The sequence below is a fragment of the Gossypium hirsutum genome, chromosome D12, assembly GCF_007990345.1.
Source record: "Gossypium hirsutum isolate 1008001.06 chromosome D12, Gossypium_hirsutum_v2.1, whole genome shotgun sequence".
NCBI classification, from domain to species: Eukaryota; Viridiplantae; Streptophyta; class Magnoliopsida; order Malvales; family Malvaceae; genus Gossypium; species Gossypium hirsutum.
In genome coordinates this window covers 52549172-52621260 of record NC_053448.1, presented here as the reverse complement: position 1 = coordinate 52621260, position 72089 = coordinate 52549172, and the positions used below count along the sequence as shown (strand labels likewise).

The following is a 72089-nucleotide window of genomic DNA, read 5'->3' as shown; positions in this document are numbered from 1 at the left end:
ATACTACTAATGGACTCCTCCTACCTCTGTTTTTTCCTTTCTTTTCTTTAACATTAAAATAGGTAAATTTCAATTCCAATCTTTTTTTATTTTTTTAATTATAAAAATGTTTAAATTTTCATTTGATCCCTATATTTTGTTTAAATTTGAAATTTAATCTATATACTTTAATTTTGATATAATTTAGTATCTCCACTTTTATAATATGTCTAAAAACTTTATTCTAATTATAATTATGATGTGGATTTTAAGAATTGTTAGCAAAGTTAAAATTCTTTACTAAATTCAGGCACATTACAATGTTATTTTTTTTTGTTATATAGATACCAAGTGAATTTTTTTATTTCAAAATGTCACACCAGTAAATTTAACGAAAGAATTTTAAAAATGTTAACAAATAAGCTTAAAATTTTAAATTAAAAAAATAAAGGAATTAAATTCTTCAAAATAAAAATATAAAAATTAAATTCCAAATATATAAAAATACTTTAATTATATTGTAACATTTAAATTTTTACTCTATAATTTAATAAAAAACAAATAATTAAACCAATATAAACTTACTATTAATATCAAAGATTTAATCTTCGTTTTCCGTTTGTTGAAAAGTTAAAATCTCGGCAGCTTGGCCCATGAAAATCTAATATAGATATGGTAGGATCTAGACAACTGTTTAGAGATTGAAACACCTTTTTTCTCTTAGTCTAAAGTAGCAAAAAATATCCATCCGCGTCAACCCTCGGCTCAACCAATAAATCATCAATATGCATTTAATTAAATATAAGAATATTATTACAACTCTATTCTATTTCATTGAACCAAATAATTGAATTGCTGATTACATCTCTATTCCATTACAGCCCTATTCCATTCACTCCAACCAAATATGATATTAATTTCTAAACACTACCATAAGTTTAAGCTAAACCTTTTGAATACAACAAGTAATCCAACTCTTAAAGATAAAGTATAATTTACACTGTAGACCAGTTGCTGAAAATGACCACTACGCTAGTTTGTAAAATGCATCCTTTCTCAATTTGAAGTATGGTCAATCTTCTACAAGTATTCTAACTCTTAAAAACATTTAAATTATACATTAAAAGTGTAATTTACAATATTGACAAGTGTTGAGTTGCTAGTTAAGTTGTAACATGAATTGCAACTATTGAAAACAATTTAAAATTTAAAAAGTAAGATAAAGAACACGATCAGTTGATTACGTAGTTCGTATCCAATCTTATGTTTGCGAAGTATTACTTTGTGAATAATCCTCTATAATTTCAACAATACAAGATGATTTAATCTCACTCTCACTCTTGCTCTTTGTAGTCTCACTGTCATACAATTATAATGATTGAGCTCTCCCACAAAAACTTTTCCAGATCATGTGTGATGAGGGTTGAAACAATTTCAGGTTTTATAATGGATTGGGAGCTTAATAAAGCGATTTTGAAGTTTGAAGTGGAGGGCCTTGATGCAGCGAACCGAGATGAAATCCCTTTAGTTGGTAATATGGTTGGGCAATCTGAAGTTGTGGTATGCGTGATGATAGGTTAGACCCAAGAGAAAAGGTTAGATAGTAGCGATGAAGATTGGTTCAAGTAACTTAGGGATTTTGCTAGAAAAGAAGAAGAAAATAGGAAAAAAGAAATCTATTTCAGTAGGTGACATTAAAGTAATAGAAAATATTGAGGGGATGCTACCACTGTGTGTTGGAAGAGAGACATGGTTAAGGAGTAGAAGAAATGTGGGCTCTTAGGGAGTAAGAAGAAGAGGTAGTTGTGGAATTGGCAAATATTGAATTTATTAGGAGGGCTACATATAATTGAAGTGGATTTTCTGTGATTAGCTGTTTTGTAAAAAAACTTTAGCTGCTTTTATGATGTAGGTTTGCTACAATATTTTGGTGCTTTATGAAGTTCTTTGTACCGAGGTGCTTTTTGGTTTCATTTAGACGTGGGTCAAGTGTGTTATTTTGGTGTGATTAAGATGTGCTTATTACAGTGTTTTTTTTACCCTTTGGTTAGTTCCACTCTTTTGGGCTGTAATAAAATTTTATTATGAACGATACTTTATATATTTATATATATATATATCATATTCTTCTTTATATGAAGCAAACATAGATATGATATTTCAAAACATCTAACAAAAAGTAATCATGATTAAATAAGTATAATTAAATATTAAATAATCGTAAAAGTATCAAATACATTTAAATTAATAATGAAAAATCAAAACGTCGTTAAATAGATAGAAACACTGTCATCTTATCCTTCCATATTTTGTTGACAGGATTTAATGCTTGATTAAATTAGGTTGGACCAGTCAATCAGATCAATGGGATTGAAAATTTGTTGAGGTGTTCATTTAGATTGAGAATCGCTACGGACTGATTGAATTAGACTAAAAACCAATCGAACCGGATGATTGAACCAAATTTTTTAAATTTTATAATTTTTTTAGTGATTTATTTAATCGAATTAGTCTGACCAATTAGAGCAATAAACTGATCAATTCAACCACCTATTCGATTCTAAAACGCTTAATACATTGTTAGGGAACTTGAATTTGAAATTTAGGATGTGTGTTTCAATTATTATATAAATGGTAAGTATGATAGTTAAGATTCAAACAATATTGTTTTATCAAATCTAAAAATATTTTAAAAATTTTAAATTCATTACTAAACAAACTTCTACCAAATTCATAATTTTTTTACTATTTTTGAAATGCTAAATCCCAAACCCCTCACATTCGAATTAACCCAACTTTACTTAAATATGCGACTAGGGAGGAAGAAAGCAATAAAGACAAAGGTTAAAAAGGAAAACAAAAGACAAAAGAAAACTAGGACCGACTGATCACATGTCAGGGCTTGTATTTTCTAGATCCCTCCCCTCCAGGAACTACTGTTTCTTTGTCTTGATTTACCGACTTCATAATTTCGCCCTAAATTTCCGGTTGCTGACCGTACTGTTTCACTTAAATACCCATCATCTGATGTGAGAATGGAGAAGAGGAATACATTTAATCATTCTTATACTCATCTTATATTGCGTTAAATGGATGTAGATTAATAATTTGTATATTCCTATTGTTTCATCATTTGTGTTATATTTTTTCAACATATATAAAATGTTGATACAGTGTTTTTAGTTTTGTTCTCTCTAGAAAGTGGTTGTCTTAAATCGGGACCATGAGTCGGTCCCAAAAGTTGCAGTAAAGACTAAGACAGTTTGGTTAACTATTCTAACGGTTTAACTGTAAGACTAATCTGCTGTTAGAAACTAGAATTTGTGATTTAAAATATACATATTTTCTAAGATTATTCACAAAATCAATTTTTATTAATATTTTTTTAATCTTAATTATTTTATATTTTTTTGTGTTAATTAATCAAATCAAAATTAACTAACTAATTTATATATTAATTTCTTTAATTAGGAACTAATTTTTAATGTTTAGATCGTAGGACTTAGATTTGGGTCGTTATTTTTACAAAGATTTTCACATGATTTTTATACACTATCAAATAATCACAACCTGACACTTTATTAAAGTGAATATCAACTTTTAAAACTTTCATTTTAGCCCTAAATAAAATTATTTATATTCAGTTTTAGCTACTTTAAATGTTGTATTTACCTATTAAATATGAAATTATTTATTGGATAATTATTTTATAGTCTGGATGTAGAATTTTTAAACTCCACAAACAATATTGAAAAGGTGACATGTATCTTTTTTTTTATATATTTAATTTTTTTCATCTTTTTACTATACCTTTCACACCATTTGCTTTTTAAAAAATGTTTATTCTTGTTTATTATATCCAAACAATAAATAATATTTTTTAAAAAGCAATATTTTTATTAACATTTAAAAGTAATTATCTATAACTCGTTCGCAACCCTTGAACCCACGTCCTCCTACACTAACAACGATGCCGATGCCAATCGAGTTAAGACTCATTCAGCATTTCATCCAATAAGTAGTAGAGTTCTTAATTGAACTCTAAATAGTAAGTTTATTTAAGTTGAAATTATGAAAAATTAAGCATGTGGTGTCATTAATTTCAAACTATGGTTTTATTTAACCACGAGTTGAACGAGAGATTTTAGCAATATTGTTGGTTGGTACCATTTGATACCTACTAATCTATGTTAATTACTTCGTTAAAAATAGGTGCTTCGATCTGTTTCAGCTACTACAAGTCTATATTAGTAAATCCCAATTGTTAATATTTTTTTATCTTCATCAAAATTATATTTACAGATAAAAATAATTATACATATGAAATTGAAGTATATTATATATATGTGAAAAATGTTTTAAAAATATGGAAAAAAACATATCAATAACAATACGAAAAAATAAGGTGGATGAATATAATAGAGATAAGGTTAAATTATAGGGTCAATGTTCAAAGTCTGAGTGCATGCGCCATGCATGCCATGGCAGTGCCATGTTTTTCAATGGTCAAGCATTAAGGTTGGGGAAATTATTGGACCACACCAACTACCTTTTTTTCTATCTTTGGATATAATATCTTTTTACCGATTTGGTTGGACTTTTATTTAACACTTTACTACACACATAAATATTTGTACCACTAGCAGGGTTGGGAAAATTTTTTATTTATACCCTTTAAATTTTTAAAATTTTAAATAGTAAAAATAAAATTGTACTTTAACCCCCTAAAAATAATAAAAATTTGATTTAATCTTTTAAAAATGATAAAGATATAGATTATTCAAATGGTGAAATTATATTTTTACTATTATAAAATTACAATTTAATTTCGACTTTTTAAAAAAAAGTTTTTAGCTTTGCCCCAGACTATACCAACTACTCACATCGAAAACAACTTACCTAATTCCAATCTTTGAACTCTAAGCCTCAGGCAAAGTAAATTTTAATTCAGGCCAATTAAGATTCTAGTAATAAGTTTAGTATATATTATTTTAATTTAATTATAAAAATATAATATATTTCAAATATAATTTAATGGTAAATGTGCTGTTTAGACCGATCACCAAGGAGAAAGTCAGAAAATCTGTTTAGGGGTCGAAATTAAATTGTAATTTTTATGATAGTAAAAATGCGATTTCATCATTTTAATAACATCTATCTTTATAATTTTTAAAGAATTAAATCAAATTTTTATCATTTTTAAAGTGAATTAAAGTATAATTTTATCTTTACTAATTTAAAATTTTAAAATGCGCCAACTAAAAATTTTCAGCCCCTAACTACCCCTGCGCATCACCTAGCTCGACTGAATTCAGATGATTTATGAACACTTCTACTATAAAGATGTTTGATGTGGAGATGATTTTATTTTTGAAACTTTTCTAAATCAGGTAATATCCTATTGAAAGCTAAAATCCAAAAACTTTATATATCTAATCCCCCAAAATATCGCATTTATATAAAACAAAAGATTTGTTTTCAAAATAATGTTTGTTATTGGGGTTTGAAAGAAATGCTATTATTTTATATATGCGTTGCTTTTAAATTTTCACAATCATAAATTTATCTTTAAATATTTATTTTTTTATATTTTAGATTTAATTTTTTTATCATTTTGGTATTTAACTTTCAATTTTTAATTAATTAATTAATTAATATTTTTTATTAATGGAAAAGTTGATTGAATGGTTAAAATTTTAACGATATTGATTTAGAAACTCACGTGATAATCTAAGTATACTTCATAAAATTTCAAAAAAAAAAAAAATAGAACATTCAACAAATTTCAAAATTTTTTACAAAATTTTTTAAAAGAATTGTTCACGTTAATAATGAAGTATACATAGACAGTCATACAAGTTGTCATGTTAATACCATTAAAGTTTTAACAATTCAGCCAGCTATTTCTTAAAAAAAGGTAAATCGTTTATGTAACACCCCTATCTCGTATCTGTCACCGGAACAGGGTTTAGGAGCATTACTAGAGTTTTCATATCAAACTCGGATATTTTATATTACTTAACATTCATATCATAAATTAATTATATTGTCCCTTATATAAGCCCTCGATGCCCAAAACATATATTAGAAACAAGTCGGGGCTACATCGGTAACTAAGAGAATTTTTTGCGAAACTTTAAAAATTTTCCTAATCTCAGGGGGCACACGCTCGTGTGGCTCACACGGCCAAGTGACACACCCTTGCCTTAGGCCGTGTGGCATTTGAAATAAGGCACACGGCCGTGTCCTCAGCCCATGTAACTCTCTGACTTACAATACATTTAAGTGCAAGGGTCACATGGCCAAGCCATACGCCCGTGTGCCAAGCCCTGTGAAAATTCTTGAGCATTCTGTTTTGAATTTTTAAGATGCAGGGGACACACGGCCAGAACACACTCCCATGTGCTAGTGTCACGGGCCGCAGTTCAAAGCCCGTGACCATCGCACCAAATGCATCCAATGGAGGTCTATTGCTTAGATGGGGATCATTTGGCCTACGAGAACTAGCCCGATTCAAAGAGCTATTGGACAAGCCTGTCAGATTGAAGCCCAGTTGGCCCGATAATGAAGAGATGGCAACTTAGGCTAATATATCTTGTAAAGATTAGATTAGATAAGGCTTATCTTGTAAATCCCTAAAATTAAGGGATATGGTTAAATCTTATCCGTCGATGTAAATGTATCTTGACCGTCGGTTTTGGGGGAGCTCAACTATAAATAGAGAGCTTCCCCCTCAGTTGTACTGACTCCATTCATTGTTTCATTATTCTTTGTGAATAAGAGATGTAGAGAGCATTTACTCAAACTTTTCTCCCAAGCATTCTTGCTTTTGTCTATATTTTAAAGTTCGATCTTACTTTGTTATTCTGCTGTTCTTCGTGGGTGCCTTGAGGGAATTCTGTTGAATCCTTTATCATTGCGAGATTAAGCTAACTTAGGTGTTTTTACTGTTGAATCCGTTATCATTGTGAGTTAGGCTGACTTAGGCGTTTTTAAGCAAAGAAACTGCCTAAGGCCGCACGGATCGCGTGGAAAAATTCTAAGTCCGTGACACTAGGCCGTGTGTCATACACGGATGAGACACATGCACGTGTCTCTGCCCGTGTAGACAAAATAAAGTCATTTCTAAGCCTTATTCCTCACCCAATTTCACCTTCCACCACACATAAACACTTAAACATATTCACCAACCAATTCAAGACATTTAAACCAAGCCAAAACCAAGTCTTATGCATGATACTTCATCACATGTATTCCTATACTCAATCTTACCTAATTGATCAAATTTACATATATGCATACCTTGTCAATTATGCTATCTCTATCCATTTATCCATATGCTTACCATCATTAAACCATTTCAATTTCACACATCAAACATGTTAAGGCCATAAACAATTATCAAAATATACCAAACACAAGCCATGCCAATGGCTAGTTACAACCAAAATATTTAAAATGCCAACCATGACCAAGTTAACCTATGCATGCCATTATAACCAAAATTAGTTTCATAATTGTACTGAAATGGGCCGGTGGATAGTGTGAGTGATCTCCGCCAAGCTTCCAAACCAACGAGCTTCCGAGTACTATAAAACAGAGGAAATACAACTGAGTAAGCACTTAATGCTTAGTAAATTCGTATAACGGGAAAATTAACTTACCATTCATTTACTTATATAATAAACATGCATAATACATCCAAAGCAGTTTGGAAATTAGCCTAACACATATAAGCTCAACAAACATGTTAGTCATGTATTTCATGTGAATAACAAGAACAAGGATGAACTCATTAGGTATCAAGTTTCCAAGTATTCTATGCATATACAGATAATAGTTTCATTTGATTTTTCATATTCTCATGTCAGGATTTCACCCGTTGAATCATTTGAAATCTCGATGGATACTTGGGTAGTACACTTAAAGTGTACAATACTATAAATCCGTCAATTCATATCTAGGAGTGCTTTTATGAGCACTTAAACATAAATCTCTCTCTCAAGCACTACAACGGGAAGCTCATTAAGCCTTGTACAGGAAGCTTATCCGGGAAATATAACAGGAAGTTCACAAAGAGCCTATAACGAGTAGCTCCGAAATGTAATTAACGGGTAGCTCCGAAGAGCACTTAATGGGAAGCACCGGATAGCCATATAACGGGAAGTTCAAGCGAGAATTAAAGGGAAGCTCACAAAGAGCCTTTAATCGGGAAGCTCATGAAGAGTCATATTACAGGACGCTCATAAGAGCTGCGGTGTGCCCACAACACATGTAGGGTCACAATCGATCGGGATGTTCCGAAGAGCATTTGACATGAAGCTCGCAAGAACACTATATAACGAGAAGCTTAAGAGGGCTTATAACGAGACGCTCTTTAGAGTTACGGTATGTCCGCAACATACGCAGAAACACTACCATTTTGGGAAAAAGAACGCTGTATCCATCGAATCTCATTATCCAAACGGGACTTATTTATTTATCAGGGATTTTCAATTATGAGATCAATTACATACACATATATGACATTTACACAATTTACTTATTCAATACTCAATATAAGAATATAAATATACACAATTAGGTTACACAAACTTACCTCAACAAATGTTCGTGACTTGTAAACTACTAATCCGATACTTTTTCTTTTCCACGATCTAACTTCATTTTTGATCTATCTAGATCTATACGAGTAAATTTAACATCAATTTAATACAATTTACGTTCAATTCAGTCCAAGTCACATCTTAGGAAAAATTACCATTTTGCCTTTTACTTTTAATTAATGACAATTTCGTCCCTAGGCTCGAAAAATAAAATTCATGCAATTTAATCCTTATTTCAAGCCCAGCCGAATTTTACATGTATCAATAGCAGCCCGTGTGTTTCACAAAATCAAAATTTTTCCATTTTTACAATTTAGTCCCTAAATCAAATTTTCATCAAAATTCCTTTAACAAAAGTTGTTTATCTATCAACAACCTTTCATTTTCTACCATAAAACTTCATAATTAAACCATATTCATCCATATAAAAATCCTAAAACTTTGATAGCTTTGCAAATTAATCCCCAAAATAGTTTAATTATGCTATTACAATCTCAGAAACTTAAAAATTACTAAAAACGGGACAAGAATTCATACCTAACTAAGCCAAGAAAGCTTGCTTGAGCTCTTTTCTCTTGGCTAGGGTTTCTATAAAAAATTTGGGAAAGATGATGATAAATGATGATATTTTTGGTTATTTAATTATTTATCATCTTTTCACCTTTTTCTTTCCAATTTCATCCTTTTCTTTAATTAAATTTCCATGGATGAATCATCATCCTTATCTACTAACTTCTCTTAATGGTCTATCTGCCACATAAGGATCCCGAACCTTGAATTCCATAGCTATTTGATAAATATAGCTACTAGAACTCAACTTTTACATTTCATGCAATTTGGTCCTTTTCATCTAATTAAGCATCAAATCGGTAAATTTTTCTTAACAAAAATTTCATAAGATTTTCCTATCATAATTTAAACCATGAAATAATATTAAAATATTTTTTTGGACTTAGATTTGTGGTCTCGAAACTACTGTTTCGATTTCACTGAAAATGAGCTGTTACAACTCTCCAACTCTTAAAGAATTTTCGTCCTCGAAAATCTTACCAGTAAAAAGGTTTAGATATTGCTTCATCATTGTTTCCTCCGGTTTCCAGGTAGCTTCTCCTATTCCGTGTCGTTGCCAGAGGACTTTTACTAACTTTACCTTTTTATTTCTTAATTCTTTTGTCTCACGTGCAGAAATTTTGATCGGTTCCTCACTGTACGTCATATTAGGTTGAATCTCCACATTTGTCGAAGAGATAACATGTGAAGGGTTTGACCGATACCGTCGTAACATAGACACGTGGAAAAAATTATGAATTCTCTCGAGTTCTAGTGGTAGTGCCAATCTGTACGCAACAGGTCTGATTCTTTCAGTGATCTCATACGACCCAATAAACTGTGAACTCAATTTGCCTTTACGGCCCAACCGAAAAACTTTCTTCCAAGGTGAAACTTTCAAGCATACCTTGTCGCTAACTTGAAATTTTATTTCTTTTCTTTTAAGATCCGCATAGGATTTCTGATGATCAGAAGCTGCTTTTAAGCTATCTCGAATCACTTTAACATTTTCTTCTGTTTCTCGAATCAAATCAACTCCATGTATCTTTCTCTCACTGAGCTCGGTCCAATACAATGGAGATCTACATTTGCGTCCATACAAAGCTTTATAGGATGCCATCTTTATACTTGACTGATAACTATTATTATATGCAAATTCGGCTAGAGGCAAATACTTTTCCCAATTGCCTTCGAATTCCAATATACAGCACTAAAACATATCTTCGAGAATCTGAATCACATGTTCTGACTGGCCATCTGTCTGAAGATGAAATGCAGTACTGAAATGTAATTTCGTACCCAAAGTTTTTTGCAACTTGTTCCAGAATCAGGACGTGAACCGTGGATCTTTATCTAAAATAGTGGAGACTGGCACTTCATGCAGTCTAACAATCTCAGAAACATATAACTCTGCTAATCTATTTAGGGAAAAATCCATACGTACTGGAATAAAGTGTGCAAACTTTGTCAAACGGTCAACAATTACCCAAATGGCATCTTTCTTTTTCAGAGACAGGGAAACCTTGATACAAAGCCCATAATAACTCTTTCCCATTTCCATTCTGATATCGTCACTGGCTGTAGCAAACCCGAAGGTACTTGATGTTTAGCCTTAACTTGCTGACATATTAAACATATAGATACGAATTCAGAAATATCATGCTTCATTCCTGACCACCGGTACATCTTTTTCAAGTCATTATATATTTTATTACTTTCCAGATATACAGACATAGTACCATTATGAGCTTCGTACAAAATCTTCTGTATAAGTTCCGAATTCTTTGGTACACATACTCTACCTTTGAATAACAGACAATCATCAGGTCTAATCTAAAATTCTGAATTAGAAATCGATTCACACTATACTCGTTTAGCTTGTAACTCATTATCACTTTTTTGAGCTTCATAAATTTGATGTAGAAACGTCGATTTAGCTTTTAGTTCAGCTAAAATTGAATGATCATGAGACAATGACAATCGGGTATTCAAGGCTCCCAAGGTAAATAGAGACTTTCTGCTCAGAGCATCAGCAACCACATTTGCTTTCCCCAAATGATAATCAATAACCAGATCATAATCTTTCAATAATTGAAGCCACCTCCGTTCCCTCAGATTTAAATCTTTCTACGACCTCAAATACTTTAAGCTTTTGTGATCAGTGAATATGTGGCACTTTTCACTGAACAAGTAATGCCGCTAAATTTTTAATGCAAACACAATAGCTGCTAACTCAAGATCATGTATCGAGTAGTTCTTTTCATGTGGCTTAAGCTGTATAGAAGCATATGCTATTACTTTTCCTTCTTGCATTAAAACACAACCTAAGTCATTCAATGATGCATCACTGTAAATTACAAATTCATTAATCGATTCAGGCTTAACCAGAACTAATGATTCAGTTAACAGGGCTTTCAACCGATCAAAGCTTTGCTGGCACTTATTAGACCATTCAAATTTCACATCTTTTTGCAATAACTGTGTTATCGAAGAAGCTATCATCAAAAATCATTGTACAAATCTCCGATAATACCCAGTTAATCTTAGAAAACTTCTGACTTCAGACATATTTTTCAGAGGTTTCTAATTAACAATAGCTAAAATTTTATTTGGATCCACTCTAATGCCTTCTGCCGACACTATATGTCTCAGAAAACAAACTTCCCGAAGCCAGAATTCACATTTACTGAATTCAGCATATATTTGTTTTTCACGTAGGGTTTGCAGTACAATTCTCAAATGATCAGCATGTTCATTTTCATCTCGAGAATATACCAAAATATCATCAATGAATACCACTACAAATCTATCCAGATACAGTCTAAAAATTCTATTCATCAAATCCATAAATACCTTAGGTGCATTTGTCAAGCCAAATGGCATTACAAGAAATTCATAATGTCCGTACCTGGTTCTGAAGTCTGTTTTCGGTACATTTGACTCTTTCACCAGTAGCTGATAGTAGCCAGAATATAGGTTTATCTTCGAAAATATTGTAGCACCTTTCAGCTGGTTAAATAAATCATCAACGCGAGACAGTGGATACTTGTTCTTAATCGTGACTTTATTGACCTACTGGTAATCAATACACAACCTCAACGATCTATCCTTCTTCTTAACAAACAGAACCAGTGCACCCTAAGGTAAAGAACTAGGTCGAGCAAAACCTCTGTCAGTTTATTCTTGTAAATGTGCTTTTAGCTCTTTTAGTTCTATAGGAGTCATTCTGTAAGGTGCTATAGATATCGGTGTTGACCCCAGAACAAGATCTATAGAAAATTCTACCTCTCAACTGGCGATAATCTAGGTAATTCTTCTGGAAATACATTAGTAAACTCACAAACAACTGGCACTGACTTAATCTTCGATTCAGACAATTTAGTATCCAATACATAAGTAAGATAAGCATCACACCTTTTCCTGATATATTTCTGTGCTGATATAGCTAAGATCACATTAGACAACCCATTAAGTTTATCAAATTCAACATGGAGCAATTCACCATTCTCACATTTTAACATAATGTACTTTTTTTTACAATTTACCACTACATCATGTTGAGTTAACCAGTCCATACCCAGAATTACATCAAATTCATCAAATGGCAGTAATATCAAATCAGTCGAGAAACAATAACCATGTACCATTAACGGACAATTTTTACAAACTTTATCCACCATTACATACTGGCCTAGGGGGTTTGAAACTTTAACCACGAATTTAGTGGACTCAACAGGTAAATTTTTAACAGACACTAAATTCGTGTATATGTATAAATGTGTTAAACCATGATCAATCAAAGCAGTAATATTAGTACCAAAAAGAGAAAAAGTATCAATTGATAACATCGGGTGCAGAAACATCCTCACATGTACGAATAACATATGTCCTGGCTGGTGCTTGTGCTTCAGGTTTGACAGTTGAATCTTTTACTGTACCTTGACTACTACTCACATTACCAGGGTAACAAGTTGGTCTACCTCTCGAGGCGGGGTTGTTCAGCCTTGAAGTCTGTACAGTATCGTTCTTAGGCTTTTTCGGGCAGTCTCTGAGATAGTGGTAAAAAGAACCACATCTAAAACATGCTTCGCTTTTCATGTGGGACTCACAAAAATAGAATTTATTACAGCGTTTGCACTAGGGTTTGGGATTTCTAACTTTACCACCACTTGCTACAGATGTAGCCCGAGATCTTGAACTAGAACGTTGAATACCTCTATCTCTCCGAGAGTACACTGCAGAGGTAGTAAAACGATCAAAGTTTTTGCTTTATTTCTTTGAGGCTGACGGGTATGACTTTTTTGTAAGTCTTTTACTTGAAATTCTAGTTTTATGAGTTGTCTCTTTTCTTTACTCAACTCTTCAGCTTTATCAGCTTGACCAACTTGTACGATAAATTCTTTTAATTCTAGAATCCCAACTAACGACTTGATGTCTTCATTTAAACCCTCTTCAAACTGCTTACACATGGCGATTTCAATTGGGATACATTCTCTAGCATATTTTCTTAACCGGACAAATTTTTGTTCATATTGAGATACATTCATGTGGCCTTGTTTAAGTTCCAAAAATTTTTTCTCTTTCTAATTAAGAAACCTCTAGCTGATATATTTCTTTCGAAATTTTGTTTGGAAAAATTCCCATATGATCCTCTCATTCGGTATAACAGAAATCAATGTATTCCACCATTGGTAAGTCAAATCTTTTAACAAGGATACAACACATTTCAGACATTCAGCCGGTGTGCAAGATAATTCTTCCAAAACCCTGATAGTATTTTCTAACCAAAATTCAGCCCTTCCAGGATCATTTTTGGCTGTTGCTCTAAATTCTTCCGCCCCATATTTACGGATTTTATCAACAAGAGGTTTCCCAGTTCTAACAAGTTCTGTACCTTGTGGCATGTCGAGAACCGGTTGAAAAATAGGAAGGTGAGGTTGTTGTACAAACGAATTTGTTCTTACTAATTCTGTAAACCACTCATTCATCATTTGAAAGAAGACTGCTTTAGCCTCTCCTCCTCGGCCCTCAGTTACGGCCTTCTACTACTCGAGGCTGCTCTTTATACTGAAGCTTGAGCATTACCCTCAGCTTCCTAAAATTCAGCTCGGTTGGATGACATTACTATATGAAAAATATGTTTAAAATGGTTAAGAGATATCACATTATCATAGGTTATATAATGGCATGTATAACTAGACTCGTATTTCGCTACGTTAGTTCTAGAATCGACTAAACTATAGCTCTGATACCAATAACAGTAACACTCCTATCCTATATCCGTCATCGAAACAAGGTTTAAGAACATTACCGAAGTTTTCAGATTAAACTCGAATATTTTATATTACTTAACCTTCATATAAGAAATTAATTATATTGTCCCTTATATGAGCCCTCAAGGCCTAAAACATACATTAGAAACAAGTCGATACTAAATTCGTAACTCAGAGAATTTTTTGCAAAAATTTAAATTTTTCCTAAGTGCAGGGGACACACGCCCGTGTGGTCAGGCCGTGTGAGCAACACGGCCAAGTGACACACCCGTGTCTTAAGCCATGTGGTATTTGAAGTAGGGCACACGATCGTGTCCCCAGCCCATGTAACTCTTTGACTTGCAATACATTTAAGTTGTAACACCCCTTACCCGAGACCATTTCCGGAGTCGAGCATGAGGCGTTACTTGACTTAACTTAAAAGTTCGGGGCATAAAAATTTACTTTTAAAAGTTATTTCACTGTTCATAGTAAGGCTGTCCACCTGTATAGTAGTCACTAAATTAATTATAAATCAAGCTAAGAAACTCAAAATTTAGATCCGTAAATGTTTCCTGAAAGTAGACTCATATATTTTTTTACCATAAATTTTTCAAAATTTTTGGTTCATCCAATTAGTACAATTTATTAGTTAAAGTCTCCCCTATTTAACTAATCGACTATCCTGACCTCTCATCACTAAAATTCAATTATCTCATTTTACAAACTTCATATGGTGCTTCCACTTATTTCTACTTAAAATATACTCATTAAATAATCTAGAAATATAAATTATAACTTATAATTCCTTCTGTACAATTTTTAATGAATTTCTAAAGTCAGAACAGGGGACTTCAAAAACCATTCTTAGCCTGTCTCACTAAAATTAAAATATCTAAAAATATATAACTCTTTTGCTTACTATATTTATTTCATGTGAAATTAGACTCATTCATCTTTAATTTCATATCTCACTCAGCTTCTAATTCAATTTACATTATTTTTGGTGAATTTTCAAATTTACATTAATGTTGCTGTCCAAAAATTTTTCCATTGCAATTTTATTTTATGTGATTTTTAAAAAAAATTCAATATGACCCCTTTATAATTATCTAACCTTCCCTGCAAATTTTAATTCACAACCAATTTCAATATTTCAACTACTTCATTTAAATACTAATAAAGTTCAACCAATCAACCATTTTAAGCTAAAAACATGTATATTTCAATGTTTAACACAACCATCACATTCAGATTTACCTTGCCTATGTAGTCATTCATTCTATTACTTTTTACTTCAATTCCCTATACATGCCATATAAATCAAAAAGTTGTTTAATAAAATCTACCGGAGTAAATTTGGATAGTGTGATCGTTGATGTAGATCCGATCCTCCGAACTTATATATATCAATCTACAAGAAATAATAAACACACACAAGTAAGCTTGCAGAAAGCTTAGTAAGTTCATAGGCTCATAATAAAATCTTATCAAAATTTCACTAACAACATTAATAAACAAATAAAAATTCAACATTTCCTGCCAACCACAATCTCAAACAATGAATCTATCCAATCGAGCTCAATATCAGATGTCAACTTCAATTCTGACATTTAGCTTCGATTGCACTTACAAATACCTGTCAAATTAAGGATCGTCTTACGGATTTCAGTACATCGTTTGCCCGGTGCCACGATTTGCTTGAATATTTCACACTGCTATAACTCAGTATGGTTTTCTTCACGGAAATACCATACCTACTTTTCATAACTCAGTATGGTTTTCTTCACTGAAACACCATACCTATTTTTCACAACTCAGTATGGTTTTCTTCACTGAAATACGATACCTACGTTTCACACTTTGCCATGGATTCACCATGAACTTATCCGTCAATTCATCACTGGTTACCCAATGTATGTACTCAATCCTGCGTATCCCTTAATTTGAACTAACAACCTCATCTTATTCTCATTTTTACCATAATCATAATTTAACAACACTATACGAATTGATACATTATATCATTCTCACATTAACAATTAATCATTAAAGTTCAGGCATATGAACTTACCTGGGCCAATTCGTAGAAGTTGTAAAAGTTCAGAAACTAGTTCGATACTAATTTGCTTCACAATTTATGCCTTCCAATTTTCAAAATTACACTTTTACCCCCAAAATTAATAATTTTTACACTTTGGTCCCTACTTAATTAACCCTTCAATTGATCTAATTTTTCTCAATTAACACCTTACCCAACCATTTTAGACTACTAAACAGCCTTTGATATTCATAATTTCAGTACAAAACCCCAATTCCTAACTTTTTCACAATTAGGTCCTAAAAATAATTTTCTACTAAAATCACTTAATAAGATCATAATATAATGAAATTAAAACTTCAAATCTATAATAATTCATCATAAAATTCAATAAATTATTCATGGTAACTTACAAAATCACCCATGGAATCAAAAACTAATGAATTCAATAGTTGGACCAAGTTGTAAGAGTCACAAAACATAAAAATTTCAAGGAAAAAACAAGAATTGAACTCACATAGTATAAAAATATGAGAAACCAGCTTGTTTCAGACCTCTTATGGCATTTTTTCTGATAAATTATGAAGAGATCTCTAGATTTTTCACTTTTATCTTTGTTTTATATATTTAATTTGTAAAATTTCTAATTTTGCCCTTGTTTCTCCTTACTTTCTTGCTGATTTTTCTTGCCCAACCGTCCAGCCCATATAATTTGGGCCTAATTGCCTTTTAAATCCCTCCTTATTAGTCACTTAAGCTATTTAATCACAATTTAATAAATTTTGCACTATTTTCAATTTAGTACTTTTTAATTAATTGATTATCCAAAAGTTAAAATTTTCTAACGAAAATTTTATACTAACTCAATGACATTCCATAAATATTTATAAAAATATTTATGGCTTGGTTTATGAACTCGAGGTCTCGATAGCTCATTTTAGACCCAATTTACCTATTAAATTCTTTTTAAATCACAAAAGTCACTAATTCAAAAATTCTTCTAAATTCACACTTGACCCATAATTATTAGTTTTTTAAATTTTAACTCATTGGTCGAATTTAGTGATCTCGAATTACTGTTTCCGACACCACTGAAAATTAGACTGTTACATAAGTACAGGGGTCACACGGCCAAGCCACACGCCCGTGTGCCAGGCATTGTGAAAATTCCTGAGCATTCTGTTTTGAATTTTTAAGATGCAGGGGACACACGGCCAGAACACACACCCATGTACTAGGCAATGTGTCACACACGACTGAGACACACGCCCGTGTCTTTGCCCGTGTGGACAAAATAAGGTCATTTTCAAGCCTTAATCCTCACCCAATTTCACCTTCCACCCACATAAACACTTGAACACATTCACCAACCAATTTAAGACATTTAAACCAAGCCAAAACCAAGTCTTATGCATGGTACTTCATTACATATATCCTATACTCAATCTTACCTAATTGATCAAATTTACATATATGCATACCTTATCAATTATGCTATCTCTATCCATCATCCATATGCTTACCATTATTAAACCATTTCAATTTCACACATCAAACATGTAAAGGCCATAAGCACTTTTCAAAATATACCAAACACAAGCCATACCAATGGCTAGTTACAACAAAAATATTTAAAATGCCAACAATGACAAAGTTAACCTATACATGCCATTATAACCAAAATTAGTTTCATAATTATACCGAAATGGGCTGGTGGATAGTGTGAGTGATCTCCGCCAAGCTTCCAGACCAGCGAGCTTCCGAGTACTATAAAACAGAGGAAATACAACTGAGTAAGCACTTAATGCTTAGTAAGTTCGTATAATGGGAAAATTAACTTGCCATTCATTTACTTGTATAATAAACAAGCATAATACATCCAAAGCAATTTGACAATTAGCCTAACATATATAACCTTAACAAACATGTTAGTCATGTGTTTCATGCGAATAACAAGAATAAGGATGAGTTCATCAGGTATCAAGTTTCCAAGTATTTTATGCATATACAGATAATAATTTCATTTTGATTTCTTATGTTCTCATGTCAGAATTTCACCCGTTGAATTATTTGAAATCTCGATGGATACTTTGGTAGTACACCTAAAGTGTACATTATTATAAATCCGTCAATTCATTTCCGAGAGTGCTTTTATAAGAACTTAAACAAAAATCTCTATCTCAAGCACTATAACAGAAAGCTCATTTAGCCTTTTACAGGAAGTTTATCCGGGCAATATAATGGGAAGCTCACAAAAAGCCTATAATTGGTATCTCCGAAGAGCAATTAACGGGTAGCTCCGAAGAGCACTTAACGGGAAGCACCGAATAGCCTTATAACAGGAAGTTCAAGCGAGCACTAACGGGAAGCTCACGAAGAGCCTTTAATTAGGAAGCTCACGAAGAGCCATATAACGGGGCGCTCATAAGAGCTGCAGTGTGCCCACAACACATATAGGGTCACAACCGATTGGGATGCTCCGTAGAGCATTTAACGAGAAGCTCACAAGAACATTATATGGGAAGCTTGAGAGGGCTTATAACGGGACGCTCTTTAGAGCTACGGTATGTCCGCAACATGTGCAAGAACACTACCATTTCATACACATATATGACATTTACAAAATTTACATATTCAACACTCAATATAAGCATATAAATATACACAATTAACTTACACGAACTTACCTCGACAATTGTTCGTGACTTGTAAACTACTAATCCGATACTTTTTCTTTTCCATGATCTAACTCCATTTTTGATTTATTTGGATCTATACGAGTAAATTTAACATCAATTTAATACAATTTACATTCAATTCAATCCAAGTTACATCTTAGGGAAAATTATCGTTTTGCCCCCTATAATTTTAATTAATGACAATTTCGTTCCTAGGCTCGGAAAATGAAATTCATGCAATTTAATCCTTATTTCAAGCCTAGCCGAATTTTACATGTATCAATAGCACATGCGTTTCACAAAAATTAAAATTTTTCCATAAATTTTTACATTTTACAATTTAGTCCCTAAATCACATTTTCATCAAAATTCCTTTAACAAAAGTTGTTTATCTATCAACAACCTTTCATTTTCTACCATAAAATTTCATAATTCAACTATATTCATCCATGGCAAAGTCTTAGAACTTTGATAGCTTTGCAAATTAATTCCTAAAATAGCTTAATTATGCTATTACAATCTTGGAAACATAAAATGACTAAAAACGGGATAAGAATTCATACCTAATTAAGCCAAGAAACCTTGATTGAGTTCTTTTCTCTTAGCTAGGGTTTTCATAAAAAATTTGGGAAAGACGATGATAAATCTTGATTTTTTTGTTATTTAATTATTTATCATCTTTTTATCTTTTTCTTTCCAATTTCATCCTTTTCTTTAATTAAATTTCCATGGATGAATCATCATCCTTATCTACTAACTTCTCTTAATGGTCTATTTGCCATATAAGGACCCCAAACTTTGAATTCTATAGCTATTTAATACATATAGCTACTAGAACTCAACTTTTACATTTCATGCAATTTGGTCCTTTTCATCTAATTAAGCATCAAATTGGTAAAATTTTTTTAACGAAATTTTCATAAGATTTTCCTATATAATTCAGATCATGAAATAATATTAAAATAATTTTCTTTTTAAACTCGAATTTATGGCCTCAAAACCACTGTTTCGATTTCACTGAAAACGGACTATTACAGATTAAATTTTAAAAATTGAATGTGCCAAAGTGAGAAAAAAAAATCAAAGTCAAAGTGTCAAAATAGATAAACATTAGCAACTAAATCTATCATTATATCTTTTAAGTTTTCAAGGCAAGAGGGAAAAATGCTAATCTATAAAATACTTTCTTTTCGATTTTAATTATCATAGAGTAATGAAGAATTTACACTCTTGTTCTATTTTTTAAGTTTATTTTACTAGAACAATTCATATAATGTTAAGGTATGCTTGGTAAAGTGATAAAAGATTTAAATGCATGGAAAATAATTTTAGTATTTAATTTTTTAATGTATTTAATTATAAATATTTTTTTACATGAGAAATCAACAAAGATGAGTAAATAAGGATAATTTTGGCGATTCACCTTAGTAGGGTGGATAGTCGCCGTAACAAGTGGATAAAGGGGCGGAGAGAGTGGCTGACAACACGAGAGAAAGAGTAAGCATGGAATGGAGTGTTTTGTTCTGTTGTTGTCATCTGTCTCCTTAGTGCAATGGGAAGGCTTATATACATGAGACAAGAGGTGTGCCATGTGTAAGGATCTCACTAGCAGCACAGTCACATCTTGTCCTGTCTTGTAGGGATGGTGATGTTACCTCATAAGTTAGTAATTTGATGTTATAAGACAACAAAACAATCAAAAAATGCAATGTTTGTCTGGTGTGATGTTTGCATGAAACGTGTGAGGCTTGTAGAGGTGGTATAACAATTGCCCTCCCAAGATGATGAGAGGTTATAAAGTGATCTCTATTAAGTCTGCTAGAAGGTCCGCCAAAACCCATCCAAGTTGATTGGAGTACTTTGTAATTTCGCAAATTTACAACTCCGTAATTTTAAAATTTCAAATTTAAAGTCAACATAAGGTTGGCTTTTAAAATTAAACACTATGAAAATTTTGCAAATGTGTGTTAAATAGAGGTGATTATGTGCTCGAGCCAGACTCACACAAAATTTTAGGCCCGTTTCTTAGGCTCGGGCCTGACTCAGTCCGAAATATGGGCTTAAAATTTTGTCCAAGCTCGGCCTGAAAGAAAATTGTTAAGCCTGAGCCCGTTCTGGCCCGGCCCATATTTGATTAAAAATAAAAAATATATATTTAATATATAATTCGAATTAAAAATCCAAAAATATATATATATTTAATAAAAAGTATATTTGATTAAAAATAATATATATTTAATATATAATTCAGGCCAGGCCGAGCTGAGCTCGGGCCAAAAAAGTCTTACCCGAGGTCCGACCTATTTTCTAAACGGGTCTTATTTTTTGTCTAAATCCATATTTCGGACTTATATTTTTACCCAAACCCTCTCATTTTTTAAACGAGCCATCGGGCCAGGCCGGGTAGCCTAACCCATGATCACTTCTGGTGTTAAATGGTTACACGCCTCTTTGGTAACCTTGGTGATTTGGTAAGGATTGGGAATGATGTAACGCTGCTACATGTCCTTCTATGAGAGGTTTCTTTCTGCAAATTGTTGAGAAACGTACGCAAGTGTCAAGCGTGTTTGCTTAATTGTCACGCAATGGGTGTAAACCAAGATCCATGGCTGCGTTATAAATAGTGGGAGTCAGGGATTTATCTTTTCACTTGTTTAACTCTATTTTTTTTTTCTTTTTTGCTACGTCCAAATTTCTTTGAAGTTTTGTCCAGCCTTCTACAGATTTACCTTTAGTGTTTTATTAGGATTGTGTTTTGTGGCAGTGAGAATTTCTTCATTTAAAATTTGGTAGGCTCCGTTTCTTTTTCCTTTGTTGTTCGGATATAATGGCTGGGGATAACACATCAATTTGTACTGGGACAGTCAAGAGATCACCCCATGATGTTTCGATTGAGAGTGACAAATTTGAATGTACTACAACAATGGAGGAAATGAGATATCTGTTGGAATTCTAACTTCAAATATGAGTTTTCGATTCTCAAAGGGAAGCATCAACTAAGCAAAGCAAGTTTGGAGAGGGAAGGCTCAACATACTTTTTGGTGTCCCCATATTTGTTCGAAGCTGGCAATTAAAAGGAACGTCCTGGTGAACTCTAGTGGCATACTTCATAATCATCAGAAAGGGGAAGAGCCATTAGAAGGGATTGAGCAACCCAACCCATAATGATTGGTATAAATATGAATCTAGGATGAAGATGAGAGTCAATAATAAGACTCCAAATCTTTTTTTCTTTTTTTCTCTGTTAAAAATAATATTAAAATAATCCAATATAGGATATTGCTAACAAATGCTCAGAGATATAGTAATATATTTGTCTAATGTATGTTGAATGTCGAATAGGAATTTATTTGTCTACATATTTGAAAGGTTGGGTAATGAAGCCTGAATAGGAATGATGGTGAAAAAAGAACAAAACAATCTTCATTGTTTATTGGTCTACTGTATTTCTGAAACGAATGGGTTAATAATCGAAGAGCCAAATACAAACAGAGACAACTTTAACTCCCTTGTCCAAGTCTACTGTGTAATTCAGCTACAATGACCGAAGGGAACCAAAATTAAAAGCCTTTTTTTTACTTGGTATATACTCTGTTTTTCCCAATCTTTTCTACCTCAGCTACACTCAAATGCCTAATTCCATTCTCCTTCATCCGTTTCTGCCCCTCTTTCAGGCTGTCTTCAAGTTGGTCCTTTTCCATCTTCAACAACTTCAAGCTCTCGCTCACCTTCGGAAAGAATCCTTCCGGCCTCAAACACCATGCCCTAAATACCCCCCATACCACCTCTACATCATACCCAAATCTCTCCACCCCCTCCTCATGGAACTTCACATTGCTCATAAGAATGCCGTTAAATATCAATTTATCCACCCCCGCTGCCAGGCTCCTCCAGATTCCCGCAAAGTCTACCCTGTTTAAATTTTCTTCTATTACTGCCATTTTCGCCTGCAAATAATCCAGGGCCCCTATCAATGTTTGTGATACAGTCCAACCTTCTTCACTCTTTTCCTGCCATTGTCTTCTGTTCTTTATGTAATCTCGGCAGCGGGCATCAAATCCTCTTAAAATAACCATAGTTATCTTCTCAACCCACTGTGTTCTGAAATCTTCAAACTTCACAATCTCCTCATGGAAAATACCATTTCCATACTCTTCAATTGGAACCTTGCTACCACTATTTTCAGCAACAGACTCTCCAGGATGCTCACCTTGATCCAATCCCATCTCAAGGAAAAAGACATCCTCACACCATTCTTTTAAAATAGATTCGGAATAGTGAGCTGCATTGACAGAGTTTGAAACTTTGATTAGAGCATCATCATCAGTTAAGGCAGTCAATCCTTCAGCTTCTTGGCATCTGAGAAGTAAGCAATCCAAAAAAAATTTTATGACCGGTGTACTAGTTAATCTCAGAAACCTTGACCTCAGAGAAACTGTAGGCAACAATCGACACCGCTCAATCAAAGATGATAAACACGTAAAAGTAATGCTGGAAACTGCAGGGGATTTATAGTCATCAGAATTAGAGAGATCTGCCCCCTGAACCTTCTTAGTCCAGTTTCTTTCTTCATCTATCTCCGGTTTTAGTTTTTCCATTGCATCATCTAGCTCTATTTCTGCCCACATATCAAGCCAGTCAGGTCGATCACAGAACACAGACAGAGATGAAATCTTACGCGGAGTCCCATCTTCCAGGAGGGAAAGCAAGATCCCAGATTGTTCTACAAGAGGCTTTATCCGGTTGTCAAAAGAGACCATCAAGTCAATAAGATGGAGCCAAGATGTCCTAGCCTGTGATCTAATACCAGTCACACTCTCTTCCTCCAGTTGACCAATATAAATAGGGAATATCTCTTTCGCCAAGTATGTTGATAAGGATGTTACCATTGCAGAAATCCATTCTTCTTTGCAACTGTAACCAGTTAGCATTGCCTCGTCAACCAATGGCTGCAATAACTCATCCATTGAATCAACATAATCCCGTGTAATTTTATATACCAGAGCAAAAATGAATTCTGGTTTATCAATCCACTTTGAAAAGTGGCGTTGGCACGCAACAGATACAGGAATGACAAGCTCTTCAATTGCCCAAAGTGGTTGGTGAAGAGCGACCTCCCGATTATGGCCCTCAAGTTGCCGTGATTTTCTTTGTCTCTGCAACTCCTGCAGGCGGCACAGGGCAAAAAAGTTTTCACAATACCGACGTTTGAGATCACCATGCATTGTGAAAAGAGGATTTGGGACTTCACTTGATTTCCTTGCATCCAGACTTGAGGAAGTCAAGTTTGAAAGTGATGGTGGCCATCCAAAGGATGTGAGAAGGGCTCGGTGATCAGCAATTGCCTGGGGTCTTAATATTGCTAGAGCTCGATCTACTCTGTGATCAACAGCTGAGACTAGACGTGCCCATTGAGGCCGTGCCTTCGTGACTGAAGTTAACAAGTCTTCGGTCACTTTGAGTGTTTTAATAGCAACCATGCGGGTCTCCTGCAACATCAAGAAAGAAACAGGTTTAGGGAAAAAGAATAGTTTCCATTAGATGGTGTGAATGACTGTATTTTTCTAGTGCTTACTTCTGAATTTTGCGCGGAAGAATCCTTTCTTAAATTTTTGTTCATAGTAGAAGAGACAGCATCTTCAATATCACCGATTAAATTATCCAGCTTTGATGCTACCTCTGGTAGAAAAGATAGTTTTCAAGGAAAAAGGCATCGGTGAGAGCATTAGATCACAATTGCGTAGAGGCAACAAAAAGGAAGTTACAAAAGAGAAAAACTAACTAAAATTAAAAATACAAGAAAAAGCTAGCTAATTTTGTTGAAGATCTTGCTGATTAGTTTCTTTTCCAATCAAAGCAATCCTCTTTGTCCATTTTCAAGAGGATATAGTCTGATCTTTAGCATAAGAATATGTCAAATTGATCTCTACAACTAAGACAAGAACCTAGACCTATAGTCAACAAAATCACCTAAATAAAGCTTAAAAAGGGATCAGCATATGCCAATAGCAGCTGCAATAGTGATATCTATAGTACTAAACCACCCTAATCATGCCAATAGCAGCGAAAGGACCTTTGTGACACAAAAGCACTAACAGCAGCCGAGTTTTCAGTCTAGTATTATATCTGATTCTAAAAGGACTGAACAAATGCGAGTACAAACTATGCTACCAAATATAAATTTTGCCTACTAAACTCAACTGCTAAATTTTCTCATTACACCCAATTGCTAAATGTTTCTGCAAGAACGTACAAGCAAATGTGCAACTGGTGGCTAATAGACCACCATTGATAGATCCAAAAGCAACACAAATCATAACTATTGGAGATACAACAGTTAGATCAGATTAGCAAATCATTTCAGAAACAATAAGACTCATAAATCACAGCAAAGGAAAATCCGTAGTGATTTAGTCCAGATGTGGATCTAATAGCTTGAACTACTTGAGCTTTAAGGCTCGGTAAACTAAGAATTCTGACCAAGATCTTTCTATTCAGATAACATTTTGTTAATGAAGAAACATGAATGAATAGAAATTACAATTATAATCAAATAAATATTAACATGCATCTTGTAGAAGAAACCAATAACAAGCCAAAAAAATATCAATAAACCAATATAAAGTTGGGTGAGATCTACAGATGGTAGCACATCAACTTGGAGGTATTACCTCCATGTCATTGAGAAAAAGCAACAATGGGCTATCAATATCTTCTTAACAGAAGAGAATAAATCATATTAATGATTAGTAGGCTATGTTCGTTTGAAACTTCTGCTACTTGTAGCTTTCTATATATATTTTACAAGTAACAAGAAAAGAAAGAAACCAAATAGCAAAAGCAGAGTGTAAGCCCTAATATGAACCATTTTACCTCAATTTCGACCATAGAATAACAAAAAACACCTTTCTTTGCATATTGAAACACAACAACTGAAATACCAGAACACTATAAAGAATAATTCTTCTTAACTATCTAAACAAAAATTAAGTGCTTTTGCTTAAATTTAATAAGAATTTTAGAATTCCTATAATCTATGACATTTTAGAACTCTCACCTGCATATGCTCGGACCGCTTCCACTCTGGCCACCTCCTTGGCCAACGACGGCAACTCCTCTCCCAAACCTTCTCCGTCTATAACACAGAAGTTTCCGCATAGAAAAAGAATAAGATAAAACCAGTCCTCTTCATGCACAAACTCAAAAACAAAAGAAGAAGAAGAAGAAGAAGAAGAAGAAGAAGAGAAAATAAATATCAAAATCGAAACTTTGCATTGATGCGAACCTGAAACGGAGGACCGAAGGCAAACGGAGGATCCTAGATCGGTCAATTTCGAATTTACAATGCCGAAGAGGTGGCCGATGCGATTAGAGAAGGAAGCGTAAGATGCGAGGTTTGACTCGAGGGTGCGGTTGAGGTGGACTAGATTTCGTTCCAGATCATCGCACTGAGTCAGAAACTCGGCGACGATACTTGGTGCTTGGGTTAGATCATGGTTGGTGCCGAGTTTAGCGTTGAGGGCGGAGGAAACTGAGGTGGACAGAGTCGATAGTGGAGGGAGACTTTGCAGAGAGTCCATTTGAGTCGGATTTCCGGGTCAAGCCATGGAAAATTCGGGCGATGTGGGAAATTTGATAGGGCGAGGAGGGTAAATAGGGAATTTCGATGTTCAGGATTGGATGGAGATGAGAGACAAAGTGGAGCAGATGGACTGATTCGATGCTTCCATGGAGGAGATACTGAGTGGATTGTTAGCAAAAGAAAGAAACGAGTCGAATTTGGATTGGTATCGGGTCAACCCAACTCCGGGTTGACTTTAAATTGGGCTTGATATTGGACCTAAAGGGCCCATCACTATCTTAATTTTTAATATTATTTTTAAATCATAGTTTATTAGTATGGGTTTGAATAATTCTTCTTTCTTCTGGGTTTTGGTTAGTTAATTCAATCATTTGAGTTAATACTGTATTTGTTTAATGTTATAAGTAATACTAGTTTTAAACTCCCACTAGCCATGGGATATGCCAATGGATTGGTAGATTGTAGAAAGAAAAAACACTCTTCTAAGCAGTGAAATCTAGAAACGCTCAAATACTTCTGTCTATTGTGCTTGTTTCCTCTCTTCCGTGACACAACATTGAATCGTGTCATTTATTTGTCCCATTCAGCCACATATCAAAACTCGACATAAACAATTATTTAGAAATAGCTAGATTGAGTAAGTAAATTCTCTATATAGAAATTCTTTTACGAATGAAATTAAAATTTTGATTAATTATAAAAATGACCTATTTTTTATTATACATGTAAATAACTTGAAATTTACAGTAAAAATTGATGGAGCGAAAAAGTTTGGCGTCGCCAACATGCCTCATCAACAAACTCAACAAAAAATTCATTTTTTGGTGGAGCCATGTAGAATGGCTTCACCTGTATAAATACTCGGGAAATGATGCTATTTCTAAAAAATTGGGGGTTTTTAAAATATAATTTTTTTATGGAGCCATTAAGAATTACGCTACCACTTTTTCACATGTTAGATATATTATTTTATTGGGTGGCTCCATTTAAAATGGCGCCACTAATGTGCGCGGTACCTTTTTTATTTATTTATTTTTATTAATTTAAATATAAAAAAATAATATTTTACTTGATAGAACAATTTTCTTTGGCATGACTAAATTGTTATACATAACCCTCAATGGCAGATCAATCTGAGTTGAAGGAAACAATTTTTTTTTACTTATATTTTGTTAGAGGATGAATGGGAGAGATGATGAGCATTTTTTTATGTATTTATGTATTTGTTTATTTAGTGATTTTTTTTTACTTTGAAGGTAAGTTTTGTTTAATGATAATCTAGTGGAGCTTCGACACCGATAAATTTAATGGTTATTTTTGGATACCAGTTATTTATTTGGTAACGAGTTCAAATTGGTTATGTAAGTGTTCCATTGGCTATGGTAAGATAGTAAAGGGTTCAAATTGGTTATACAGCCAACGGCGGGTGGATTATTTGGGATTCCTTCTGTCAATGGGATGTTTGAAGGTTTTAAGGAATCCCAAATCGAACCACACGGGTGAGATCATCAATATCGATAACATCCAGACTACAATTTAATAGCACTGAGAAACTTGCTTGGTCGACTTGCGGTTAAACATTGTATTTTTTAATTTGTAAAACACAATGTTGTCGGTTTTGAACAAAATCGTTTAATTATGTTTTATTTATAAGACATAATGTTGTAAGACACAATACTGTCGGTCTTGAACAAAATATCATTTTTTTATTTTTAATTAAAAAAATACATTTAAAAAAAACACCTATAACATTGGTGACATCATTCTTAAGGACTCTACCAAATTAAATACTATTTTTTATTCTTAAACTAAAATAACATTTTTTAATTTAAAAAAGTAAAAAAAACAACTATAATAAAAAAAGTTAAAACTAACGCACTCAATAAAATAATATATTTTTAAAATAAAAAAAAAGCGTTGACTTGTTAAGAAGTGGTGGCACCAAAAAATGCATGCAAAGAAAAAAGAAAAATCTAAAAACAAATTCAAGAAAAATACTGCTATTTAAAAATATTGGAGGTTTAAAACCCAATAAAAACCATCATAAAATATATAAGGAAAAACTTAAGCTTTAGGTAAAAAAAATCTAAATCTTTCTAGATTCATATTTTTTAAAAGGAAATGCATGCAAAGAAAAAAGAGAAATTTAATCTCACAAAAAAGAAAATAGAAAGGAGTGAAGCAGGTATACCTATGTCAAAACTGCAAGCAAAGCTCAAAAACTCATACTTTTGCAAGGTATCATAGTTTTCCAGAAAACTCTTGATTGTATGTGTGTTAGAATGACATAAACCAGGAAAAAAACCGTAATACCCTCACCATCAAGAAGCACAAACTGGAAACACACACACATACACGCAAGAGAGGCACGGATTTTCGTCTCTGGTTAGATAGAAATCAGGAGAAGATTTGCTTATTTTGTTAAATTCTTAGTTTGTGCGGTGGTTATGCTTGAAGTAAAGGGAGTGCGGTGATTGTAGTTTACCCTTACATTTTCAAAGTTTCGATGATATACTCAAATTTAATTTTTTTTAAATTGAAAATGAAAAATAAAATGACTATAATAAAAATGTTAATTGTCGAAACCGTTTTTTGAAAATAAAAAATTTTGGTTTCGACTTAAAAATAAAAACAAAAATTGGAGTCGCCACCGATCCTTGGTTAAGGTGTGATCGGATCGGCTCACCTTAAAAAATGACTTTGGTCTACGAAATTTGAGAAAATGGGCTCGGGAGTCAGTTACGCACGAGGAAGGATTAGCACCCTCGTAACGCCCAAAATCGGTACCAAATTGATTATTTAATGTCTTGGTGTCGAAAATTTGAAAAGATTTTAAAAGGAAACTTTTTATTTCATGAATGGATTAAAATAATAAGACAATTCTTATTTCAAAGAAATAAAACACCACACCCAGTACTTTAGGGCACAATGTTTTTAAATCTTCAAAATACCTGAATATTGCCTTTTGTTTTTGAAAATTCTTATTTCGAGAAGAAAATGTCATGACCAGTAAGTTAGGACCCAACATTTTGAATTCCCGAAAATAAGTTTTTTTATTTAAAATTTGCGAATTTATTGCAAAACAAATACTTGGCTTTCTAAATTCATCGAAAAAATAATCGCGATCCAGTAAGTTAGGACATGACCTCTCACGAGAACTATGAATGCCAAATATTTTGGAATTTATAAAATATGATGATTTAAATACTTTGGGAAAAGCAAAATATATTTTTAAAAGGGAGGCTAAAAAGGGCTAAGGTATAACATGAAACGGATACCCTGATTTCAAACATGTATGAATAGATGTTTACAAATATATACAAGTAAGTATAATATGCAGATAAATTTACAAATATGTGGATATAATTACAAAAGTAAAGTAAAACAAATGTTTTTTTTTAAAAGAAAATATAAAAGATATATATGTTTTGTAAAAAATGTATTTATAAAAATAATAAAAAAATATTAAGAAATTATGAAAATGTATATATATGTATATAGAAGTTAAGAAATAAAATGAAAAAAATAAAAAATGTATTAAATGTGTGCAGGTATGCATATACTACATAAAATGCATTTTATATATATATTGTAAAGACATGCAAGTATACTAGGGGAAAAACATGCATATATATGTATTAAATAAGAGAACCACGTATGTACAAATAAAATAGTAACAATAATAAATAATATAATAATAAATAATGATAAATATTTAAAAATAAAAAAAATAGCTAAGATGGACCAAATTGAACTTAAAAAAAAAATAGCGAATTTTGAATAAAATTGTAAAAGAAAAGGGTCCACTTGAACGCGCGCGTAACAACGAAGGACCAAAAGGGAAATTATCCCGTCCCTCCAAAACGCTGCGCAGCAAAGGGGCCAAATTGAAACAAAAATTAAATGTGCGGCCCAATTTCTAAAAAAACAAAACAAGTTTAATTGAAATGCGGTGCAAACAGGTGGGGCTAAATGCGCAATTATACCATCCAAGGCAAAAAGGCGCGGATCCTCCCCTTCGGGTCGGGTCACCGCGCGGGTCACACCATACGGCGCCGTTTTGGGGCCACAGAAACAGCCCTAAACGATGCCGTTTTGCAATCGTTACAAAACCCTAAAATTTTCAAAAACCCAACTCATTTTCCTTTTTTCCAAACAGCTGAGGAGACCTCTGCTAGGGTTTCATACCCAAACACCCCACTTAATGCCGTCGCCGTTCACCACCCTTTCGTCGCGAGCTCATCGCGATCGGTGACCGGAGACACGCCGAGTGTTTTTTAAACCCCTCCTAGCAGACTCGACGGCAAAGGTAATCCCTTCCTTTTCTTTTTTCTTTTTATTTTTTCGCGATATAAAAACCAAGTCAGAAAAAAAAGAAAAAAAATCTAAAAAACTCCAATAATCACCTTTAAAAAAACAAGTTTTTGCTGCTTTTATTCTCGATTCTCTCTGTCAAAAGATCCGTCCTCCCCATTTACATATTAAAAATGGCCTTTTATAGGCCGAAAAAAAGAAACAAAAATAAAATTATTTGCTTGTTTTTCACATCCGGACTCTTTGAGTCCATTTTTACAGGTATCGTGGTGAGCAAACGCGGAAGAGCTGGCCCCAAGACGTGCTGCAGTTGGAGGCTTGCTGGCGGCATTGGGACTATTTACGGCGCTGAAGCAGAGAGGCTACTAGGGTTTCAGCAAATTAATCTTTACTGGGCTAGGGTTAATGAATTTGGGCTGAATTTTGGGTTTAAGTTGTAAATGGTAATTAGGCCTGCTGTGTTTCTATTTTGTATGGGCCCGGGCAGAGAGGAATTGGGTATTACATTAATAGTCAAATTGAGTCTTAACTCGATTACCATGGATATTGTTCCCAATGCAGGAGGATGTGGGTTCGAGTGTGTTAAAATGTATTATCGTCCTATTTATGAGTTGAAGAGGGGTATAGATAATTCTAGATATTGTGTTAAAAAAATTATTTCAAAGAACCATTAATTACTTAATATATAAAAAGAAAATGTATTCATGCAATTGATATTATTTTTTTGGTTGAAACTAGATCAATTTTATTTCCATAATTAAGGTTGATTTTATAGTCAATTAGAAAATGATACGTATCATTAAAAAATTGGGTAAACTATTAAAATAGTCAATTTTGTTTGTCTCGGGTTACATTTTAGTCACTTACGTTATCATTTTGTTTCAAAATGGTCACTCTACAGTTAAGATCTATTACATCCCAAAAGGCAGTCCGACGTGACAGTTAAAATGTGTTTTAAATGCCAACGCGGATGTCCAACTGAAATGAGAAAAGTTAATTTTTTTATGAAAATAGAATACAAAATTTTACCCTAAAACCCAATTTTCTCCAGTTTAAAAAGAAGCAATAGTTGAGTTTTCTTTGTTACAGTCAGAGAAGATAAGAGAAGTGCAAAACTATAGAGAAGAAGAAGAAGAAGAAGAAGAAATGGACGCACCAACCTCTATACTAATTGCTTGCGATTGTGGTTGCCTACAATACATAAATAAACAAAAATAAAGCATGTCTTTTTTTGTCTATCATATCTACAGAAAAACATGAAAAGATGGACCATATTTTTGCAAAAAAAAATAAATCATAATATCTAAACCCAAAATTCAGGTAAATAACAAAAAAAAAACTCATTACTTACTGTAATTCATGTTTGGACCCTCCATCGAACCGATCCTTTGTTCTTTTGTTTTGAATAAAAACTTCAATCGATTGATGGATCACTCAATTTTATTTCTATTGTTTCGATTTAACAAAGATGACTATGAAAATAGATGATTTTTTCAATCAAAATGGAAACGAAAACTAAGAATAAAGGAGACAAAGAGTTTTTTTCTTCCAATTCAATGATTAATCTAATGCATTCGTTTTGATTATTTCGAGAACCCTAATTAACATTTTCCTTTAATTAATTTAGAAAATTTAATTAATTAAATTTAATTAATTAAAAAATCATTTAATTTACTTGAGTGAATATCCACGTTGGCATTTAAAAACCATTTTATCTTCCATGTCGGATTGTTGTTTAGGGGGTAATAAAACCATAACATACATGACTAAAATATAACATTTCAAATATAAGTGACTAAAATGTAATATGAGGCAAACTTTATATTAATATTGAATGAAAAAAAATACTAAAAATTTTAAAAATTAATTAAAAAATTATATTAAAATTAAATGAATAAAAAATCCCTCCCCCCCGGTCTCTCTCTCCATCTTCTCCCTCCCGCTACTTCTCCCTCTCATTGGAGGAAAGGATTAAGCTTTTCATGATCATACATCCTTTCTATCTTTTTCTTTCCCTAGAGGAAAAGAGTATGGAATGGGTAAACTGTTATAAATATGTGTGTGTTCAATAATTGCTTGAGACTAATATTTGGTCGAAAGAAACTTCCTTAACATTGAAAACAGTCTAAAATGTAATTAGACTTTGTTATGGAACTATGCTTTGTTCTACATAACACAAACTTTAACAAACCCTGATGGCAACCACTCAACAAAAGGAACAACAAAGAAAATGGAAGGAAAGTTACAAAACATAATAAAACTAAGAAGGGCCGAAATCTTCAAACCTCCTCTTATGACTGTGTCTGTGGGTTGTAGCAGAAAAAGACTTTATGCAAAACCAGGGTGCCACCGAAACTAGATGCACATGTCAACATCCCATGACGGCACAGTTATACACAAAACTGCTAGAGGGCTTTCTGGCGACCAAGTTCCATTCTAGTGGCCCCTCTTTGGGACCCAAGAGTTGATCTCAACAAACCCTGTACCTAAAACCCTAAGTCCTCCAATAATCATTAGCTGATCCCCGCATGCCCTAAATGCTATCCCCCACCCATTCATTGAGGTTGTACGCTCAGAGAATGGCCCTACCGTTACCCACAAGTTCTTCTTCTTGTCATATTTCTTCACTTGCTTCAGTACATGATCAGCTACATACAACACATCATTCCCAACTGCCACTAGAGGAGGTGCCTCAGCTGTAAGAGGTTCTTCTGTTGGTCCAGCCTCCTCGTTTCGTGCAGGGTACATGTTAGGTATCTCAATCCAAGTCTTGGTCTTCAAATCATACACCTCTACGGATGTTATTGTCTTCAAACTCTCAACCCCAATGCCACCAATAACATAAAACTTCCCCTCCATGAACACCGCAGAACACATTCTTCTAGCCTTATTCATTCTTGGAATGGTCTCCCACCTGCCAGTTTCAGAATTATAAAGCTCTGCTGAGCTCAAAATATTTCCACGCAGATCACAACCACCAGCTATAATTCTGATTTCACCCAGACTAGCAGATGCAAACAAGCACCTGGGTGTATGCATCCTCATCTCGGTTGTCCATGTGTGCGTCAAAATGCTATATTTATAGACAATAGGGTACATTATTTCTTTTCCAAAACCCAGAAGTTGGGTTCCAACAGCCAATGACTCATTATCAGAATACATGAAACATTCATAGGCCTGCATTTTAGGCATATGCATCCATCGACGATGGATTGGATCAAAAGCCTCCCACTCCAAAAGGTTGCAAGAGAAGTAAACCCAATGTTCAACAATTCCCATTTGTCGCTTCAACTTGTACAGCTCACTACTCCGTATAAGAGAGTGGAAACCCGTATTCAAAGTTGAATGATGCCATAATAAGACCTTGAGCAACGGAGGAGACAGTTAATCGAGATGTCTCGCCCAAGCTGGTGGATCAGTAAACTTGATTCTGAATTGTCCGAAGCATAGCGATGGTTTTCTCGTTGGCCAATTTGGGCAAGCCACATATCCTCCCTTTTTTCCTTCTTCTCGTCACCTTTGAGTACTTTGACACCCCTTGTCGCCATAAGATCTTCTCCGTCTTCTTATTAGGTCTAGCTTTGTGAGAGAACCAGAAACCTTCCTTTTTGTTCTTCATGATAATAATATGTAAAATTGATCAGTCATTACATGAAATATAAATATATTATATAAAGAGAGAGAGAGACTAATTTTTATAGGAAATGCATCAATTCACATATCATAGAATTCCATAAAATGCAACAAAAAATTATTATAAAAGCCCTACAGAAATCAATTACAGGAGAGCTGAAATACACTATTCATGCTAATCTCAAGAAAAAAAACTCAATTTAGAAGAAAAGGAATAGCACACTTCTATCAACCCAAACAAAGCCAAAAAAAATTATCACAAAAAAAAATACAAAATAATGCTTATCATCAAAAGAAAGTCTCATAACAAGAATAGTCTAGTAATCAAAACCAAGAATTAAAAAATCAAACAATATGATAAAACTTACAACTTGATGCTCTTTACAAAGCAGAAATAACTTGAAAATTAAAATCTAGAACATGAATGAGAAATGATAATTATCCAAAAGATGTTTCTTTTTATTTCACTTCTATGAACACATATAAAGTTAAGAAACCGTGAGAAAAGGAAAGAAAACTCATCAAAAGTCAATCACATGCCACATCTTTTGACAATAAACAATGAAAATTAAATCTAAATTTAGCTCCAAAATGTAACCAAGATAAACGATCTACCCTTCACTAAAATCAATACATTTCAAATAATAAAAAAAGGGTTTGCTCTCATTTTATAGTAGATGCTGCCCTTAAAGAGAAATTCAATAAAAAAACAAAAAGAAAAAGAAACCATAAGCTTTAACAATGAAAATGAGAAAGTTGAAAATGAATCCACAAACCATCATAAAAGAAACGGAAAAAAGGCTTACAAATTGGATAACAAAGGGCCTGAAGCTTTTAGCTATTATGGGATCAAATTAACAAAACAAAAGCTCAATTTGCTTCAAATTCTCTCTTTCTCTAGCTATAGTTTATATTCACTTAGAGAGTGAGAGAGAGAGAGAGCTTATAAAAAAATGGGTGAAAGAGAAGTGAATTTATAATTGAAAGAAAAAAATATTTAAAATTGTAATTTTTTAAAATTATTTTTAACAAGAAAGAAAAAAAAAGGAAGGAAAAGGTAGGGCCTACAACTTCTATGGAAGGGAGTTGCTGTTTAAGAATTGTGATCCCAACCAAAGGAAAACCAAACTACGAACCATGTTTTCCTCACGTGTTTGAAATTCCAGACCCTCTTTAGTCTTCACTGAAAAATATAATTATTTGTATATTTTGTTCTGTATTTATATTTTTTATAAATTTTTCACATTGTTTTATAATTATATTGTATTTAAAATTATCAAAACTGTTTTTGCATGCATTTTTTTCTTTCCTTTTTTTCTCACCAACCTTCCTTTTATGATATTTGTAATGGTTAGTATTTTTTTAAGTTTTCAAACACAATTAATAGAGTTGCCTATATATTTTAAGCATATATTTAAATAATTATCCTACCATGGGAATTGAATGTGGGTTTCACCTCCTTCCGGATTCATTAAATTGAATATCGATGGTACTTGTAGTCCAGTTTCAGGTTTACTAGCCTCGGCAGTAGTGGCGAGAGATGAGTACAATAATTGGGTGTGTAGAATAGGTAGAAATATCGACAGGTATAGTGTTGAGTAAGCAGAGGTATGGGTAATTTACGACGGTCTTATTATGGCATGGGATGCTAAATGGAGAGATATTGAAACATATTGCACACTTGCTATTAAAGTATCAATGGTGGTTTGATAGGGTATTTACATATAAATTTGGTTCTAAAAATTCGGGAGTTATGTAGTCATGAATGGAGAGTTGGTTTTGAACAGATTCCAAGGGGGTGAATTATGTCACTTACTTGTTGGCTGGAATGGTGAAGGATTTCCCATTTGGCCATAAAACCCTAGCATGTGCATTCCTTCCTCATTTTATTTTAACATATTTATGTCAATTTTACGTAGGGTTTTGATTAAGTTAAACTAAATACATACTATATTATGAAGACAAATAAAAAAATAAATTCAAAAAAAAAGAATTTCATCTAAATTACGATTTCGGTCGAATCAAATTAAATGAACTTGTACTTCAAATTTTAAAATAATTGTATACATTTTTTGTTGTTTTTCAGAATGATCGAACCTTGATTAATGTTCTCTGTTCTATTAATTATTTTGAATAAATCAACTAGTACTTTTCTGATCGGATGTGAATAAAAGTACTTTTATTTTAACACATATATGTCAATAAGTTTAATTGAATTTTAATATTTTAATGTTCATCCTAATTAGGGCTTTGATCGAGTCAAATCAATACTATGGAAACAAATAAAGAAATATAATCGGTAAAGAAAGATTTTGATCTAAATTAGGATTTCGGTCAAATCACATTAAATTAATTTATACTTCAAAAATTAATATTAATGTATCTATTTTTTGTTGTTTTTCAAAACGATCGAATCCTCCATGACCATGAGGTCGGGGGTTTGATCCCTGCCCATGGGAACAGAGTACATTTCCTGGCCAGTCGTTTACCTCTTTGGAGAGCACCTGTGGTGAAAGTATTAGTCACCACTATTGGCAGTGGATATCCTAGTTTCGACAAAAAAAAAAGATCGAACCTTGGTTGATGTTCTTATGTTCTATTAATTATTTTGATTAAAGAAATTAGTACTTTTCTAATCCAATGTGAAACAAAAACCTTACTTTATATGTGGCAATTGGGATTATTTTGAGATGGTGTTTCGGTTTTGTGGAGGGACTAAAAGGTGTTCAACCATTTTCATGGAGAGATTACCAAAAAAAACTCATTTGGAAAGGGTTATGGAAAATTTTTGGTTATCACGGTCATGTTATAAATGCTTTTATTCCAAGAAAACATAGTATGAGAGGACAATGTTTTGGCTTTGTAAGGTTTCCCAAGTTTCTGGAAGCTCGTAGAGCCATCGCCAAGCTTAATGGATATGTTGTGTTTGGAAGTCATGTCTTCACAAGAATGGCCAGATTTAATCAAAGATCGTCTTTCTGGAGAAAATTTAAATCTCAAGAGAAGGGGTTTGACCAAGGTCAAAGGGTGAACAAGGTGGACAACAATAGAAGCGAGAAAGGTACTAAAAAGGAGCAAACACTGATGGAGAATAGTGAAACTAAGAAGAATGGAAATGCCCTTAAGAAAAGTGAAGACTTTGATCAAGAAAAGTCTCTTTTGAAGCTTCAGGTTCGTAGTATTAGAGGGTGTTTGTAAATTTTTTTTATGTGATTGAATGGAATAATTGTATAGATCAAGAATTGGATCAAACCGGAGACAATCGAGAAAAAGACAAAATTGTCGATTAGTCCCTGAAGATTCAATTTGTTTGTTGTTTTAATCAGATAAGTTCATATGGTATTTGTTTATATAGGTTTTTGTACATTTGATTTGTAATTATATATGTGTTTAGTTGTGAATTGGTTCAAAAGGCTAGAATTGGACTAAATTGAAAAGAAATGTTTACATGTGTTAAAGATGCCCTTGTGAACTTAGGAAATGTTAGGATACGATTGGCATGTCAATAGTGTCTTGTCTGAACTTTGCAATTTGGTCATGTTTCGTACTCGGATTGTTTTAAGAGCTTTCATAAGCTCGATTAAGATTCAAAATTGGTCATTTAACATAATTTTGAATATGATAAACTCTTGATTTCATGTATAAATGATTGTGTTGTCTGATTGATTATGGTTGTTCCGAAAGCGAATATAGCATTTCGTAGCTCGGATCGTGTTACAAGAATAATTGGTGGAAACAAAGTCTAGATTGACCAACTTAAGGTGGAAATGTTTGTATGACGATTACTTTATGGTAGGCATCCTACAAAATATGAGCTAGCTAAGAGGGGCTATTCCTCTTTAATTTTACGACTTGCACTTTCTATCATGCAAGTTCAAATTCGATTGATCACTTGTTTATTGAGTGTGATGTTTCATGGAGGTTATTGCAAAAGTGTTGCGCTATTTGGAGTATTCATTTGGTTTTTCCAAAGGATCCAACTATCTTTTTTTCAAACTTGGCTACAAAATTTTTATTTCCGACGAACTAGGCATATTTGGAAAATGTCTTTCTTTGTTATTTCATAGTCTATTTAGATTTATCAAAACGAGATTGTCTTTAATACAAGAGTGGCACCAAGGGGGCAGGCAAGGTCCTTGGCCCCCTTTGGCTTGGTAAAATTTCTCTTTTAATCCTTTAAATTTGTGAACTTTACAATTAATTAAATGCTAAAGATCCCCCCCAAAAAATTCAATCTTCGCCTTCCAATAAAAAGTTTTTATTTTCACCCCTGCTTTAATGGTAAACATCTCAACATTCATTAGTTGTTTGACATCTGTAAGATTAGATTGTGTTGGTAGAGTAAGACAATGTGGTCTTATTCAATACTTTTAGAGGAAAATATTTTTCACAATGATCGGATCTTAATTAATGTTCTTATGTTCTATCAATTATTGAATAAAACCACTACTTCTTTTTTATCAAATTTGAATAAAAAAAACCTTTATCTTAACTTATATGCATGAAAAAGTTAACATAAACCCTCTTGACTTGGTTGACTTTATAATCTTGATCTTAATTAGGGTTTTGATCATGTCAAATTAGATACTATGAAAACAAGTAAAAAAACCATAATCGACAAAAAAGGATTTCGACTAAATTAAGGTTTTGGTGGAAGTATATTAAATGAATTTACTAAAAAATTGATATAATTATATGTATTATTTGTCGTCTTCCACAACAGTGGAATCTAGATTAATGTTCTTCTGTTCTATTAATTATTTTGAATAAAACAACTAGTACTTTATTAATTAAATATGAAAAAACCGTTTTATTTTAACATATACGTCAATAAGTTAAAATAAAATCCTTGACTTTATTAACTTATAACGGTTTAACTTATATGGTTGGAAGAATCAACTTCCAAATTAGATTCACAGAAATCAATGCTTTCATCTTTGGTGTTCCCTTTCTAAGGTGTGACCTTTTCTTTATGAGAATCTCATGTGGTCTGTAGGTTATGGCTCTACAATTCGTGGTTGGAAGGATTCTTAGGTACCGAAAGTTAGTCCTCTTTTTTCTTATGTCCCAGTGCATGCAAGCCTAGATTTGGAGAGTAATTTAAGGGATTGGGTTCTTCTTGGTGGTTCTTGGAATATTGATTTGCTTCATACTTGGCTACCTGATGACGTGATAAAGCATATAGTAAGTATGCGCCCTCCTCATTTTGCTGGTGGTGAGGATAGGATCATTTGGGCTTGATCTGGTTCAGGTCTTTTTCTGTTCGTAATGCTTACTGGGTTTTAAAAGAAGATTCTTGGAGTCCTAAAGATCATATTTGGAAGCCTATTTGGAAATATCAAGGCCCACAGGAAGTCCACCTTTTTCTATGACTTGTGGTAAAACAGAGGCTTCTTACTAATTCAGAACGCGCTAAGAGAGGAATTGGGCAAAACAATATGTGCTCATTATGTGGTCATGATACTAAGGACATTATGCATGTGCTCATTATGTGGTCATGATACTAAGGACATTGTGCATGTTCTCTGAGACTATTCTCTGATACTAAGGGCATTGTGCAATCCAGGTTTTTTTCTGATTCCTTTGAAAATTGGTTTTCCACTAACCTTGGTTTTCATTTCAAGATGCAAGATAAAGGAATTACTTGGTCATGCTTATTTGGATTAATTTCTTGGAGAATTTGGAAGAATAGGAATCTTTTCATCTTCCAAAACATTAATTGGACGACTTATGAAATTGTAAAAGTCTCTCTCAGTTAGGCCAAACTATTTGAACCTTTTCTAAATGAGGCCAAGCCTAACTCAACCAATTGGGAAATTCACTCCCATTATGAAGACAATTGGATCTATTTATTTTCTGATGGAGCAGTGGCTAGAGCTTCTAGAAATGCATCTGTGAGTGGGGTGATTCGTGATCAGGTTGGCAATTGGATTTTGGGCTTTAATCATTATTTGGGTAGATGTTCGCGTTTGGAGGCAGAACTTTAGGGTATTCTTGATGGAATTCTCATTTTTTTTAAATAATGGCTAAAAGAAAGTCATGATTTAGACAGATAACCTTGAGGTGATTACGGTCCTATCCATGGTGGAGTTAGTGGACTCCGGTATTGCCTTGCTTAGAAGAGTTAAACTTTTTTTGTGCTTTGATAGTCAACGAGAAGCCAAGTATGTTCCTAGGAGTGTAATTTAATTGCAGATCAATTGGCAAAGATTAGTCTTTTTTGTTAGACTTCTCTTCAGATCTTTAAAGTACCTTTTGATTTGGTGGTTACGACTATCTAACAATACAAAGCTTCTAGAGCCTTTCAGTAGTTGTTACGTTGTATTTCTGTTTATCATTTTTCACCAAAAAAATGAAAGTTTTAATCGAGTCAATTTAAATACATAGTATTTAAAACTAATGGCAAATATTTCCCTCTCTTCTTTCACTTCTTTCCATAGAAAAGCCCTAGCCTCTCAACTTTTTCAAATTAAATCTTTGTTTCATCGGCAACGTTGGCTTTTGCGTAGGTTGTTGATCACGGTTTCTTCAATATCTTTTGTAGTTCTATTTTTTTAATTTCAGTCCACATTATCGCAGTTTTGTCCACAATTTTGTAGTTTTATTTTGTTTACATTTTTTGTGATTTTTGTTTTTTCCACTCTGTTTTCTTTGAAAACAGATGTGGTTGTATTTTTTCTTTCTATTTTCAGTCATGTCCTGGCATATGTGAAGTTTGTCAATCTAAGGGTGTTGCCAGATCATTTAAGATTTGTTCTCGAAACGCTTTATCATGATAGATCATAGTGATGATGATAGATCCGAGATGATGAGGATGAGGATAAGTCATCTAAGACTTGGCCTTTTGTGCATTTCCGATATAGTGTGTCAAGTTTATTTGATGATGATACCGGTAAGGGTGTAAATTTCAATAATTTGATAAAGTTGATGCAATTGTTCCATTGTTATAGTTAATTTTGTAGCGATTTATTTATAATTTATACTATGTATCATATGAATCCATGTTCAAATGAATCCATGTTACTTTAAATTAGCTTTCCTTAAAATTCAACTTCATGAATTCATAAAAATTTATATATATTTTCAGTAAAAAATAAGAAAGGTGCATTTTTTATTGAGCTAACATAACAATTATTTAGTCAAAACAAGGACTTGCCTTTTACATTCTATAGCTTAAATTTGATGGATGATGATGTTTTGCATAGGCATAAAAAAATTTTTGGACTTCAAACTTTATAAAAATTACATTTTAACCCTCTATTTAATTTTTCGTCTCTTTTAACCATGAACTCGTATTTTTTTTTGTTAAATCACCTAAAATTGGATGGAAAAATTAGTGTTTGTTAATTTTATTACATACCATACATGTAGATTACCACGTATATAACACATCAATATTTAATTAATTTTTAAAATATTTTAAAATTAAACTAAATAAATGAGATAATGATAAATTCTTAAATTAAAAACAATAATTTGTTATTATTTTCTAAAATTGAAAATCTTTTGAGTAATATCGTGGGACGGAAAAAAGGTCAAAATGGTGGGGCCCATTCTGTTGAAATGGCATAGGCAATACATGTGTGTTCAGATTTGGATTTTTTTCTCTGGCTTTTTGTCTTTGTGTTTAATAAAAAGAAAGAATCCTCTTAAGATTACTTACCAATTTAAGAGATTTTTATGTATTTATTTTTAAATGAATTTTAAAATATAACAAAGGTTAATTACCATATATACGTCGTCTAACCATTGGTTAATATATTTACAAGAAGTTTCCCTTTCTCTCTCTTTTTATTTGGATAGACATTCATTTCTTTACTATATTTTTTCCTTTCTCATTTATGTCAGATTCTCTCAGAAAGCTTCAAAAATCTTGCTCTAACCAATCTCCAAATATGAAGAATTTATTATTCCTATCATTCCAGCTCTCTGTTCACACATGGACTGAATTACACGTATCAAAATTTTTATTTTAATTTAATTTTTATATCATCATTTTATGTATATTTATTACATACACAAATAATTATAATTGTAATGGGTAATTCGTAGGTAATGCCTTTAACCCAAAATGATAAATTTACTTTACAAAATTTATCAAATTTTAAATTAATATACCAAAATTTTATAATTCATCTTTAGAATAAGAAAATTAGATAAATTAAACTTGAATTAGGTAAATTTTATAATAAGATAATTTCAATTACAAACACAGTAGCTCCATTTAGGAAATATAGTTTTAAGCAAATATTATTTTTATATTTTCTAAAGTTTTAATTTATTTTAATATTGATTTGTTAAAATTTTCAGAATTTTTATATATTTTTAAAACTTCCAATTTGATTTTCATATTTTTCTTTTTCTTTTTTAATCTTTTACCTATTATTCACTTAATAATAACTTGGTCGTGTTGAGGTGAGAGGTCTCCTTCTCATTGGGATTATTATGCCAGTATCCAAAAAAAAAATTTAAGTAGCAATGTACTACAAGTGCTAATTTTATATGAAAGGTTTTTTTTGATGGGAATTATAAGTCAATTAACAGGTTAATTTAAAATGCATCAAATGTAAATTATCATTCAAATAACCCACAAAATTATGTTACTTTTACATCAGTTTTTATACTTGACCTCACTTGTGGATGCTTAGCCACCATAATCTCTTCTTGCTGCAACCCCACTTTGCTAGAAGCAACATTGTCACATTCTTTACATTATATTATAGAGTAGCATCACACACATTCTCTTACATTCTCTTGTAACACAAATTCTAGTTTTATATAATCCATAAATAAGAAAGGAGAATCCAATTCATTTATTGTTAGAGATTGACCCGATTAAGCAAGAAATAAGTAAAAATAACAGAAGAAATTGAGAAATTGAACACACAAATTTAACGTGAAAAAACTCATCCAAAGAGGATAAAAAATCACGGACAAAGATAATTTTACTATAATGGCAAAAGAAACGAAGAGTACAAAAAGATAATGATAAAAACTAAACCCCGAAAACAAAGAACCCGCAAAACGTAAACACAAAATTCTCTAAATGTGTTATGAGTTCTAATATCTAATGGGTGTATTTTCTAAGGTTGTAAAAGAGCCTATTTATAGGCTAAATTCATATTAAAAAATAATAAAATAATCTAAACTAATCAATGCTTGATTGAGACAAATAAACAGTGTTTAACTATAAGATTATTTCTTTAATTTGACTGAAATATGAGTCATATTTAATAAATCTCCACCTTGACTCATATTTCTACAACACCATCTTTGCCAAAGCTCGTCACGAGCCTATCTTGAACTATGCAGGGAATTAATTGAGTCGAATATGTGCTTAGAAACTGGAAGACTTCTAACCTTCGACTTGTACACTGCCAAATCAAAACTAACACGGGTCTGATTTTCACGAACACAGTACCCTAACTTTTCAAAACCTCCATAAAAAAAAACTCTCTTCAACGAAACGGTCACACATTTTTTCCTCTTATGAACAAGTTGTCTCCGCTTCAAACGAGTTGACTTCGACTCTGTAACGGACGAGGGATGTCTGATTTCACCAGTCACTGTAGAACCTTCTAGAATATAAAGACTGCCAGTTCTTTTACCTTTTAACAAAATGATAGCTTCACGAGATACTTTAATGTCGCTCGACTCGATGTTGATTCTGCATCCTTTCAAGTCTAAAATACTCAAGTAGATGTGATTCTTTCGTAAATCAGGTACATACTTGACATCTGAAAATATCCTAATCATCCACTCGGACGTGAGCTTGGAGTTATCGCTTGTTGACACTAACAAAAAATCATCACCGCTTTCATCGGCCAAATTAGCACCAGTTACATCTTCCTCGTTACTTTCAGCAGCTCTTTTATTTCACAGTTTATAACAATATGCTTTGACGCTACCTAACTTTTTTCAATAGCGACACCTTTTGTCTCATTTCTTTGATGCTATCAAAACAGAAGCTTGCCTATCTGCCTTGCTATCCAAATGAAGCTCATTGTCAAGTTTGTCTCTACTCAACAAATGACCCTTCACATCTTCGAACGAGAGTTTGTCTCTGCCATAAATCAAGGTCTCCCTGAAAGACTTGTATGAATGAGGTAAAAAGCACAATAATAGCATAACTTGATCTTCATCATCAATATGAACCTCAACATTCTTTAAATTATTTAAAAGAGTAATAAATTGACTGATGTGATCTCTAAGAAGCTCATCTTCGTTCATTCGAAACGTAAATAGACGTTATTTCAACACTAAACTATTAACCAGAGACTTAGTTACACAAAGAGTTTCTAACATGTTCCACAAGGCAGATGAGGTCTTCTCCATCAATACCTCCTGTAATACCGTATTTGAAAGCACAACTAGATTGCAGACAAAGCCTTTTCATCAAGCTCTTCTCATTCTGTTTTATTTAGATTCTTAGGCTTTTTTCGGTAACAACCTTTTTCAAACCAGATTGAACTAGAATTGCTATCATCCGAACTTGCCACAGATTGAAATTTGTCTCACCATCAAATTTCTCAATTTCAAACATTGTTGCTGTCATATCTGAATGGACTGATTTATGAAAATTGAACTAGCTCTGATACTACTTGTTAGAGATTGACCCGATTAAGTAAGGAACAAGTAAAAATAACAGAAGAAATTAAGAAATTGAACACACAAATTTAACGTAGAAAAACTCCTCTAAAGAAGATAAAAACTACGGGTAAAGATAATTTTACTATAATGGCAAAAGAAACGGAGAGTACAAAAAGATTGAGATAAAAACTAAACCCCGAAAACCCGAAAACAAAGAACTTTCAAAACGTAAACACAAAATTCTCTAAATGTGTTATGAGTTCTAATATCTAATGGGTGTAATTTTTAAGGTTGTAAAAGAGCCTATTTATAGCCTAAATTCATATGTCAAATAATAATAAAATAATCTAAACTAATCAGTGTTTGATTGAAACAAATAAACAGAGTTTAACTAAAAAATTATTTCTCAAATTTGACTGAAATAGGAGTCATACTTAACATTTACAAAGTAAATGCGTATATGACAAAAACAAAAAACAACATTACAACTATATCTGCAGATGAACGAAATGCTTCTAGTTCAAAAAGAAAAAAAAAAGAATGAAAGAGTTTATCATATATGAACATCGTAGATATAATAAGAAGAAGAGAATGTGAGAATCATGATAATATATTGACGACCTGCGCCCCACGAGCAACCTTGATGAAGACATCCTCAAGAGTGGTGTCAGCCAAACCCCATGCGAACACTGTAAACCTACTCTTTGCATTCTCAACCGCTTGGAATACATCTGCTATTCTCACCTCTTGCTTTGGCATCTTGAACTTCTGTGTTCCCGAGATTTGGTATATCTTGTTAGCATTTAGGGAGAGATATTGTACCATGTTCTCCACTTCTTCCTCGTTACTTGAAGATGTTGTTATAATGAATATGTAAGATTCTCTATATCTGCCCTTCAGTTGCCATACACACCAATCATAGGTTAACCTAGCTTTTCACACACCAAACACCCAAACAAACTTTAAAAGAAAGTGTTTGGAAAAAAATAGAAGCTTAAATAGATATCTTAAATATAATGGAATAGAAATTTTGCAGATAAGAGGATTAGTTCAAAAGCTCTAGTCTATGGATAGGGTGTCTACTGTGTAAAAGATGAGAGGAATGAAAGTTTTATCAAGTTGAGAAAATTACTATTAGAGCCAAACTAACCTCTTTTTCATTTCCTATGCACTGTAACGCGCCATCTACAAAAATTCCTAATCGATCACATAGCACATCGACCTCTTCCATTGAGTGCGCTGCAAACATTCAAATAATATTTGTTGGTATCTCAGGGCGAATACTTCTCACCTTCTATTATCAATAATCTTTTTAAATGAAGTGCAAAAGAGAGAGAGCAAAGTTTTTGAGTTTGATATTGATTTTCTCTTCTTCTTCTTCTTTTGTTTTTGAGTTTGTACATGAAGAGCACTGGTTTTATCTTATTCTTTTTCTATGCGGAAACTTCTGTGTTATAGATGGAGAAGGGTTAGGAGAGGAGTTGCCGTTGTTGGCTAAGGAGGTGGCCAGAGTGGAAGCGGTCTGAGCATATGCAGGTGAGAGTTCTAAAATGTCATAGATTATAGGAATTCTAAAATTCTTATTAAAGTTAAACAAAAGCACTTAATTTTTGTTTAGTTAGTCAAGAAGAATTATTCTTTATAGTGTTCTGGCATTTCAGTTGTTATGTTTCAATATGCAAAGAAAGGTATTTTTTGTTATTCTATGGTTGAAATTAAGGGTCTGTTTGTTTGCCAGGAAAATATTTTCCTAGTTTTACGGTGTTTGGAAGCTTGAAAACATTTTACATTTGGAAAATGTTTTCCAAGACACGAGTAAAATGAATGGGTTTTAGGCTCCGTTTGTTTTCCAATAAAATATTTTTCTGGAAAATGATTTTTGGAAAATGTTTTACTTTCTGGAAATGATTTTTTTTCTGGTGTTTGGATGAATCTGTGTAAAATATTTTCTGTTGTTTGGCAGATTTCCTGAAAATATTTTTCGGAAAAGCTGCTTTTACATATATTACTAAATTTATATTTTAAATTATTTTTACATATATTGCAATGATTTATTTATAAATAAAATTAAATATATAATAATACTCAATTATTAAACTAGAATATTAACCATCATAAATTGAAAACAACCAAAGTCAAAAAAATTATTTGTAATTGTGTTATAAAAAAATAAAAAAAACACGGATTGAATACTTATAAATTAGTTTCCAAACCACAATTAATACTAGAAATTAATAATTTTATCCAAATGCATAATTAGTAGTACACCACATAATAACAACAACATTGCCCAAGTGCATAACTAATATTACTCCATATTAAAAAAAGTATCAATATCTTCAACATTGAGAAAATTTTTGAAGCCAAATCTTTTTACGCTTCTTACTTTTAACTAAAAAAGCTTTGGGCTCGCATTCATGATTCACTAGATAATCAAACACAGAAAACAGGAAGTCATTATCAAATTCTTCTTCCTCCATCGACATCACTTCTTCGTAAAGATGTGGTGTCTTATCCGCAGTAAATTGTTCCAAAGCATTAGCAATTTTGCCAAGTTGTTTACCGACAAATTTAATTTGTTCATGAACGACACTTTCTTGAACATTTTTTCTTTTACGTTTGGATGTGCCAGATGAAGATACTTTTGTTCTTACCTCTTCAGTTTATTCATTGTCGCAGTCTATAGGCACTGAATCTTGGTTACCATCATCCAAATCTATGTCAGCAAATGATCTGGCAAAATTCCATGTTGCCATATCTTTTCCAACAACCAAAGTCATTTCATCATAATGATCAATGCTTTTATTCAAAAATGGTTCATACTTCTTGTGTGACTGTTGGATATTATACACAATTAGAATAACAAGTAAAAAATAATTGAAATATACTTAATATATATATACATATATTACCATCACTGCTGCATCATATGTCGCTCTATCACATGTGATCATTTTCATGTTATCATCCCATTCAAAACCACTTTCACCCCGAATTGTAAATATAATCTGCCACTGTTTTTTTACAGTCCTCAAATGATTTTCCACATGCTTCGTATCACATTGAACTTGAAATCTTTTAGAAATAGCTTCAGCAACTCGATTAATAGAAACTTCTTTGAAAGTATTAAAATGTTTATTTCCTTTCTGGGCCTCATATGCTAGAATTTCAAGAAAAAGATGTTATATCGACTTTGTCCACTTGAATTGCTTGGAGGTCCCTTCTTTGTTGCCCTTACCCATTCTATATTAATAATTGTCATTGTCAATCATTTCAATATCCAACAAGCTTAAAAATAATAAATTCAATATTCAACAAGCTTAAAACATAATAAATTCAATATCTAACAAGCTTAAAATATAATCAATATCTATCAAATTCAAGACATAATAATTTCAAAAGCCAACAAACTAAAATTTCAATATCATTATCCAACCAACATTAACAAAAAAAAACAATTTTAATATTAAAACATACATAACATAGAAACAATAACCCTAAGCCCTAAACCTACCTAATATTTCTAGCCATATAATTAGTCAACATAGATTGTGTAATTTCGTCTCTCTTAGCAGACCATTCTCTTGTTTCTTCTCTTTCTTCTCACTCCGTAAGAGTTGGCATTATCAAATCAGACTCAGGCTCCTCGTATAATCCTTGATTAAGTAAATCACTAGGATCAACATTCAATTATTCATCAACTCCGTAGGAGTTGATCCTAGTGATTTACTTAATCAAGGATTGTACGAAGAGCCTGAGTTTGATTTGATAATACCAACTCTTACGGAGCGAGAAGAAAGAGAAGAAACAAGAGAATGGTCTGCTAAGAGAGATGAAATTACACAATCTATGTGGACTAATTATATGGTTAGAAATATTAGGTAGGTTTAGGGCATAGGGTTATTGTTTCTATGTTATGTATGTTTTAGTATTAAAATTGTTTTTTTTTGTTAATGTTGGTTGGATAATGATATTGAAATTTTAGTTTGTTGGCTTTTGAAATTATTATATCTTGAATTTGATAGATATTGATTATGTTTTAAGCTTATTAGATATTGAATTTATTATGTTTTAAGCTTGTTAAATATTGAATTTATTATGTTTTAAGCTTGTTGGATATTGAAATGATTGACAATGACAATTATTAATATAGAATGGGTAAGGGCAACAAAGAAGGGACATCCAAGCAATTCAGGTGGACAAAGTCGATAGAACATATTTTTCTTGAAATTCTAGCATATGAGGCCCAAAGAGGAAATAAACCTTCTAATACTTTCAAAGTAGTTTCTATTAATCGAGTTGCCGAAGCTATTTCTAAAAGATTTCAAGTCCAATGCGATGCGCAGCATGTGGAAAATCATTTGAGGACTGTAAAGAACCAGTGGCAGATTATGTGCACAATTCGGGGTGAAAGTGGTTTTGGATGGGATGATAACATGAAAATGATCACATGTGATAGAGCGACATATGATGCAGCAGTGATGGTAATATATGTATATATATGTTAAGTATATTTCAATTGTTTTTTACTTGTTATTCTAATTATGTATAATATCCAACAGTCACACAAGAAGTATGAACCATTTTTGAATAAAAGCATTGATCATTATGATGAAATGGCTTTGGTTGTTGGCAAAGATATGGCAACAGGGAGTTTTGCCAGAACATTTGCTGACATAGATTTGGATGATGGTATTCAAGATTCAGTGCCTATAGACTGCGACAATGAAGAGACTAAAGAGGTAAGAACAAACGTATCTTCATCTGGCACATCCAAACGTAAAAAAAAATGTTCAAGAAAGTGTCGTTGATGAACAAATTAAATTTGTGTGTGAACAACTTGGCAAAATTGCTAATACTTTGGAACAATATACTGCGGATAAGACACCACATCTTTACGAAGAAGTGATGTCAATGAAGGAAGAAGGATTTGATGATGACTTCCTGTGTTCTGTGTTTGATTATTTAGTGAGTCATGAATGCGAGCCCAAAGCTTTTTTAGTTAAAAGTAAGAAGCATAAAAAGATTTGGCTTCAAAAATTTTCTCAATGTTGAAGATATTGATACTTTTTTTAATGTGGAGTAATATTTTGGACAATGTTGTTGTTATTATGTGGTGTACTACTAATTATGCATTTAGATAATATTATTAATTTCTAGTATTAATTGTGATTTGGAAGCTAATTTATAATTATTCAATCCTTGTTTTTTTTATTTTTTTATAACACAATTACAAATAATTTATTTGACTTTGGTTGTTTTTAATTTATGACGGTTAATATTCTAGCTTAATAATTTAGTATTATTATATATTTAATTTAATTTATTTATAAATAAATAAATCATTGCAATATATGTAAAAATAATTTAAAATATAAATTTAATAATATATATAAATTCATCCAAACACCAAAAATCATTTTCCAAAAATTATTTTACTAACAATCAAATGGAGCCTAAAACCCATTCATTTTACCCGTGTCTTTTAAAACATTTTTCAAATGTAAAATATTTTCAAGCTTCTAAACACTGAGGAAAATATTTTCTAGCAAACAAACGAACCTTAAACCGTAAAATAACAAAAAAAAACACATTTCTTTGCAAATTGAAACACAACAACAGAAATGAACACTATAAAGAATAATTCTGCTTAACTATCTAAACAAAAATTAAGTGCTTTTGCTTAAATTTAATAAGAATTTTAGAATTCCAATAATCTGACATTTTAGAACTCTCACCTGCATACGCTCGGACAGCTTCCACTCTGGCCACCTCCTTGGCCAACGACGGCAACTCCTCTCCCAAACCTTCTCCGTCTATAACACAGAAGTTTCCGCATAGAAAAAGAATAAGATAAAACCAGTCCTCTTCATGCACAAACTCAAAAACAAAAGAAGAAGAAGAAGAAGAGAAAATAAATATCAAAATCGAAACTTTGCATTGATGCGAACCTGAAACGGAGGACCGAAGGCAAACGGAGGATCCTAGATCGGTCAATTTCGAATTTACAATGCCGAAGAGGTGGCCGATGCGATTAGAGAAGGAAGCGTAAGATGCGAGGTTTGACTCGAGGGTGCGGTTGAGGTGGACTAGATTTCGTTCCAGATCATCGCACTGAGTCAGAAACTCGGCGACGATACTTGGTGCTTGGGTTAGATCATGGTTGGTGCCGAGTTTAGCGTTGAGGGCGGAGGAAACTGAGGTGGACAGAGTCGATAGTGGAGGGAGACTTTGCAGAGAGTCCATTTGAGTCAGATTTCCGGGTCAAGCCATGGAAAATTCGGGCGATGAGGGAAATTTGATAGGGCGAGGAGGGTAAATAGGGAATTTCGATGTTCAGGATTGGATGGAGATGAGAGACAAAGTGGAGCAGATGGACTGATTCGATGCTTCCATGGAGGAGATACTGAGTGGATTGTTAGCAAAAGAAAGAAACGAGTCAAATTTGGATTGGTATCGGGTCAACCCAACTCCGGGTTGACTTTAAATTGGGCTTGATATTGGACCTAAAGGGCCCATCACTATCTTAATTTTTAATATTATTTTTAAATCATAGTTTATTAGTATGGGTTTGAATAATTCTTCTTTCTTCTGGGTTTTGGTTAGTTAATTCAATCATTTGAGTTAATATTGTATTTGTTTAATGTTATAAGTAATACTAGTTTTAAACTCCCACTAGCCATGGGATATGCCAATGGATTGGTAGATTGTAGAAAGAAAAAACACTCTTCTAAGCAGTGAAATATAGAAACGCTCAAATACTTCTGTCTATTGTGCTTGTTTCCTCTCTTCCGTGACACAACAATGAATCGTGTCATTTATTTGTCCCATTCAGCCACATATCAAAACTCGACATAAACAATTATTTAGAAATAGCTAGATTGAGTAAGTAAATTCTCTATATAGAAATTCTTTTACGAATGAAATTAAAATTTTGATTAATTATAAAAATGACCTATTTTTTTATTATACATGTAAATAACTTGAAATTTACAGTAAAAATTGATGGAGCGGAAAAGTTTGGCGTCGCCAACATGCCTCATCAACAAACTCAACAAAAAATTCATTTTTTGGTGGAGCCATGTAGAATGGCTTCACCTGTATAAATACTCGGGAAATGATGCTATTTCTAAAAAATTGGGGGCTTTTAAAATATAATTTTTTTATGAAGCCATTAAGAATTACGCTACCACTTTTTCACATGTTAGATATATTATTTTATTGGGTGGCTCCATTTAAAATGGCGCCACTAATGTGCGCGGTACCTTTTTTTATTTATTTATTTTTATTAATTTAAATATAAAAAAATAATATTTTACTTGATAGAACAATTTTCTTTGGCATGACTAAATTGTTATACATAACCCTCAATGGCAGATCAATCTGAGTTGAAGGAAACAATTTTTTTTTACTTATATTTTGTTAGAGGATGAATGGGAGAGATGATGAGCATTTTTTTATGTATTTATGTATTTGTTTATTTAGTGATTTTTTTTACTTTGAAGGTAAGTTTTGTTTAATGATAATCTAGTGGAGCTTCGACACCGATAAATTTAATGGTTATTTTTGGATACCAGTTATTTATTTGGTAACGAGTTCAAATTGGTTATGTAAGTGTTCCATTGGCTATGGTAAGATAGTAAAGGGTTCAAATTGGTTATACAGCCAACGGCGGGTGGATTATTTGGGATTCCTTCTGTCAATGGGATGTTTGAAGGTTTTAAGGAATCCCAAATCGAACCACACGGGTGAGATCATCAATATCGATAGCATCCAGACTACAATTTAATAGCACTGAGAAACTTGCTTGGTCGACTTGCGGTTAAACATTGTATTTTTTAATTTGTAAAACACAATGTTGTCGGTTTTGAACAAAATCGTTTAATTATGTTTTATTTATAAGACATAATGTTGTAAGACACAATACTGTTGGTCTTGAACAAAATATCATTTTTTTATTTTTAATTAAAAAAATACATTTAAAAAAAACACCTATAACATTGGTGACATCATTCTTAAGGACTCTACCAAATTAAATATTATTTTTTATTCTTAAACTAAAATAACATTTTTTAATTTAAAAAAGTAAAAAAAACAACTATAATAAAAAAGTTAAAACTAACGCACTCAATAAAATAATATATTTTTAAAATTAAAAAAAAGCGTTGACTTGTTAAGAAGTGGTGGCACCAAAAAATGCATGCAAAGAAAAAAGAAAAATCTAAAAACAAATTCAAGAAAAATACTGCTATTTAAAAAATATTGGAGATTTAAAACCCAATAAAAACCATCATAAAATATATAAGGAAAAACTTAAGCTTTAGGTAAAAAAAATCTAAATCTTTCTAGATTCATATTTTTTAAAAGGAAATGCATGCAAAGAAAAAAGAGAAATTTAATCTCACAAAAAAGAAAATAGAAAGGAGTGAAGCAGGTATACCTATGTCAAAACTGCAAGCAAAGCTCAAAAACTCATACTTTTGCAAGGTATCATAGTTTTCCAGAAAACTCTTGATTGTATGTGTGTTAGAATGACATAAACCAGGAAAAAAAACGTAATACCCTCACCATCAAGAAGCACAAACTGGAAACACACACACATACACGCAAGAGAGGCATGGATTTTCGTCTCTGGTTAGATAGAAATCAGGAGAAGATTTGCTTATTTTGTTAAATTCTTAGTTTGTACGGTGGTTATGCTTGAAGTAAAGGGAGTGCGGTGATTGTAGTTTACCCTTACATTTTCAAAGTTTCGATGATATACTCAAATTTAATTTTTTTTAAATTGAAAATGAAAAATAAAATGACTATAATAAAAATGTTAAATGTCGAAACCGTTTTTTGAAAATAAAAAATTTTGGTTTCGACTTAAAAATAAAAACAAAAATTGGAGTCGCCACCGATCCTTGGTTAAGGTGTGATCGGCTCACCTTAAAAAATGACTTTGGTCTACGAAATTTGAGAAAATGGGCTCGGGAGTCAGTTACGCACGAGGAAGGATTAGCACCCTCGTAACGCCCAAAATCGGTACCAAATTGATTATTTAATGTCTTGGTGTCGAAAATTTTAAAAGATTTTAAAAGGAAACTTTTTATTTCATGAATGGATTAAAATAATAAGACAATTCTTATTTCAAAGAAATAAAACACCACACCCAGTAAGTTAGGGCACAATGTTTTTAAATCTTCAAAATACCTGAATATTGCCTTTTGTTTTTGAAAATTCTTATTTCGAGAAGAAAATGTCATGACCAGTAAGTTAGGACCCAACATTTTGAATTCCCGAAAATAAGTTTTTTTATTTAAAATTTGCGAATTTATTGCAAAACAAATACTTGGCTTTCTAAATTCATCGAAAAAATAATCGCGATCTAGTAAGTTAGGACATGACCTCTCACGAGAACTATGAATGCCAAATATTTTGGAATTTATAAAATATGATGATTTAAATATTTTGGGAAAAGCAAAATATATTTTTAAAAGGGAGGCTAAAAAGGGCTAAGGTATAACATGAAACGGATACCCTGATTTCAAACATGTATGAATAGATGTTTACAAATATATACAAGTAAGTATAATATGCAGATAAATTTACAAATATGTGGATATAATTACAAAAGTAAAGTAAAACAAATGTTTTTTTTAAAAAATAAAATATAAAAGATATATATGTTTTGTAAAAAATGTATTTATAAAAATAATAAAAAAATATTAAGAAATTATGAAAATGTATATATATGTATATAGAAGTTAAGAAATAAAATGAAAAAATAAAAAAATGTATTAAATGTGTGCAGGTATGCATATACTACATAAAATGCATTTTATATATATATTGTAAAGACATGCAAGTATACTAGGGGAAAAAAACATGCATATATATGTATTAAATAAGAGAACCACGTATGTACAAATAAAATAGTAACAATAATAATAAATAATATAATAATAAATAATGATAAATATTTAAAAATAAAAAAATGGCTAAGATGGACCAAATTGAACTTAAAACAAAAAAATGGGCGAATTTTGAATAAAATTGTAAAAGAAAAGGGTCCACTTGAACGCGCGCGTAACAACGAAGGACCAAAAGGGAAATTATCCCGTCCCTCCAAAACGCTGCGCAGCAAAGGGGCCAAATTGAAACAAAAATTAAATGTGCGGCCCAATTTCTAAAAAAACAAAACAAGTTTAATTGAAATGCGGTGCAAACAGGAGGGGCTAAATGCGCAATTATACCGTCCAAGGCAAAAATGCGCAGATCCTCCCCTTCGAGTCGGGTCACCGCGCGGGTCACACCATACGGCGCCGTTTTGGGGCCACAGAAACAGCCCTAAACAATGCCGTTTTGCAATCGTTACAAAACCCTAAAATTTTCAAAAAACCCAACTCATTTTCCTTTTTTCCAAACAGCTGAGGAGACCTCTGCTAGGGTTTCATACCCAAACACCCCACTTAATGCCGTCGCCGTTCACCACCTTTTCGTCGCGAGCTCATCGCGATCGGTGACCGGAGACACGCCGAGTGTTTTTTAAACCCCTCCTAGCAGACTCGACGGCAAAGGTAATCCCTTCCTTTTCTTTTTTATTTTTATTTTTTTCGCGATATAAAAACCAAGTCAGAAAAAAAAGAAAAAAAATCTAAAAAACTCCAATAATCACCTTTAAAAAAACAAGTTTTTGCTGCTTTTATTCTCGATTCTCTCTGTCAAAAGATCCGTCCTCCCCATTTACATATTAAAAATGGCCTTTTATAGGCCGAAAAAAAGAAACAAAAATAAAATTATTTGCTTGTTTTTTCACATCCGGACTCTTTGAGTCCATTTTTGCAGGTATCGTGGTGAGCAAACGCGGAAGAGCTGGCCCCGAGACGTGCTGCAGTTGGAGGCTTGCTGGCGGCATTGGGACTACTTGCGGCGCTGAAGCAGAGAGGCTACTAGGGTTTCAGCAAATTAATCTTTACTGGGCTAGGGTTAATGAATTTGGGCTGAATTTTGGGTTTAAGTTGTAAATGGTAATTGGGCCTGCTGTGTTTCTATTTTGTATGGGCCCGGGCAGAGAGGAATTGGGTATTACATTAATAGTCAAATTGAGTCTTAACTCGATTACCATGGATATTGTTCCCAATGCAAGAGGATGTGGGTTCGAGTGTGTTGAAATGTATTATCCTCCTATTTATGAGTTGAGGAGGGGTATAGATAATTCTAGATATTGTGTTAAAAAAATTATTTCAAAGAACCATTAATTACTTAATATATAAAAATAAAATGTATTCATGCAATTGATATTATTTTTTTGGTTGAAACTAGATCAATTTTATTTCCATAATTAAGGTTGATTTTATAGTCAATTAGAAAATGATACGTATCATTAAGAAATTGGGTAAACTATTAAAATAGTCAATTTTGTTTGTCTCGGGTTACATTTTAGTCACTTACGTTATCATTTTGTTTCAAAATGGTCACTCTACAGTTAAGATCTGTTACATCCCAAAAGGCAGTCCGACGTGACAGTTAAAATGTGTTTTAAATGCCAACGCGGATGTCCAACTGAAATGAGAAAAGTTAATTTTTTTTATGAAAATAGAATACAAAATTTTACCCTAAAACCCAATTTTCTCCAGTTTAAAAAGAAGCAATAGTTGAGTTTTCTTTGTTACAGTCAGAGAAGATAAGAGAAGTGCAAAACTATAGAGAAGAAGAAGAAGAAGAAGAAATGGACGCACCAACCTCTATACTAATTGCTTGCGATTGTGGTTGCCTACAATACATAAATAAACAAAAATAAAGCATGTCTTTTTTTTTGTCTATCATATCTACAGAAAAACATGAAAAGAGGGACCATATTTTTGCCAAAAAAAATCATAATATCTAAACCCAAAATTCAGGTAAATAACAAAAAAAAACTCATTACTTACTGTAATTCATGTTTGGACCCTCCATCGAACCGATCCTTTGTTCTTTTGTTTTGAATAAAAACTTCAATCGATTGATGGATCACTCAATTTTATTTCTATTGTTTCGATTTAACAAAGATGACTATGAAAATAGATGATTTTTTCAATCAAAATGGAAACGAAAACTAAGAATAAAGGAGACAAAGAGCTTTTTTTCTTCCAATTCAATGATTAATCTAATGCATTCGTTTTGATTATTTCGAGAACCCTAATTAACATTTTCCTTTAATTAATTTAGAAAATTTAATTAATTAAATTTAATTAATTAAAAAATCATTTAATTTACTTGAGTGAATATCCACGTTGGCATTTAAAAACCATTTTATCTTCCATGTCGGATTGTTGTTTAGGGGGTAATAAAACCATAACATACGTGACTAAAATGTAACATTTCAAATATAAGTGACTAAAATGTAATATGAGGCAAACTTTATATTAATATTGAATGAAAAAAAATATTAAAAATTTTAAAAATTAATTAAAAAAATTATATTAAAATTAAATGAATAAAAAATCCCTCCCCCCCGGTCTCTCTCTCCATCTTCTCCCTCCCGCTACTGCTCCCTCTCATTGGAGGAAAGGATTAAGCTTTTCATGATCATACATCCTTTCTATCTTTTTCTTTCCCTAGAGGAAAAGAGTATGGAATGGGTAAACTGTTATAAATATGTGTGTGTTCAATAATTGCTTGAGACTAATATTTGGTCGAAAGAAACTTCCTTAACATTGAAAACAGTCTAAAATGTAATTAGACTTTGTTATGGAACTATGCTTTATTCTACATAACACAAACTTTAACAAACCCTGATGGCAACCACTCAACAAAAGGAACAACAAAGAAAATGGAAGGAAAGTTACAAAACATAATAAAACTAAGAAGGGCCGAAATCTTCAAACCTCCTCTTATGACTGTGTCTGTGGGTTGTAGCAGAAAAAGACTTTATGCAAAACCAGGGTGCCACCGAAACTAGATGCACATGTCAACATCCCATGACGGCACAGTTATACACAAAACTGCTAGAGGGCTTTCTGGCGACCAAGTTCCATTCTACTGGCCCCTCATTTGGGACCCAATAGTTGATCTCAACAAACCCTGCACCTAAAACCCTAGGTCCTCCAATAATCATTAGCTGATCCCCGTATGCCCTAAATGCTATCCCCCACCCATTTATTGAGGTTGTACGCTCAGGGAATGGCCCTACCGTTACCCACAAGTTCTTCTCCTTGTCATATTTCTTCACTTGCTTCAGTACATGATCAGCTACATACAACACATCATTCACAACTGCCACTAGAGGAGGTGCCTCAGCTGTAAGAGGGTTCTTCTGTTGGTCCAGCCTCCTCGTTTCGTGCAGGGTACATGTTAGGTATCTCACTCCAAGTCTTGGTCTTCAAATCATACACCTCTACGGATGTTATTGTCTTCAAACTCTCAACCCCAATGCCACCAATAACATAAAACTTCCCCTCCATAAACACCGCAGAGCACATTCTTCTAGCCTTATTCATTCTTGGAATGGTCTCCCACCTGCCAGTTTCAGAATTATAAAGCTCTGCTGAGCTCAAAATATTTCCACGCAGATCACAACCACCAGCTATAAATCTGATTTCACCCAGACTAGAAGATGCAAACAAGCACCTGGGTGTATGCATCCTCATCTCGGTTGTCCATGTGTGCGTCAAAATGCTATATTTATAGACAATAGGGTACATTATTTCTTTTCCAAAAATAAGAAGTTGGGTTCCAACAGCCAATGACTCCTTATCAGAATACATGAAACATTCATAGGCCTGCATTTTAGGCATATGCATCCATTGACGATGGATTGGATCAAAAGCCTCCCACTCCAAAAGGTTGCAGGAGAAGTAAACCCAATGTTCGACAATTCCCATTTGTTGCCTCAACTTGTACAGCTCACCACTCCGTATAAGAGAGTGGAAACCCGTATTCAAAGTTGCAATGATGCCATAATAAGACCTTGAGCAACGGATGAGACAGTTAATCGAGATGTCTCGCCCAAGCTGGTGGATCAGTAAACTTGATTCTGAATTGTCCGAAGCATAGCGGTGGTTTTCTCGTTGGCCAATTTGGGCAAGCCACATGTCCTCCCTTTTTTCCTTCTTCTCATCACCTTTGAGTACTTTGACACCCCTTTTCGCCATAAGATCTTCTCCGTCTTCTTATTAGGTCTAGCTTTGTGAGAGAACCAGAAACCTTCCTTTTTGTTCTTCATGATAATAATATGTAAAATTGATCAGTCATTACATGAAATATAAATATATTATATAAAGAGAGAGAGACTAATTTTTATAGGAAATGCATCAATTCACATATCATAGAATTCCATAAAATGCAACAAAAAATTATTATAAAAGCCCTGCAGAAATCAATTACAGGAGAGCTGAAATACACTATTCATGCTAATCTAAAGAAAAAAAACTCAATTTAGAAGAAAAGGAATAGCACACTTCTATCAACCCAAACAAAGCCAAAAAAAAAATTTATCACAAAAAAAAAATACAAAATAATGCTTATCATCAAAAGCAAGTCTCATAACAAGAATAGTCTAGTAATCAAAACCAAGAATTAAAAAATCAAACAATATGATAAAACTTACAACTTGATGCTCTTTACAAAGCAGAAATAACTAGAAAATTAAAATCTAGAACATGAATGAGAAATGATAATTATCCAAAAGATGTTATCTTTTTATTTCACTTCTATGAACACATATAAAGTTAAGAAACCGTGAGAAAAGGAAAGAAAACTCATCAAAAGTCAATCACATGCCACATCTTTTGACAATAAACAATGAAAATTAAATCTAAATTTAGCTCCAAAAATAACCAAGATAAACGATCTACCCTTCACTAAAATCAATACATTTCAAATAATAAAAAAAGGGTTTGCTCTCATTTTATAGTAGATGCTGCCCTTAAAGAGAAATTCAATAAAAAAACAAAAAGAAAAAGAAACCATAAGCTTTAACAATGAAAATGAGAAAGTTGAAAATGAATCCACAAACCATCATAAAAGAAACGGAAAAAAGGCTTACAAATTGGATAACAAAGGGCCTGAAGCTTTTAGCTATTATGGGATCAAATTAACAAAACAAAAGCTCAATTTGCTTCAAATTCTCTCTTTCTCTAGCTATAGTTTATATTCACTTAGAGAGTGAGAGAGAGAGAGAGAGCTTATAAAAAAATGGGTGAAAGAGAAGTGAATTTATAATTGAAAGAAAAAAATATTTAAAGTTGTAATTTTTTTAAAATTATTTTTAACAAGAAAGAAAAAAAAGGAAGGAAAAGGTAGGGCCTACAACTTCTATGGAAGGGAGTTGCTGTTTAAGAATTGTGATCCCAACCAAAGGAAAACCAAACTACGAACCATGTTTTCCTCACGTGTTGGAAATTCCAGACCCTCTTTAGTCTTCACTGAAAAATATAATTATTTGTATATTTTGTTCTGTATTTATATGTTTATAAATTTTTCACATTGTTTTATAATTATATTGTATTTAAAATTATCAAAACTGTTTTTGCATGCATTTTTTTTCTTTCCTTTTTTTCTCACCAACCTTCCTTTTATGATATTTGTAATGGTTAGTATTTTTTTTAAGTTTTCAAACACAATTAATAAAGTTGCCTATATATTTTAAGCATATATTTAAATAATTATCCTACCATGGGAATCGAATGTGGGTTTCACCTCCTTCCGGATTCATTAAATTGAATATCGATGGTACTTGTAGTCCAGTTTTAGGTTTACTAGCCTCGGCAGTAGTGGCGAGAGATGAGTTCAATAATTGGGTGTGTAGAATAGGTAGAAATATCGACAGGTATAGTGTTGAGTAAGCGGAGGTATGGGTAATTTACGACGGTCTTATTATGGCATGGGATGCTAAATGGAGAGATATTGAAACATATTGCACACTTGCTATTAAAGTATCAATGGTGGTTTGATAGGGTATTTACATAGAAATTTGGTTCTAAAAATTCGGGAGTTATGTAGTCATGAATGGAGAGTTGGTTTTGAACAGATTCCAAGGGAGGTGAATTATGTCACTTACTTGTTGGCTGGAATGGTGAAGGATTTCCCATTTGGCCATAAAACCCTAGCATGTGCATTCCTTCCTCATTTTATTTTAACATATTTATGTCAATTTTACGTAGGGTTTTGATTAAGTTAAACTAAATACATACTATATTATGAAGACAAATAAAAAAATAAATTCAAAAAAAAAAAGAATTTCATCTAAATTACGATTTCGGTCGAATCAAATTAAATGAACTTGTACTTCAAATTTTAAAATAATTGTATACATTTTTTGTTGTTTTTCAGAATGATCGAACCTTGATTAATGTTCTCATGTTCTATTAATTATTTTGAATAAATCAACTAGTACTTTTCTGATCGGATGTGAATAAAAGTACTTTTATTTTTTAACACATATATGTCAATAAGTTTAATTGAATTTTAATCTTTTAATGTTCATCCTAATTAGGGCTTTGATCGAGTCAAATCAATACTATGGAAACAAATAAAGAAATATAATCGGTAAAGAAAGAATTTGATCTAAATTAGGATTTCGGTCAAATCACGTTAAATTAATTTATACTTCAAAAATTAATATTAATGTATCTATTTTTTGTTGTTTTTCAAAACGATCGAATCCTCCATGACCATGAGGTCGGGGGTTTGATCCCTGCCCATGGGAACAGAGTACATTTCCTGGCCAGTCGTTTACCTCTTTGGAGAGCACCTGTGGTGAAAGTATTAGTCACCACTATTGGCAGTGGATATCCTAGTTTCGACAAAAAAAAGATCGAACCTTGGTTGATGTTCTTATGTTCTATTAATTATTTTGATTAAAGAAATTAGTACTTTTCTAATCCAATGTGAAACAAAAACCTTACTTTATATGTGGCAATTGGGATTATTTTGAGATGGTGTTTCGGTTTTGTGGAGGGACTAAAAGGTGTTCAACCATTTTCATGGAGAGATTACCAAAAAAAACTCATTTGGAAAGGGTTATGGAAAATTTTTGGTTATCACGGTCATGTTATAAATGCTTTTATTCCAAGAAAACATAGTATGAGAGGACAATGTTTTGGCTTTGTAAGGTTTCCCAAGTTTCTGGAAGCTCGTAGAGCCATCGCCAAGCTTAATGGATATGTTGTGTTTGGAAGTCATGTCTTCACAAGAATGGCCAGATTTAATCAAAGATCATCTTTCTGGAGAAAATTTAAATCTCAAGAGAAGGGGTTTGACCAAGGTCAAAGGGTGAACAAGGTGGACAACAATAGAAGCGAGAAATGTACTAAAAAGGAGCAAACACTGATGGAGAATAGTGAAACTAAGAAGAATGGAAATGCCCTTAAGAAAAGTGAAGACTTTGATCAAGAAAAGTCTCTTTTGAAGCTTCAGGTTCGTAGTATTAGAGGGTGTTTGTAAATTTTTTTTATGTGATTGAATGGAATAATTGTATAGATCAAGAATTGGATCAAACCGGAGACAATCGAGAAAAAGACAAAATTGTCGATTAGTCCCTGAAGATTCAATTTGTTTGTTGTTTTAATCAGATAAGTTCATATGGTATTTGTTTATATAGGTTTTTGTACATTTGATTTGTAATTATATATGTGTTTAGTTGTGAATTGGTTCAAAAGGCTAGAATTGGACTAAATTGAAAAGAAATGTTTACATGTGTTAAAGATGCCCTTATGAACTTAGGAAATGTTAGGATACGATTGGCATGTCAATAGTGTCTTGTCTGAACTTTGCAATTTGGTCATGTTTCATACTCGGATTGTTTAAAGAGCTTTCATAAGCTCGATTAAGATTCAAAATTGGTCATTTAACATAATTTTGAATATGATAAACTCTTGATTTCATGTATAAATGATTGTGTTGTCTGATTGATTATGGTTGTTCCGAAAGCGAATATAGCATTTCGTGGCTCGGATCGTGTTACAAGAATAATTGGTGGAAACAAAGTCTAGATTGACCAACTTAAGGTGGAAATGTTTGTATGACGATTACTTTATGGTAGGCATCCTACAAAATATGAGCTAGCTAAGAGGGGCTATTCCTCTTTAATTTTACAACTTGCACTTTCTATCATGCAAGTTCAAATTCGATTGATCACTTGTTTATTGAGTGTGATGTTTCATGGAGGTTATTGCAAAAGTGTTGCGCTATTTGGAGTATTCATTTGGTTTTTCCAAAGGATCCAACTATCTTTTTTTCAAACTTGGCTACAAAATTTTTATTTCCGACGAACTAGGCATATTTGGAAAATGTCTTTCTTTGTTATTTCATAGTCTATTTGGATTTATCAAAACGAGATTGTCTTTAATACAAGAGTGGCACCAAGGGGGCAGGCAAGGTCCTTGGCCCCCTTTGGCTTGGTAAAATTTCTCTTTTAATCCTTTAAATTTGTGAACTTTACAATTAATTAAATGCTAAAGATCCCCCCCAAAAAATTCAATCTTCGCCTTCCAATAAAAAGTTTTTATTTTCACCCCTGCTTTAATGGTAAACATCTCAACATTCATTAGTTGTTTGACATCTGTAAGATTAGATTGTGTTGGTGGAGTAAGACAATGTGGTCTTATTCAATACTTTTAGAGGAAAATATTTTTCACAATGATCGGATCTTAATTAATGTTCTTATGTTCTATCAATTATTGAATAAAACCACTACTTCTTTTTTATCAAATTTGAATTAAAAAAAACCTTTATCTTAACTTATATGCATGAAAAAGTTAACATAAACCCTCTTGACTTGGTTGACTTTATAATCTTGATCTTAATTAGGGTTTTGATCATGTCAAATTAGATACTATGAAAACAAGTAAAAAAACCATAATCGACAAAAAATGATTTCGACTAAATTAAGGTTTTGGTGGAAGTATATTAAATGAATTTACTAAAAAATTGATATAATTATATGTATTATTTGTCGTCTTCCACAACAGTGGAATCTAGATTAATGTTCTTCTGTTCTATTAATTATTTTGAATAAAAAAACTAGTACTTTATTAATTAAATATGAAAAAACCGTTTTATTTTAACATATACGTCAATAAGTTAAAATAAAATCCTTGACTTTATTAACTTATAACGGTTTAACTTATATGATTGGAAGAATCAACTTCCAAATTAGATTCACAGAAATCAATGCTTTCATCTTTGGCGTTCCCTTTCTAAGGTGTGACCTTTTCTTTATGAGAATCTCATGTGGTCTGTAGGTTATGGCTCTACAATTCGTGGTTGGAAAGATTCTTAGGTACTGAAAGTTAGTCCTCTTTTTTCTTATGTCCTAGTGCATGCAAGCCTAGATTTGGAGAGTAATTTAAGGGATTGGGATCTTCTTGGTGGTTCTTGGAATATTGATTTGCTTCATACTTGGCTACCTGATGACGTGATAAAGCATATAGTAAGTATGCGCCCTCCTCATTTTGCTGGTGGTGAGGATAGGATCATTTGGGCTTGATCTGGTTCAGGTCTTTTTCTGTTCATAATGCTTACTGGGTTTTAAAAGAATATTCTTGGAGTCCTAAAGATCATATTTGGAAGCCTATTTGGAAATATCAAGGCCCACAGGAAGTCCACCTTTTTCTATGACTTGTGGTAAAACAGAGGCTTCTTACTAATTCAGAACGCGCTAAGAGAGGAATTGGGCAAAACAATATGTGCTCATTATGTGGTCATGATACTAAGGACATTATGCATGTGCTCATTATGTGGTCATGATACTAAGGACATTATGCATGTTCTCTGAGACTATTCTCTGATACTAAGGGCATTGTGCAATCTAGGTTTTTTTCTGATTCCTTTGAAAATTGGTTTTCCACTAACCTTGGTTTTCATTTTAAGATGCAAGATAAAGAATTACTCGGTCATGCTTATTTGGATTAATTTCTTGGAGAATTTGGAAGAATAGGAATCTTTTCATCTTCCAAAACATTAATTGGACGACTTATGAAATTGTAAAAGTCTCTCTCAGTTAGGCCAAACTATTTGAACCTTTTCTAAATAAGGCCAAGCCTAACTCAACCAATTGGGAAATTCACTCCCATTATGAAGACAATTGGATCTATTTATTTTCTGATGGAGCAGTGGCTAGAGCTTCTAGAAATGCATCTGTGAGTGGGGTGATTCGTGATCAGGTTGGCAATTGGATTTTGGGCTTTAATCATTATTTGGGTAGATGTTCGCCTTTGGAGGCAGAACTTTAGGGTATTCTTGATGGAATTCCCATTTTTTTTAAATAATGGCTAAAAGAAAGTCATGATTTAGACAGATAACCTTGAGGTGATTACGGTCTTATCCATGGTGGAGTTAGTGGACTCCGGTATTGCCTTGCTTAGAAGAGTTAAACTTTTTTTTGTGCTTTGATAGTCAGCGAGAAGCCAAGTATGTTCCTAGGAGTGTAATTTAATTGCAGATCAATTGGCAAAGATTAGTCTCTTTTGTTAGACTTCTCTTCAGATCTTTAAAGTACCTTTTGATTTGGTGGTTACGACTATCTAACAATACAAAGCTTCTAGAGCCTTTCAGTAGTTGTTACGTTGTATTTCTGTTTATCATTTTTCACCAAAAAAATGAAAGTTTTAATCGAGTCAATTTAAATTCATACTATTTAAAACTAATGGCAAATATTTCCCTCTCTTCTTTCACTTCTTTCCATAGAAAAGCACTAGCCTCTCAACTTTTTCACATTAAATCTTTGTTTCATCGGCAACGTTGGCTTTTGCGTAGGTTGTTGATCACGGTTTCTTCAATATCTTTTGTAGTTCTATTTTTTTTAATTTCAGTCCACAATTTTGTAGTTTTATTTTGTTTACATTTTTTGTGATTTTTGTTTTTTCCACTCTGTTTTCTTTGAAAACAGATGTGGTTGTATTTTTTCTTTCTATTTTCAGTCATGTCCTGGCATATGTGAAGTTTGTCAATCTAAGGGTGTTGCCAGATCATTTAAGATTTGTTCTCGAAACGCTTTATCATGATAGATCATAGTGATGATGATAGATCCGAGATGATGAGGATGAGGATAAGTCATCTGAGACTTGGCCTTTTGTGCATTTCCGATATAGTGTGTCAAGTTTTTTTGATGATGATATCGGTAAGGGTGTAAATTTCAATAATTTGATAAAGTTGATGCAATTGTTCCATTGTTATAGTTAATTTTGTAGCGATTTATTTATAATTTATACTATGTATCATATGAATCCATGTTCAAATGAATCCATGTTACTTTAAATTAGCTTTCCTTAAAATTCAACTTCATGAATTCATAAAAATTTATATATACCCAAAGTAATATTTTCAGTAAAAAATAAGAAAGGTGCATTTTTTATTGAGCTAACATAACAATTATTTAGTCAAAACAAGGACTTGCCTTTTACATTTTATAGCTTAAATTTGATGGATGATGATGTTTTGCATAGGCATAAAAAAATTTTTGGACTTCAAACTTTATAAAAATTACATTTTAACCCTCTATTTAATTTTTCGTCTCTTTTAACCATGAACTCGTATTTTTTTTGTTAAATCACCTAAAATTGGATGGAAAAATTAGTGTTTGTTAATTTTATTACATACCATACATGTAGATTACCACGTATATAACACATCAATATTTAATTAATTTTTAAAATATTTTAAAATTAAACTAAATAAATGAGATAATGATAAATTCTTAAATTAAAAACAATAATTTGTTATTATTTTCTAAAATTGAAAATCTTTTGAGTAATATCGTGGGACGGAAAAAACGGTCAAAATGGTGGGGCCCATTCTGTTGAAATGGCATAGGCAATACAGGTGTGTTCAGATTTGGATTTTTTTCTCTGGCTTTTTGTCTGTGTTTAATAAAAAGAAAGAATCCTCTTAAGATTACTTACCAATTTAAGAGATTTTTATGTATTTATTTTTAAATGAATTTTAAAATATAACAAAGGTTAATTACCATATATATGTCGTCTAACCATTGGTTAATATATTTACAAGAAGTTTCCCTTTCTCTCTCTTTTTATTTGGATAGACATTCATTTCTTTACCATATTTTTTCCTTTCTCATTTATGTCAGATTCTCTCAGAAAGCTTCAAAAATCTTGCTCTAACCAATCTCCAAATATGAAGAATTTATTATTCCTATCATTCCAGCTCTCTGTTCACACATGGACTGAATTACACGTATCAAAATTTTTATTTTAATTTAATTTTTATATCATCATTTTATGTATATTTATTACATACACAAATAATTATAATTGTAATGGGTAATTCGTAGGTAATGCCTTTAACCCAAAATGATAAATTTACTTTACAAAATTTATCAAATTTTAAATTAATATACCAAAATTTTATAATTCATCTTTAGAATAAGAAAATTAGATAAATTAAACTTGAATTAGGTAAATTTTATAATAAGATAATTTCAATTACAAACACAGTAGCTCCATTTAGGAAATATAGTTTTAAGCAAATATTATTTTTATATTTTCTAAAGTTTTAATTTATTTTAATATTGATTTGTTAAAATTTTCAGAATTTTTATATATTTTTAAAACTTCCAATTTGATTTTCATATTTTTCTTTTTCTTTTTTAATCTTTTACCTATTATTCACTTAATAATAACTTGGTCGTGTTGAGGTGAGAGGTCTCCTTCTCATTGGGATTATTATGCCAGTATCCAAAAAAAAAATTTAAGTAGCAATGTACTACAAGTGCTAATTTTATATGAAAGGTTTTTTTTAATGGGAATTATAAGTCAATTAACAGGTTAATTTAAAATGCATCAAATGTAAATTATCATTCAAATAACCCACAAAATTATGTTACTTTTACATCAGTTTTTATACTTGACCTCACTTGTGGATGCTTAGCCACCATAATCTCTTCTTGCTGCAACCCCACTTTGCTAGAAGCAACATTGTCACATTCTTTACATTATATTATAGAGTAGCATCACACACATTTTCTTACATTCTCTTGTAACACAAATTCTAGTTTTATATAATCCATAAATAAGAAAGGAGAATCCAATTCATTTATTGTTAGAGATTGACCCGATTAAGCAAGAAATAAGTAAAAATAACAGAAGAAATTGAGAAATTGAACACACAAATTTAACGTGAAAAAACTCATCCAAAGAGGATAAAAAATCACGGACAAAGATAATTTTACTATAATGGCAAAAGAAACGAAGAGTACAAAAAGATAATGATAAAAACTAAACCCCGAAAACAAAGAACCCGCAAAACGTAAACACAAAATTCTCTAAATGTGTTATGAGTTCTAATATCTAATGGGTGTATTTTCTAAGGTTGTAAAAGAGCCTATTTATAGGCTAAATTCATATTAAAAAATAATAAAATAATCTAAAGTAATCAATGTTTGATTGAGACAAATAAACAGTGTTTAACTATAAGATTATTTCTTTAATTTGACTGAAATATGAGTCATATTTAATAAATCTCCACCTTGACTCATATTTCTACAACACCATCTTTGCCAAAGCTCGTCACGAGCCTATCTTGAACTATGCAGGGAATTAATTGAGTTGAATATGTGCTTAGAAACTGGAAGACTTCTAACCTTCGACTTGTACACTGCCAAATCAAAACTAACACGGGTCTGATTTTCACGAACACAGTGCCCTAACTTTTCAAAATCTCCATCCAAAAAAAAACTCTCAACGAAACGGTCACACATTTTTTCCTCTCATGAACAAGTTGTCTCCGCTTCAAACGAGTTAACTTCGACTCTGTAACGGACGAGGGATGTCCGATTTCACCAGTCACTGTAGAACCTTCTAGAATATAAAGACTGCCAGTTCTTTTACCTTTTAACAAAATGATAGCTTCACGAGATACTTTAATGTCGCTCGACTCGATGTTGATTCTGCATCCTTTCAAGTCTAAAATACTCAAGTAGATGTGATTCTTTCGTAAATCAGGTACATACTTGACATCTGAAAATATCCTAATCATCCACTCGGACGTGAGCTTGGAGTAATCGCTCGTTGACACTAACAAAAAATCATCACCGCTTTCATCGGCCAAATTAGCACCAGTTACATCTTCCTCGTTACTTTCAGCAGCTCTTTTATTTCACAGTTTATAACAATATGCTTTGACGCTACCTAACTTTTTTCAATAGCGACACCTTTTGTCTCATTTCTTTGATGCTATCAAAACAGAAGCTTGCCTATCTGCCTTGCTATCCAAATGAAGCTCATTGTCAAGTTTGTCTCTACTCAACAAATGACCCTTCACATCTTCGAATGAGAGTTTGTCTCTGCCATAAATCAAGGTCTCCCTGAAAGACTTGTATGAATGAGGTAAAAAGCACAATAATAGCATAAGTTGATCTTCATCATCAATATGAACCTCAACATTCTTTAAATTATTTAAAAGAGTAATAAATTGACTGATGTGATCTCTAATAAGCTCATCTTCGTTCATTCGAAACGTAAATAGACGTTATTTCAACACTAAACTATTAACCAGAGACTTAGTTACATAAAGAGTTTCTAACATGTTCCACAAGGCAGATGAGGTCTTCTCCATCAATACCTCATGTAATACCGTATTTGAAAGCACAACTAGATTGCAGACAAAGCCTTTTCATCAAGCTCTTCTCATTCTGTTTTATTTAGATTCTTAGGCTTTTTTTCGGTAACAACCTTTTTCAAACCGGATTGAACTAGAATTGCTATCATCCGGACTTGCCACAGATTTAAATTTGTCTCACCATCAAATTTCTCAATTTCAAACATTGTTGCTGTCATATCTGAATGGACTGATTTATGAAAATTGAACTAGCTCTGATACTACTTGTTAGAGATTGACCCGATTAAGTAAGGAATAAGTAAAAATAACAGAAGAAATTAAGAAATTGAACACACAAATTTAACGTAGAAAAACTCCTCTAAAGAAGATAAAAACTACGGGCAAAGATAATTTTACTATAATGGCAAAAGAAACGAAGAGTACAAAAAGATGGAGATAAAAACTAAACCCCGAAAACCCGAAAACAAAGAACTTTCAAAACGTAAACACAAAATTCTCTAAATGTGTTATGAGTTCTAATATCTAATGGGTGTAATTTTTAAGGTTGTAAAAGAGCCTATTTATAGCCTAAATTCATATGTCAAATAATAATAAAATAATCTAAACTAATCAGTGTTTGATTGAAACAAATAAACAGAGTTTAACTAAAAGATTATTTCTCAAATTTGACTGAAATAGGAGTCATACTTAACATTTACAAAGTAAATGCGTATATGACAAAAACAAAAAACAACACTACAACTATATCTGCAGATGAACGAAATGCTTCTAGTTTAAAAAGAAAAAAAAAGAATGAAAGAGTTTATCATATATGAACATCGTAGATATAATAAGAAGAAGAGAATGTGAGAATCATGATAATATATTGACGACCTGCGCCCCACGAGCAACCTTGATGAAGACATCCTCAAGAGTGGTGTCAGCCAAACCCCATGCGAACACTGTAAACCTACTCTTTGCATTCTCAACCGCTTGGAATACATCTGCTATTCTCACCTCTTGCTTTGGCATCTTGAACTTCTGTGTTCCTGAGATTTGGTATATCTTGTTAGCATTTAGGGAGAGATATTGTACCATGTTCTCCACTTCTTCCTCGTTACTTGAAGATGTTATAATGAATATGTAAGATTCTCTATATCTGCCCTTTAGTTGCCATACACACCAATCATAGGTTAACCTAGCTTTTCACACACCAAACACCCAAACAAACTTAAAAGAAAGTGTTTGGAAAAAATAGAAGATTAAATAGATATCTTAAATATAATAGAATAGAAATTTTGCAGATAAGAGGATTAGTTCAAAAGCTCTAGTCTATGGATAGGGTGTCTACTGTGTAAAAGATGAGAGGAATGAAAGTTTTATCAAGTTGAGAAAATTACTATTAGAGCCAAACTAACCTCTTTTTCATTTCCTATGCACTGTAACGCGCCATCTACAAAAATTCCTAATCGATCACATAGCACATCGACCTCTTCCATTGAGTGCGCTGCAAACATTCAAATAATATTTGTTGGTATCTCAGGGCGAATACTTCTCACCTTCTATTATCAATAATCTTTTTAAATGAAGTACAAAAGAGAGAGAGCAAAGTTTTTGAGTTTGATATTGATTTTCTCTTCTTCTTCTTCTTTTGTTTTTGAGTTTGTACATGAAGAGCACTGGTTTTATCTTATTCTTTTTCTATGCGGAAACTTCTGTGTTATAGATGGAGAAGGGTTAGGAGAGGAGTTGCCGTTGTTGGCTAAGGAGGTGGCCAGAGTGGAAGCGGTCTGAGCATATGCAGGTGAGAGTTCTAAAATGTCATAGATTATAGGAATTCTAAAATTCTTATTAAAGTTAAACAAAAGCACTTAATTTTTGTTTAGTTAGTCAAGAAGAATTATTCTTTATAGTGTTCTGGTATTTCAGTTGTTATGTTTCAATATGCAAAGAAAGGTATTTTTTGTTATTCTATGGTTGAAATTAAGGGTCTGTTTGTTTGCCAGGAAAATATTTTCCTAGTTTTACGGTGTTTGGAAGCTTGAAAACATTTTACATTTGGAAAATGTTTTCCAAGACACGAGTAAAATGAATGGGTTTTAGGCTCCGTTTGTTTTCCAATAAAATATTTTTCTGGAAAATGATTTTTGGAAAATGTTTTACTTTTGTGGAAATGATTTTTTTTTCTGGTGTTTGGATGAATCTGTGTAAAATATTTTCTGTTGTTTGGCAGGTTTCCTGAAAATATTTTTCGGAAAAGCTGCTTTTACATATATTACTAAATTTATATTTTAAATTATTTTTACATATATTGCAATGATTTATTTATAAATAAAATTAAATATA

The 72089-nt window shown here is 32.4% G+C and overlaps 3 protein-coding genes and 2 pseudogenes across 6 annotated transcripts in view; all 5 read right to left on the bottom strand.

Moving 5' to 3' along the window:
• Positions 1–22506: 22506 nt before the first annotated feature.
• LOC107946506 (RINT1-like protein MAG2) lies at positions 22507–26892 on the bottom strand. Its single transcript, XM_016880870.2, has 4 exons — positions 26391–26892; positions 26163–26240; positions 24681–24784; positions 22507–24594 (listed from the first exon to the last, which is right to left on the bottom strand). The coding sequence occupies exons 1-4, from the start codon at positions 26683–26685 to the stop codon at positions 22681–22683; spliced, it is 2391 nt and encodes a 796-aa protein (XP_016736359.2). The 5' UTR covers positions 26686–26892; the 3' UTR covers positions 22507–22680.
• A 6208-nt stretch (positions 26893–33100) lies between these two features.
• On the bottom strand, positions 33101–35564 carry LOC121203510 (F-box/kelch-repeat protein At1g74510-like; annotated as a pseudogene).
• A 10046-nt stretch (positions 35565–45610) lies between these two features.
• LOC107944391 (ABC transporter A family member 12) lies at positions 45611–51846 on the bottom strand. Of its 2 annotated transcripts, XM_041107081.1 has the most exons (4): positions 51176–51832; positions 50963–51040; positions 46375–46463; positions 45611–46118 (listed from the first exon to the last, which is right to left on the bottom strand). In XM_041107081.1, exons 1-4 carry the CDS (start codon positions 51468–51470, stop codon positions 45825–45827), a joined length of 756 nt encoding a protein of 251 aa, XP_040963015.1. In that variant the 5' UTR covers positions 51471–51832; the 3' UTR covers positions 45611–45824. The 2 variants fall into 2 exon arrangements, with proteins under 2 accessions (XP_040963015.1, XP_040963016.1); XM_041107082.1 differs by lacking the exon at positions 50963–51040 and having other exon boundaries at positions 51176–51846.
• A 6042-nt stretch (positions 51847–57888) lies between these two features.
• On the bottom strand, positions 57889–60358 carry LOC121224225 (F-box/kelch-repeat protein At1g74510-like; annotated as a pseudogene).
• A 10208-nt stretch (positions 60359–70566) lies between these two features.
• LOC121224224 (RINT1-like protein MAG2) overlaps positions 70567–72089 on the bottom strand; it is a 13537-nt gene continuing 12014 nt past the window's right edge. Inside the window, exons 2-3 of one of the 3 annotated variants that reach the window (XM_041107076.1) lie at positions 71162–71250; positions 70912–70941 (exon numbers count right to left, since the gene is read on the bottom strand). In XM_041107076.1, the coding sequence (XP_040963010.1) occupies positions 70930–70941; positions 71162–71250 (101 nt within the window). In that variant the 3' untranslated portion in view covers positions 70912–70929. Of the gene's footprint in view, positions 70776–70911; positions 70946–71161; positions 71251–72089 lie in introns of those variants that run through there. The other 2 variants (XM_041107079.1, XM_041107078.1) reach the window with 2 other exon arrangements.

Excerpts from the sequence above, each read along its gene's own strand:
- LOC107944391 (XM_041107081.1), bottom strand. The coding sequence starts at position 51,470 with ATGGACTCTCTGCAAAGTCTCCCTCCACTATCGACTCTGTCCACCTCA. Across the intron at positions 51,041-51,175 it reads CCTTCGGTCCTCCGTTTCAG|ACGGAGAAGGTTTGGGAGAG; the intron begins GTTCGCATCAAT and ends TCTGTGTTATAG. Across the intron at positions 46,464-50,962 it reads AGCTGTCCGAGCGTATGCAG|CGCACTCAATGGAAGAGGTC; the intron begins GTGAGAGTTCTA and ends GAATGTTTGCAG.
- LOC107946506 (XM_016880870.2), bottom strand. The coding sequence starts at position 26,685 with ATGGACTCTCTGCAAAGTCTCCCTCCACTATCGACTCTGTCCACCTCA. Across the intron at positions 26,241-26,390 it reads CCTTCGGTCCTCCGTTTCAG|ACGGAGAAGGTTTGGGAGAG; the intron begins GTTCGCATCAAT and ends TCTGTGTTATAG. Across the intron at positions 24,595-24,680 it reads CTTCCGCGCAAAATTCAGAA|GAGACCCGCATGGTTGCTAT; the intron begins GTAAGCACTAGA and ends TTGATGTTGCAG.